General features: G+C 45.6%; 2 protein-coding genes across 2 annotated transcripts; both read left to right on the forward strand.

The window, feature by feature from the left end:
- The first annotated feature begins 40,896 nt into the window (after positions 1-40,896).
- On the forward strand, positions 40,897-46,068 carry LOC109750681 (uncharacterized). Its single transcript, XM_020309634.4, has 2 exons — positions 40,897-41,567; positions 45,438-46,068. The coding sequence occupies exons 1-2, from the start codon at positions 41,143-41,145 to the stop codon at positions 45,763-45,765; spliced, it is 753 nt and encodes a 250-aa protein (XP_020165223.1). The 5' UTR covers positions 40,897-41,142; the 3' UTR covers positions 45,766-46,068.
- A 957-nt stretch (positions 46,069-47,025) lies between these two features.
- LOC109750683 (heavy metal-associated isoprenylated plant protein 28) lies at positions 47,026-48,374 on the forward strand. The gene is made up of 3 exons (XM_020309637.4): positions 47,026-47,148; positions 47,636-47,708; positions 47,957-48,374. Exons 1-3 carry the CDS (start codon positions 47,143-47,145, stop codon positions 48,142-48,144), a joined length of 267 nt encoding a protein of 88 aa, XP_020165226.1. The 5' UTR covers positions 47,026-47,142; the 3' UTR covers positions 48,145-48,374.
- Positions 48,375-72,089: the final 23,715 nt, after the last annotated feature.

The raw sequence follows: 72,089 nt of genomic DNA on the forward strand, positions 1-72,089 counted from the left end.
GCGAAACACTGAAATACGCAAAAAACAGCAATTTGCACTAGGCCTTCGTTAATAGGTTAGTCCCAACAAATAATATAAAAGAGTATATTAAAGCCCATTAAACATCCAAAACAGATAATATAATAGCATGGAACAATCAAAAATTATAGATATGTTGGAGACGTATCAAGCATCCCCAAGCTTAATTCCTGCTCGTCCTCGAGTAGGTAAATGATAAAAACAGAATTTTTGATGTGGAATGGTACCTAACATAATTTTCAATGTAATTCTCTTTATTCTGGCATGAATGTTTAGATCCAAAAGATTCTAGACAAAGGTTTAATATTGACATAAAAATAGTAATACTTCAAGCATGCTAACCAAACAAGTATGTCTTATCAAAATAACATAGCCAAAGAAAGCTCATCCCTACAAAATCATATAGTTTGGCCATGCTTCATTTTCGTCACACAAAATGCTCCCATCATGCGCAACCCCGATGACAAGCCAAGCAATTGTTTCATACTTAGCCTTTTCAAACTCTTTCAACTTTTACGCAATATATGAGCGCGAGCCATGGACATAGCACTATGGGTGGAATAGCATATGATGATGGGGTTATGTGAGAAGATAAAAAAGGAGAAAGTCTCACATTGATGCGGCTAATCAACGGGCTATGGAGATGCCCATCAATTGATGTCAATGTGAGGAGTAGGGATTGCCATGCAACAGATGCACTAGAGCTATAAATATATGAAAGCTCAACAAAAGAAACTAAGTGGGTGTGCATCCAACTTGCTTGCTCATGAAGACCTAGGGCATTTTTAGGAAGCCCGTCATTGGAATATACAAGCCAAGTTCTATAATGAAAAATTCCCACTAGTATATGAAAGTGACAAAATAAGAGACTCTCTATCATGAAGATCATGGTGCTACTTTGAAGCACAAGTGTGGAAAAGGATAGTAACAATGCCCCTTCTCTCTTTTTCTCTCATTTTTTTCGTTTTTGTTTGGGCTTCTTTGGCCACTTTTTTTTGGCTTCTTTGGCCTCTTTTTTTATTTTATTTTTTGTCCGGAGTCTCATCCCGACTTGTGGGGGAATCATAGTCTCCATCATCCTTTCCTCACATGGGACAATGCTCTAATAATGAAAATCATCACACTTTTATTTACTTACAACTCAAGAATTACAACTCGATACTTAGAACAAAATATGACTATATGTGAATGCCTCCGGTGGTGTACCGGGATGTGCAATGAATCAAGAGTGACATGTATGAAAGAATTATGAAGGTGGCTTTGCCACAAATACGATGTCAACTACATGATCATGCAAAGCAATATGACAATGATGGAGCGTGTCATAATAAATCGAACGGTGGAAACTTGCATGGCAATATATCTCGGAATGGCTATGGAAATGCCATAATAGGTAGGTATGGTGACTGTTTTGAGGAAGATATAAGGAGGCTTATGTGTGATAGAGTGTATCATATCACTGGGTTTGGATGCACCGGTGAAGTTTGCACCAACTCTCAAGGTGAGAAAGGGCAATGCACGGTACCGAAGAGGCTAGCAATGATGGAAGGGTGAGAGTGCGTATAATCCATGGACTCAACATTAGTCATAAAGAACTCACATACTTATTGCAAAAATCTATAAGTCATCGAAACTAAGCACTACGCGCATGCTCCTAGAGGGATAGATTGGTAGGAAAAGACCATCGCTCGTCCCCAACCGCCACTCATAAGGAAAGCAATCAAAGAACACCCCATGCTTCAATTTTGTCACACAACGTTTACCATACGTGCATGCTACGGGACTTGCAATCTTCAACACAAGTATTTCTCAATTCCACAATTACCCAACTAGCATGACTCTAACATTACCACCTTTATATCTCAAAACAACTATCAAGTATCAAACTTCTCATAGTATTTAATGCACTCTATATGAAAGTTTTTATTATACCCATCTTGGATGCCTATCATATTAGGACTAATTTTACAGCCGAAGCAAATTACCATGCTGTTCTAAAAGACTCTCAAAATAATATAAGTGAATAATGAGAGATCAATAATTTCTATAAAATAAAACCACCACTGTGCTCTAAAAAGGTATAAGTGAAGCACTAGAGCAAAATTATCTAGCTCAAAAGATATAAGTGAAGCACATAGAGTATTCTAATAAATTCCAATTCATGTGTGTGTCTCCCATAAGGTGTGTACAGAAAGGATGATTTTGGTAAACTAAAAAGCAAAGACTCAAATCATACAAGATGCTCCAAGCAAAACACATATCATGTGGTGAATAAAAATATAGCCTCAAGTAAAGTTACCGATAGACGAAGACGAAGAGGGGATGCCTTCCAGGGCATCCCCAAGCTTAGGCTTTTGGTTGTCCTTGAATTTTACCTTGGGGTGCCTTGGGCATCCCCAAGCTTAGGATCTTGCCACTTCTTGTTCCAAAATCCATCAAATCTTACCAAAAAACTTGAAAACTTCACAACACAAAACTCAAACAGAAAATCTCATGAGCTTCGTTAGTATAAGAAAACAAATCACCACCTTAAGGTACTGTAATGAACTAATTCTTTATTTATATTGGTGTTAAACCTACTGTATTCCAACTTCTCTATGGTTCATACCCCCGATACTAGCCATAGATTCATCAAAATAAGCAAACAACACACGAAAAACAGAAGAGATTGGGCAATCAAATTAATGAAAAAAGCAATCAGAAACAAAAAAGAACAAAGCAATCATTCCTAAACAAAAAAAAGAAACATCGCTTGTTTCTGGGCCTCATTTATCCTTTGTGGGCCTATTGCAGCTTGATTCTCTTTGGGCCCGCGAACTCGGTTTTTTTTCTAGCAGAACTGACGAACTCGAGGACAAAAGTTTGGCAAGTGCGAGAGAGAAGAGATGAACTTGATGTATATCCCTTGTGCTGCTCAAGTACTGCTTACTGTCATCTGACGAGCTAGGGTATGATCCAACACTCGAGGTTATTAGTTAACAAAATAATCCTATCACTGAACTGGTAGTTGTCTTCTGCCGAAACTGAAAGTGTCAAAACTTAACAGTAAACTGCATACATTCAGAGATCGACAGTTGCACTAAACAGAGTTGCATTTGAGATAAATAGACTTGGATTGCTAAACAGTGGCAACAACAGTAGACAAACATCTCTAATGAGAGATGGCGATCAAGTAAAAAATTCCTAGAGTAAGTATTCGGAAAGCTATCAGATTGGATTGCTTCTTCAACTCAATCAGCTGCTTGAAGTTCTTGTTCATCTTCTTCAATTCCGTCTTCAGTTCGACATCTACCACCGTCGGGTATTCTGGACGCGCTGCTGCTGCCGGAGCGGCACTGACATGGGGCAGATTGAACTCGTGGATTGCATTCCCCCTCGAATCCAGCAAGCCCAACCCTTGAAGCCTTTGGATGCAATCATCCATCCACTCGAAATGGTGGCATTTCTTCACGATCTGAAAACGAAATCATGTAACCTAAATCCAAATCTGACAATTTTTTTGAGAAATTAGAGATAAAGGATGCGAGGAAAACTCAGATCTAACCTGCCCCTCCGGCTTGCTCTCGCATTTTACGAACTCGCGCCCAAAGTTCCCATTCTTCTCCTCCTTCGAAGTCAACCGCTTCAGTGGCGCAGTCCGTGGGCAGTCAGTGCATCGAGTCATCGGCACTGGACCATACACCAGCCACGTGGAACGGGGGGCTGACGAGGAGGTCGACATATCGCCCGAGAGGAAGAAATAGAGGAATTGCTCGAGAGGAAGAAGAACGAGAACATGGGGAAAGAAAAAGAGGAATTGCTCGAGAGGAAGAAGAACGAGAAGATGGGGAAAGAAACAGAGGAATTGCTCGATCTGCTCGATGCCTTTGTCTGTCAGATGGAGAAGAGGAGAAGGGGAAGCTACATTGACGATTTTCCACATTGTATTTTGCAGTTTGAATATTTGAACCAACTCTTAACACTGACATGTGGTGGTCATGTGCAAAAAATACAATTTCATAAGTAAAGTGGGGCAGATCGTAAAAACCCGAGAAGGACAGTGCAGTAGTCAATCAGGATGCATCACGCGGATCGCGCATGCCTGCCCCACATCTGACGGGTGGTGTTTGGCGCTTGGTAGGATCCGACGGCGGACGTTCGACGCTAGGGTTTGGAGCATTTCTGCGGGGTTATGAGCGAGTCAACGGGGTTATTAGGGTTTGACTAGATTTCAAATGGCCATAACTAAATTAGAAAAAATCGCAAAAATATAAAACAAACGTAGTTCGTCCGTTTATGAGACCTAGTTACCATAAAAAATATAAACTCGGTATAGGGGCGTTTTTTTTTTGAAAAAACATTTTTTGAAGTGATCTGTCGAAATCAAGTTCAAATGTTTTTAAAAAATTCAAAAAAAAATCAAAATGTTGTAATTCTTGCGCACATAGCCGTCATATGTGACAAGGTTATGAGAAAAAAAATATAAACTTGGTGTAGGTCATTTTCATGAAAAAAGGCTTCACACAAATGAGCTATCACCTATGAACATGTTCAGAGTTCATAGAATAGGGAGAGAGGGTTTAGGGTTTGAAAAAAATCAAAATAATTCAAAAAAACAGAAAAATCTCCATAGCTTCATTTTGGAGTGAATAAGAAGGATCTGAACTTACTTTTTCATTTTCATATCTAAAACGTGTTATTTAACGGTTTTGAATTAAAAGCATATTTTTTCAAAAAAATGTAGTAATATGAATATTAATCAATAAATAATGAGACTTCGTTTTTACCCTATATATATGGAACAAGTGTTAATAAAAATATATGTGCCTCATTTAGGCAAGGTAAAAAAAAACTTGATTTCAAATAGGGCTGTTTACCCTAGCTTTCGAGCTCGTTTCTAGCACATTTCTCATTCGGACTGTTCACCTACAAATATTGGACTTCAAATGCTCGATCAAATACACCGCACAGAGCAATGAACCTCCAATGTTCAACTTCAACTTTGGCTCGAATCCAAATTTAGCCCAAATTCAAATATTGATTTAAATTCAAATTTTGATGGAAATTTGAATTCTGGCTCAAATAAGAAACCAAAGTAGAAGCAACATTATTACAACTGATAAGTTTTCACAGTAGCTCAAATCTACCAAGTTCTAAGATGCCAACATCTTAATACAAATCTACCAAGTTTTAAGCGATCGACTCGCCCTCAAATTGACAACACAAACATTTCCCAACAACTTAATTCAAATTTTCGACTTGCTCCTTGTGTTTGCAGCTGCCTTCACCGTCTTGCTCCTGGTTTCCCTAGTTGAGATGCTCTTTTCTTTCAGACTTTTGCTCCTTTTGATCTTGGGCTTTACTTGGGGTTTTCCCCGTGGAGGTGCTGATGGAGTAGTTCCACTCGCCGAGCACTTGACGACCATTTGACGGTCATCTATGGGTTCAGTAATCTTTAAAGGCACAATTGGAAAAATTACCCCCTCCTCTTCCTCTCTTATAGCTTCAAAACCATCAAGGGCCATGGTTTCAAAATCTTCTGCTTCTTCATCTCTTGACCTTTTCTCCCTACAGCTGGTAAATAAAACTATAAGCCACTGGAAAAAAAGAGAACAAATGCAAACAAAAGGGTAGCTGCATTCTACAAAGGGTGCAAACACATACCAAGATGCTTCATTTGCTGCTGCATTCTCCACTGCTTCATTTGCTGCTGCATTCTCCACTGCATCTTCAGTCTCCATTGCTGCTGCATTCTCCTCAGCATTGGCTACTGTCCATCTTTCCTCCTCTCCGAATGATGCATCCACTGCATTGGTACAAAGCCTAGCAATATGCCCCAGAACTCCACATTTTTTGCAAGCACGCTTCTTTGGTAGACGACCCTCCTCACCTGCTCTAATCCTCTGGTTCCTTGGTCTTCCTGGTGGTCTAGTAATGACAGGAGCGTGGAGTTTGAACCATGGATCTACTATGTTCCATTGATCTTTCCCTAATAGGGCAGGCACATTGTCAGCATAAGCAGCCATAAATTTGGCAACAGAGAAATACTCAGAGCAATATTGATCAACTTCACCATCTGCACCCCCGATAACGGTCATCAGATGTAGGGCATGTATGCATGGCTTCCCACAGATCTGCCATTGCCTACAAGTACATTCTCTAGTACTTAGGTTCATAGGATACCTCCATACCCTATTTTTAGTGTCAGTATAGGTAACCTCTCCCTCATATGTACTAGATCGAATACATTTCATCTTCAGCCCTCTTGCCTTCAAGTGCAATGCCTTAATCAGTGATGGGAGCATTTGATGACCAACATATTGTGTTTCTGCGATTCTTTTGCGAAGAGCCATCTTTATCATGATCATTTGCCTCATCTTGTCAAATGCTTGCCACAACAAGAGCCCTTTCACTGACTTGAACTTTGAATTGAAGCATTCTGCAAGGTTACTGGTCACATAATCTACTTTGCAGATTTCGTTGAATTTGCTTCTTGACCACACCTTACCATGATGTGCATCCATGTACTCCTTCATAAGAGGATTTTGAGCATACAACACTCTCAAATGGTGTTCATGCTTCCTTTTGCTGCATGTGTATAATGCTGGCCATAAGTTCTCATCATAAACTTTACCTTTGAACTTCTTTTTGAAATTATGCGCTAGGTGTCGCATACATTCCCTATGCTACACTTCAGGGAATACAATTTCCACTGCACTCTCTAAACCCTTGCAAGCATCTGTGTGTATAGCTAAACCTGGGGGTGTGCCTATAATGTTGCGCAACTGCTGCAGAAACCAGACCCAACTTTCCTCAGACTCTGCCTCTACCACACCAAATGCAACTGGGAATAGCCAGTTGTGTCCATCAACTGCAGAAGCTGCTACTAGCTGTCCTCTCCATCTTCCAGTCAAATGTGTAGCATCTACAGCCAAATAGGGCCTGCAACCATCTAGAAACCCCTGCCAGCAAGCCTTGAAACAAACAGAAGCCCTTCTGAAGCACTCCTTCTGAAATGATTTCCCTTTTATTTTGAATGGAACTGTATGCTTGTCAATCTCTACAACACTCCCTGGACTTGTCGTCTCCACTTCAGCTTTGAAAGTGTAAAGCGGCTAAAAACTGTCATTCCATTGACCATTAATTCTGTCAAGAGCCTTTTCCCTAGCATTGAAAATTCTCATGTAAGGAATTTCTATCTTGTACTTCTCAAAAAGCTTCCCATGGAGTGTTGTTGGACCAAGTCCAGGTTCTTCTCTCAGCCAATCCAATATAGCATCTGCCACCCACCTAGTTTTTGCTAGCTTGGTTTTGGCCTTCCCCCCTCCCCCTCCAGGTGGACAGGTGTGCTTGTGTGGGTCTTTCTTTATCTGAAACAAAATAAAAGGGTAAAAACAGTTAAGAAACCTTAATCAACGATCTGAAACTAAATTACTAACTGAACTTGGATTACCTGAATATATTTGCTCTTTCTCATACGAGATGCATGCAACTTCCACCTACAACTAGGATATGGACAAAAAACTGTGAACCTTGCTGGCTCACTCCTTTTAATCTTATAGGTGTTTTCAGATATAATGCACCATGTTGTCACTGCATTCCGACAGTCCACCATTGATTGGAAAATGGTACCTACACTAAGCTCAGGTTTTTCCCTGTTCCACTCAATTGTTGGCATGTCATCACCATCGTATTCATCTTCGATTAAGCTGTCCATGTTCTCTACCTTCTCTTCATCGTCAGTGTCATCAAACCTAGCTTGGCTGATGGGCTCCTCCATATATTCGTCATCCACTACTTGCTAACTGGCTACATCGACCAGTTCAGGAAACATCATCTTGTCTTCATCATCATTTGTAGGCACTGCCTCGTCAGGTTCTGCATCTTCTTCTACACCAACTGCAGAAGGTACACGAGAAGCAGCAGCTGAATCGGAACCAGAATTGGCAGCATGCATGTTGTGGCTCCATGAACCACTTGCTTTACTTGGTGTCGACCTACAAGGAGTGCCGGGGTGCTGGCTATTAGCACAGACAGATGATGTCTGAACTCCCTTCCCCTTCGCCCATTCTGCGCGTGGCTGAAGCACATCGATTTGGAGTTTACCGAATCGGCAGCCAGCAATCCCAGCAAAAAGCAACGACATATGATCGTCGCAAGTTAGTGGGAGAAATCTTTGCTCGTCACTGCTGAAGTAATTCAGTTCAAAAACATCGGCATCGCTCCAGGGATAGATGTTTCCGAGCTCGGCTCGCAAATCTTTGAAAGATATGCTGGTTTCTACCACTTTGGGATAGAAAAATGATGAAATCAAATGCGGTTTAGTATCACGCAGCACACTAGTTTCCATTCTAATCGCCAGCCGGAAAGCCAGCGCGGGATCAATCCTATTTTGTTGAAGGAAACAAAGGCTTCAGTTAGCCGGGTAAAATCGAGCACAAATTCAAACGATTCAAGCAAACAGAAGTCAAATATGGCCTACAATACGACTTAGAACGTCAATTCGAGAGGAAACAATGCTTACCCAGGTTTAATCCATGAATTATCTGCCGCGGATTTGACCCAATCCTCTCCACGGTCGACTGCATTCCGGGCATCCTCACTCAACATCGCTATGTAATCCCAGATGTGGAGGTGGGCTATATCTGTCGGAGACGCGGCGTCGCCGACGAACAGAATAGGGGCATAGGGTGGAGGAAACAACTGCGGTGGACGCGGCACGACACCGGCGGAGGGGGCGGGGCGGGGCGGTGTAGTGCGGCCTATCTAGATCTGTTTCAGATTCAGACAAGCTGCCCAATACGTGTCTCCTTGCGGTCCCACCCGTCAGCAAGCAACAGTCAGACGAAGACTCGGCCCCACTCGTCAGCAATTAACGGTCAATGGACGGTCAAGACGGCAAATGCCCGCTATGAGCATTTGTGAGAGTTTCAGCTAAGGAAGAGGGGAAAAATGAGCAAACGTTGGAGCATGGGGAAAAGTGAGCACAACTAAGGAACCTGGGGCACTAATTTAAATATCCCAAAAAAATTTGGGGTGACAAAAATTTGTCAACAAAACTTTACAAGATTGATAGCAACTACTCATAGGGACACATAGAGGCCATAGCAAGCATTCAAACTACTTAGAACACTAAGAATTCAACATGCAAGCACATCTACAACAACACCAAAAGTAGCTAATTATTCAAAGTATAAACCACTAAAACAAAAACTAATTGGACAAATGGTGGAGTCACATACCAAGCAACAATCCTCTGAAACAGTTTTGGAAATGGAGCTTCGAGCAAAGAGATCGTAATCCGCGGGTTTGAGCTCAAGAACATAGGAGAGAGAGCAATGGGGATTCTTTTTCTGGAGGTGAGTGATGATGTGGGATAAAGAGATAAGTGAGGGGGCCCACATGGGGACCACAACCAACCAGGGCACGCCTGGGGGTCCTGGCGCGCCGAGGTGGGTTGTGCGCACCTGATGCACCTCCCTCTGGTATTATTTGCACCAAAAATTCTTAAATATTCATGAAAAAATCATATAAAATTTTCAGGGCATTCTGAGAACTTTTATTTTTCGGTCATTTTTTTATTGCACTGGAAATTCAGAAAACAGACAAAACATGGCATTTAATTTAATTTAACTAATAAAAACAAAAAACAAAAGGTAGGCACATAAGGTAGTGCTTACTAAATTCATCAACTTCATACCGTTCAAAAATGATCCATTAATAAGGTTGATCAGGTCTTATTAACAACCACTTTCGATTAGCATGAAACCAAAGAACTTTCATAAATCACTAAGTTACCTCAATGGGGATATGCATTTCCCCAACAATAAGTATTTCATATTTCTTTTTGACAGTAGGTAGAGGTATTTGAAAACTTTCAATAGTGATTGTCGGAGATTTTTCAATAACATTAATACCATTCACTTGGAATTGTTTTTCGCAAAATGCACCGTAGGCTCATTTCCATCAATATTAAAAGTGACCTTGCATTTATTGCAATCAATAATAGCCCCTGCAGTATTCAAGAAAGGTCTATCAATGATAATCGACATGTTGTCGTCCTCGGGCATCTCAAGTATAACAAAGTCAGTCAAGATAGTAACATTAGCAACAACAACGGGCACATCCTCACAGATACCGATAGGTATGGCAGTTAACTTGTCAGCCATTTGCAAAGATATTTTAGTAGGTGTTAGTTTATTCAAGTCAAGTCTTTTATATAAAGAGAAAGGCATAACACTAACACCAGCTCTTAAGTCGCACAAAGCAATTTTCACATAATTCTTTTTGATAGAGCAAGGTATAGTTGGTATTCCCGGATCTCCAAGTTTTTTAGGCACTCCATCTTTAAAAGTATAATTAGCAAGCATAGTGGATATTTCAGCTTCCAGTCTTTTTCTCTTATTTGTGATGATGTCTTTCATATACTTTGCATAAGGAGGAATTTTCAAGATATCAGTCAAGCGAGTACGCAAAAAGACTGGCCTCAGCATTTCAGCAAAGCGTTCAAATTCTTCATCACCTTTCTTTTTAGTTGACTTGGGTGGAAAAGGCATAGGTTTTTGAACCCACGGTTCTCTTCTTTACTGTGTTTTCTAGCAACAAAGTCTCTTTTCTCATATCTTTTATTCTTAGGTTGTGGGTTATCAAGATCAACAGGTGGTTCTATCTCAACATCATTATCTGGTTCTTTATCATTGGTTGGTTGAGAGTCTTCATGAACCTCATCATTATCTTTTCATTATCACTAGTTGAGTGTTCATTACCAGATTGAGTTTCAGCATCAGAGATAGAAGTTCTATTTTCATTATCAGGAGGTTTCTCTATTTCAGGTACACTAGAAGTATGCAAAGTCCTATCATTTTGTTCTTCTTTTTCTTTTTAGAAGGACTAGGTGCACTAGTGTTATTTCTTTGTGAATCTTTTTCAATTCTTTTTGGGTGTCCCTCAGGATAAAGTGGTTCCTGAGTCATTTTACCTCCTCTAGTTGCAACTCTAACAGCAAAGTCATGCATATTATGATTCATTTCATCAAGTAATTCTCTTTGTGATTTAGAAACTTGTTCCCATTGAGTTTGAACCATAGAAGCATGTTTTCCAACACCTCTAAATCATTTGATATTCTAAATAACAAGTCACTCAAGCGAGCAATCATATCGGAATTATATTTCAATTGTTTCATAACATTTGCATTGAAGTGATCTTGTTTTCTAATGTAGTTTTCAAACTCATAAAGGCATTGACTAGGATGCATATTGTGAGGATTATCAGTATCATTGAACTTCATAAGAGAATTTACCTCTACCAACTTAGGCAGTGGTGGTGTATTAAGCCCATGTATTTCTTCAATAGGAGGAAAAAATTTAACGTCTTCAGCTTTAATACCTTTTTCTTTCATAGATTTCTTAGCCTCTTGCATATGTTGAGGACTGAGATAGAATATACCCCTCTTCTTCGGAGTGGCTTTAGGTGGTGGTTCAGGAATAGTCCAATCATCATAGTTTTTCAATAAGTTATTCAATAATTCTTCAGCTTGTCCAACAGTTCGTTCCCTGAAAGCACAACCAGCACAACTATCTAGGAAGTCCCTAGAAGCATCAGTTAGTCCATTATAGAAGATATCAAGTATTTCATTTTTCTTAAGAGGATGATCAGGCAAAGCATTAAGTAACTGGCAAAGCCTCCCCCAAGCTTGTGTAAGACTCTCTTATTTAGTTTGAACAACGTTGAATGTCCTATAAGGCAGCTTGTTTCTTATGAGCAGGAAAATATTTTTTAGAGAAGTAATAAATCATATCCTCATGGACTACGCACACAACCAGGAGAAAGAGTATTGTACCAAGCTTTAGCATCACCCTTTAATCAGAAAGGAAATAATTTGAGAATAAAGTAGTACTGAGTTTTCTCATCATGAGTAAAAAGGGTGGCTATATCATTCAACTTAGTAAGATGTGCCACAACAGTTTCAGTGTCATAACCATGGAATGGATCAGATTCAACCAAAGTAGCCAACTCTGGGTCGACAGAGAATTCATAATCCTTTTCATCAATAAAGATGGGTGAAGTAGCAAACTTAGGATCACATTTCATTCTAGCATTTAGATATTTTTCTTTATACTTTTGTAGTAATTTCTCTAGATCATCTCTATCATTACAAGCAAGAATATCTCTAGTTGTTTCTTCACTCATAACATAACCTTCTGGTACCTTAGGCAATTCATATCTAGGAAGCATAGTTCTAGAAGGTGTTTCAAGAGATTCAGTTTCAAGCTCATCATCAGATTCAACAACATCATGTTGTATAACTCTAGCAATCTGTTCATCAAGAAATTCACCAAGCGGCACATCATCATTAGCAGGCAAGGTACTAGCATCATCATAAGCATCATTCATAGTAGAAGTAGCATCATCAATAACTTGCGACATATCAGAATTAACAGCATGTGGTGGTGTTGCAAGTTTACTCAAAATAGAAGGTGAATCTAAAGCAGAACTGGATGGCAGTTCCTTACCTCCCCTCGTCTTTGAGGGATAAATCTTAGTCTTTGGATCCTTCAGATTCTTCATAGTGATAATATGATAATAATCCCAAGTGACTCAACAAATAAAGCTATGCTCCCCGGTAACGGCGCCAGAAAAAGGTCTTGATAACCCACAAGTATAGGGGATCACAACAGTTTTCAAGGGTAGAGTATTCAACCCAAATTTATATATTCGACACAAGGGGAGCCAAAGAATATTTGAAGGTATTAGCAGATGAGTTGTCAATTCAACCACACCTGGAGATTAATTATCTGCAGCAAAGTGATTAGTAGCAAAGTAGTTTGATAGTTTTGATAGTAGTGATAGCAGCAATAGTAACAGTAACAATGATAGAAGTAATGCCATGAGTTATCAAGACCACGACAGAAGAGATAGAAAGGACGAAGGTCATCCCCTATGCTTTAGACGTAAGTTCTACAGTATGCTACGCTATGTACCGCACCTGAAGTGTGCCTTACCGTGAGTTAGTCAAGGGGTACAATAGTGATCCAGGAATGGATCACATGACAGCGGTCGAACTTATCCTTAGTATCTAGTGGACTAAGGAATTTTCTCGATTATGGAAGTGGAAAAGGAGTTCGTCGTAAAGGGTTACGTCAATGCAAACTTTGACACTAATCCGGATGACTCTGAGTAGTAAAATGGATTCGTATAGTAGAGCAGTTATTTGGGATAGCTCCATGTAGCACGTGGTAGCTACATCTACAAGATGACATAGAGATTTGTAAAGCACACACGGATCTGAAAGGTTCAGACCCGTTGACTAATAACCTCTCTCACAAGCGAGATATGAACAAACCCCATGGGTGTTGGATTCATTACAATCACATAGTGATGTGAACTAGATTATTGTCTCTAGTGCAAGTGGGAGACTGTTGGAAATATGCCCTAGAGGCAATAATAAAATGGTTATTATTGTATTTCCTTGTTCATGATAATTGTCTATTATTCATGCTATAATTGTATTAACTGGAAACCGTAATACATGTGTGAATACATACACCACAACATGTCCCTAGTAAGCCTCTAGTTGACTAGCTCGTTGATCAATAGATGGTTATGGTTTCCTGACCATGGACATTGGATGTCATTGATAACGGGATCACATCATTAGGGGAATGATCTGATGGACAAGACCCAATCCTAAGCATACCACAAGATCGTGTAGTTCGTTTGCTAAGAGCTTTTCTAATGTCAAGTATCATTTCCTTAGACCATGAGATTGTGCAACTCCCGGATACCGTAGGAATGCTTTGGGTGTACCAAACATCACAACGTAACTGGGTGGCTATAAAGGTGCATTACAGGTATCTCCGAAAGTGTCTGTTGGGTTGGCACGAATCGAGACTGGGATTTCTCACTCCGTATGACGGAGAGGTATCTCTGGACCCACTCGGTAATGCATCATCATAATGAGCTCAATGTGACTAAGGAGTTAGCCGCGGGATCATGTGTTACGGAACGAGTAAAGAGACTTGCCGGTAACGAGATTGAACGAGGTATTGGGATACCGACGATCGAATCTCAGGCAAGTAACATACCGATGGACAAAGGGAATTGTATACGTGATTGATTGAATCCCCGACATCGCGGTTCATCCGATGAGATCATCGTGGAACATGTGGGAGCCAATATGGGTATCCAGATCCCGCTATTGGTTATTGGCCGGAGAGGTGTGTTGGTCATGTCTGCATGGTTCCCGAACCCGTAGGGTCTACACACTTGAGGTTCGGTGACGCTAGAGTTGTTATGGGAAATAGTATGTGGTTACCGAAGGTTGTTCGGAGTCCCGGATGAGATCCCGGACATGACGAGGAGCTCCGAAACGGTCCGGAGGTGAAGATCGGTATATTGGACGAAGGGTATTGGAGTCCGGAATTGTTCCGGGGGTACCAGGCTATGGCCAGCATGTCCGAAAGGGGTTTCGGAGGCCCCGGCAAGCGTTGGGGCCAAGGGGAAGGGGCAAACCAGCCCACTAAGGGGCTGTGCGCCCCTCCCAACCCCTCTCACGTAACCAGGAGAGGTGGGGGCGCCACCCCTAGGGCAGCCGCCCCTCCCGGCTTGGGCGGCAAGTTTCCTAGGGGGTGGGGGCGCCCAAACCCATCTAGGGTTTCCCCTGGCCGCCGCCTCCTCCTCTAGATCCATCTAGAGGGGCCGGCCCCCTCTCCCCTTCCCCCTATATATAGTGAGGGGGTGGGAGGGCAGCCACACCCTTTGCCTGGCGCAGCCCTCTCCTCCTCCAACTCCTCCTCCTCCTCCGTAGTGCTTAGCGAAGCTCTGCCGGAGAACCACGAGCTCCATTGCCACCACGCCGTCGTGCTGCTGGAGTTCTCCCTCAACTTCTCCTCTCCCCTTGCTGGATCAAGAAGGAGGAGATGTCCCCGGGCTGTACGTGTGTTGAACGCGGAGGCGCCGTCCGTTCGGCGCTAGATCGGATCTTCCGCGATTTGAATCGCCGCGAGTATGACTCCATCAACCGTGTTCTTGTAACGCTTCCGCTTAGCGATCTTCAAGGGTATGAAGATGCACTCATCTCTCTCGTTGCTAGCATCTCCTAGATTAATCTTGGTGACACGTAGGAAAATTTTGAATTATTACTACGTTCCCCAACAGTGGCATCATGAGCTAGGTCTATGCGTAGATTCTATGCACGAGTAGAACACAAAGTAGTTGTGGGCGATGATTTGGTCAATTTGCTTGCCGTTACTAGTCTTATCTTGATTCGGCGGCATTGTGGGATGAAGCGGCCCGGACAGACCTTACACGTACTCTTACGTGAGACAGGTTCCACCGACTGACATGCACTTGATGCATAAGGTGGCTAGAGGGTGTCTGTCTCTCCCACTTTAGTCGGATCGGATTCGATGAAGAGGGTCCTTATGAAGGGTAAATAGCAATTGGCATATCACCGTTGTGGCTTTTGCGTAGGTAAGAAACGTTCTTGCTAGAAACCCATAGCAGGCACGTAAAACATGCAACAACAATTAGAGGACGTCTAACTTGTTTTTGCAAGGTATGCTATGTGATGTGATATGGCCAAAAGGATGTGATGAATGATATATGTGATGTATGAGATTGATCATGTTCTTGTAATAGGAATCACGACTTGTATGTTGATGAGTATGACAACCGGCAGGAGCCATAGGAGTTGTCTTAATTTATTGTATGACCTGCGTGTCAATGAAAAAACGCCATGTAATTACTTTACTTTATTGCTAACCGTTAGCCATAGTAGTAGAAGTAATAGTTGGCGAGATAACTTCATGAAGACACGATGATGGAGATCATGGTGTCATGCCGGTGACGAAGGTGATCATGCCGCGCCTCGAAGATGGAGATCAAAAGGCGCAAGATGATACTGGCCATATCATGTCACTTTATGATTTGCATGTGATGTTTGTCATGTTTACATCTTATTTGCTTAGAACGACGGTAGCATAAATAAGATGATCCCTCACTAAAATTTCAAGAGATGTGTTCCCCCTAACTGTGCAGCGTTGCGAAGGTTCGTTGTTTCGAAGCACCACGTGATGATCGGGTGTGATAGATTCTAACGTTCGCATACAACGGGTGTAAGCCAGATTTACACATGCGAAACACTTAGGTTGACTTGACGAGCCTAGCATGTACAGACATGGCCTCGGAACACAAGTGACCGAAAGGTCGAACATGAGTCGTATAGTAGATACGATCAACATGGAGATGTTCACCATTCATGACTAGTCCGTCTCACGTGATGATCGGACACGGTCTAGTCGATTCAGATCATGTATCACTTAGATGACTAGAGGGATGTCTATCTAAGTGGGAGTTCATTAAATAATCAGATGAACTTAATTATCATGAACATAGTCAAAAGGTCTTTGCAAATTATGTCATAGCTTACACTTTGGTTCTACTGTTTAAGATATGTTCCTAGAGAAAATTTAGTTGAAAGTTGATAGTAGAAATTATGCGGACGGGGTCCGTAAACTGAGGGTTATCCTCATTGCTGCGCAGAAGGCTTATGTCCTTAATGCACCACTCGGTGTGTGAACCTCGAGCATCGTCTGTGGATGTTGCGAACATCTGACATACACGTTTTGATGACTACGTGATAGTTCAGTGCGTAATGCTAACGGTTTAGAATTGAGGCGCCAAAGACGTTTTTGAAACGTCGCAGAACATATGAGATGTTCCAAAGACTGAAATTGGGATTTCAGACTAGTGCCCACGTCAAGAGGTATGAGACCTCTGACAAGTTTCTTAAGCCTGCAAACTAAGGGAGAAAAGATCAATCATTGAGCATGTGCTCAGATTGTCTGAGTACTACAATCGCTTGAATCGAGTGGGAGTTAATCTTCCAGATGAGATAGTGATGGTTCTCCATAGTCACTGTCACCAAGCTATTAGAGCTTCGTGATGAACTATAACATGTCAGGGATAGACATGATGATCCTTCAGCAATTCGCGACGTTTGACACCGCGAAAGTAGAAATCAAGTAGGAGCATCAATTGTTTATGGTTAGTAAAACCACTAGTTTTCAAGAAGGGCAAGGGAAAGAAGGGATACTTCATGAAACGCAAATCAGTTGCTGCTCTAGTGAAGAAACCCAAGGTTGAACCCAAACCCAAGACTAAGTGCTTCTGTAATGGGGGGAACGGTCACTGAAGCAGAACTACCCTAGATACTTGGTAGATGAGAAGGCTGGCAAGGTCGACAGAAGTATTTTGGATATACGTTATATTAATGTGTACTTTACTAGTACTCCTAGTAGCACCAGGGTAATAAATACCGGTTCGGTTGCTAAGTGTTAGTAACTCGAAATAAAAGGCTACGGAGACTAGCTAAAGGTGAGATGACGATATGTTGGAAGTGTTTCCAAGGTTGATGTGATCAAACATCGCACGCTCCCTCTACCATCGAGATTGGTGTTAAACCTAAATAATTGTTATTTGGTGTTTGCGTTGAGCATAGACATGATTGGATTATGTTTATCATAATACGGTAATTTATTTAAGGAGAATAATGGTTACTCTGTTTATTTGAATAATACCTTCAATGATCTTGCACCTAAAATGAATGGTTTATTGAATCTCGATTGTAGTGATACACATGTTCATGCCAAAAGATATAAGATAGTAATGATAGTACCACATACTTGTGGCACTGCCATTTGAGTCATATTGGTATAAAATGCATGAAGAAGCTCCATGTTGATGGATCCTTGGACTCACTCATTTTTGAAAAGATTGAGACATGCGAACCATGTCTATTGGTAGATATGCATGAAGAAACTCCATACAGATGGATCGTTTGGACTCGCTTGATTTTGAATCACTTGAGACATGCAAATCATACCACATGGGCAAGATGACTGAAAGGCCTCGTTTTCAGTAAGATGAAACAAGAGAGCAACTTGTTGGAAGTAATACATTTGATGTGTGCAGTCCAATGAGTGTTGAGGCATGCAGTGGATATCGTTATGTTCTTACTTCACAGATGATTTGAGTAGATGCTGAGAATATTTACTTGATGAAACACAAGTCTGAATTATTGAAAGGTTCAAGTAATTTCAGAGTGAAGTTGAAGATCGTCGTGACAAGAGGATAAAATGTCTATGATATGATCATAGAGATATCTGAGTTACGAGTTTGGCACACAATTAAGACATTGTGGAAATTGTTTCACAACTAATACCGCTTGGAACACCATAGTGTGATGGTGTGTCCGACCATCATAACTACACCTTATTGGATATGGTGCATACCATGATGTCTCTTATCGAATTACCACTATCGTTTATGGGTTAGGCATTAGAGACAACTGCATTCACTTTAAATTGGGCAACACGCAATTCCGTTGAGACAACACCGTATGAACTATGGTTTAGAGAAACCTAAGCTGTCGTTTCTTAAAAGTTTGGGGCTGTGACGCCTATGTGAAAAAGTCTTAGGCTGATAAGCTCGAACCCAAAGCGGATAAATGCATCTTCATAGAATACCCAAAACAGTTGGGTATACCTCCTATTTCAGATCTGGAAGCAAAAGTGATTATTTCTAGAAACGGGTCCTTTCTCGAGGAAAAGTTTCTCTCGAAAGAATTGAGTGGGAGGATGGTGGAGACTTGATGAGGTTATTGAACCGTCACTTCAACTAGTGTGTAGCAGGGCACAAGAAGTTGTTCCTGTGGCACCTACACCAATTGAAGTGGAAGCTTATGATAGTGATCATGAAACTTCGGATCAAGTCACTACCAAAACCTCGTAGGACGACAAGTATGCGTACTACTTCAGAGTGGTATGTAATCCTGTCTTGGAAGTCATGTTGCTAGACAACAATGAACCTACGAGCTATGGAGAAACGATGGTGGGCCCAGATTCCGACGAATGGCTCGAGTCCATAAAATCCGAGAGAGGATCCATGTATAAAAACAAAGTATAGACTTTGGAAGAACTATTGATGGACGTAAGGTTGTTGGGTGCAGATGGATTTTAAAAGGAAGACAGACAATGATGGTAAATGTCACCATTAAGAAAGCTCGACTTGTCGTTAAGATGTTTTCCGACAAGTTCAAGGAGTTGACTGCGATGAGACTTTCTCACTCGTAGCGATGCTAAGAGTCTGTTGGAATTATATTAGCAGTTACTGCATTATTTATGAAATCTTGCAGATAGGATGTCAAAACATTGTTTCCTCGACGATTTTCTTGAGGAAAGGTTGTATGTGACACAACCAGAAGGTTTTGTCAATCCTGAAAGATGCTAACAAGTATGCAAAGCTCCAGCAATCCTTCTAAGGACTGGAGTAAGCATCTCGGAGTTGGAATGTACACTTTGATGAGATGATCAAAGATTTTGGGTTTTTACAAAGTTTATGAGAAACTTGTATTTCCAAAGAAGTGAGTGGGAGCACTAAAGAATTTTTGATGAGTATATGTTGTTAACATATTGTTGATCAGAAATGATGTAGAATTTCTGGAAAGCATACAGGGTTATTTGAAAAGTGTTTTTCAATGGAAAACCTGGATTAAGCTACTTGAACATTGAGCATCAAGATCTATAAGGATAGATCAAAAACGCTTAATAGTACTTTCAAATGAATACATACCGTGACAAGATTTTGAAGGAGTTCAAAATAGATCAGCAAAGAAGGAGTTCTTGGCTGTGTTACAAGGTGTGAGTATTGAGTGAGACTCAAGACCTGACCACGGCAGAAGAGAGAGAAAGGACGAAGGTCGTCCCCTATGCTTTAGATGTAGGCTCTACAGTATGCTATGCTATGTACCGCACCTGAAGTGTGCCTTGCCATGAGTTAGTCAAGGGGTACAATAGTGATCCAGGAATGGATCACATGACAGCGGTCGAACTTATCCTTAGTATCTAGTGGACTAAGGAATTTTCTCGATTATGGAAGTGGAAAAGGAGTTCGTCATAAAGGGTTACGTTGATGCAAACTTTGACACTAATCCGGATGACTCTGAGTAGTAAACCGGATTCGTATAGTAGAGCAGTTATTTGGAATAGCTCCAAGTAGCGCGTGGTAGCTGCATCTACAAGATGACATAGAGATTTGTAAAGCACACACGGATCTGAAAGGTTCAGACCCGTTGACTAATAACCTCTCTCACAAGCGAGATATGAACAAACCCCATGGGTGTTGGATTCATTACAATCACATAGTGATGTGAACTAGATTATTGACTCTAGTGCAAGTGGGAGACTGTTGGAAATATGCCCTAGAGGCAATAATAAAATGGTTATTATTGTATTTCCTTGTTCATGATAATTGTCTATTGTTCAAGCTATAATTGTATTAACTGGAAACCGTAATACATGTGTGAATACATAGACCACAACATGTCCCTAGTAAGCCTCTAGTTGACTAGCTCGTTGATCAATAGATGGTTATGGTTTCCTGACCATGGACATTGGATGTCATTGATAACGGGATCACATCATTAGGAGAATGATGTGATGGACAAGACCCAATCCTAAGCATACCACAAGATCGTGTAGTTCGTTTGCTAAGAGCTTTTCTAATGTCAAGTATCATTTCCTTAGACCATGAGATTGTGCAACTCCCGGATACCGTAGGAATGCTTTGGGTGTACCAGACGTCACAACGTAACTGGGTGGCTATAAAGATGAATTACAGGTATCTCCGAAAGTGTCTGTTGGGTTGGCACGAATCGAGACTGTGATTTGTCACTCCGTATGACGGAGAGGTATCTCTGGGCCCTCTCGGCAATGCATCATCATAATGAGATCAATGTGACTAAGGAGTTAGCCACGGGATCATGCGTTACAGAACGAGTAAAGAGACTTGCCGGTAACGAGATTGAACAAGGTATTGGGATACCGACGATCGAATCTCGGGCAAGTAACATACCGATGGACAAAGGGAATTGTATACGTGATTGATTGAATCCCCGACATCGTGGTTCATCCGATGAGATCATCGTGGAACATGTGGGAGCCAATATGGGTATCCAGATCCCGCTATTGGTTATTGGCCGGAGAGGTGTCTCGGTCATGTCTGCATGGTTCCCGAACCCGTAGGGTCTACACACTTAAGGTTCGGTGACGCTAGAGTTGTTATGGGAAATAGTATGTGGTTACCGAAGGTTGTTCGGAGTCTCGGATGAGATCCGGAGATGACAAGGAGCTCTGGAATGGTCCAGAGGTGAAGATCGGTATATTGGACGAAGGGTATTGGAGTCCGGAATTGTTCCGGGGGTACCAGGCTATGGCCAGCATGTCCGAAAGGGGTTTCGGAGGCCCCGACAAGCGTTGGGGGGGGGGGCTTATGGGCCAAGGGGAAGGGGCAAACCAGCCCACTAAGGGGTTGTGCGCCCCTCCCAACCCCTCTCACGTAACCAGGAGAGGTGGGGGCGCCACCCCTAGGGCAGCCGCCCCTCCCGGCTTGGGCGGCAAGTTTCCTAGGGGGTGGGGGCGCCCAAACCCATCTAGGGTTTCCCCTGGCCGCCGCCTCCTCCTCTAGATCCATCTAGAGGGGCCGGCCCCCTCTCCCCTTCCCCCTATATATAGTGAGGGGGTGGGAGGGCAGCCACACCCTTTGCCTGGCGCAGCCCTCTCCTCCTCCAACTCATCCTCCTCCTCCGTAGTGCTTAGCGAAGCTCTGCCGGAGAACCACGAGCTCCATTGCCACCACGCCGTCTTGCTGCTGGAGTTCTCCCTCAACTTCTCCTCTCCCCTTGCTGGATCAAGAAGGAGGAGACGTCCCCAGGCTGTACGTGTGTTGAACGCGGAGGTGCCGTCCGTTCGGCGCTAGATCGGATCTTCCGCAATTTGAATCGCCGCGAGTACGACTCCATCAACCGCGTTCTTGTAACGCTTCCGCTTAGTGATCTTCAAGGTTATGAAGATGCACTCATCTCTCTCGTTGCTAGCATCTTCTAGATTGATCTTGGTGACACGTAGGAAAATTTTGAATTATTACTACGTTCCCCAACAATTAAGGCCTCCTTTTAATAGAGAACCGGAACAAAGCACTAGCATATAGTGAATACATGAACTCCTCAAACTACGGTCATCACCGAGAGTGGGCCCGGTTGTTGTCACTCCGGGTTGTCGGATCATAACCGTAGTAGGTGACTATAACTTGCAGGATCGGATCTAAAACATGGATATAATGATGAAATCATAAACGGTTCGGATCTGAGTTCATGGCACCCAAGCCCAAAGTGACAAGCATTAAGCATAGCAAAGTCATAGCAACATCAATGTAAGAACATAGTGGATACTAGGGACCAGGCCCTAACAAAACTAACTCGATTACATGATGAATCTCATCCAACTCCTCACCGACCAGCGAGCCTACGAAGGAATTACTCCCTCCCGGTGGGGAGCATCATGGAATTGGCGATGGACATGGGTTGGTGATGACGAAGAACGAAGATCACCCTCTCCGGAGCCCCAAATGGACTCCAGATCTGCCCTCCCGAGGAAGAACAGGGCTTGCCGGCGGCTCCGTCTCATGGATCGCGATAATTCTTTCTCCCTGATTTTTTTCTGGAAATATGTGATTTTATAGTATCAGGGGGGTCATCTGCAGGGCCACCTGGGCGCGCCAGGAGAGGGGGGTGCGCCCTGGTGGGTTGTGCCCACCCAGGGGCCCCTCTCCGGTGGATCTTGGCTCCAGAAATTCTCTTTTATTATATAAAAAATCCTTGCAAAGTTTCGTTCCATTCCGAGAACTTTTATTTCTGCACAAAAACAACACCATGGTAGTTCTGCTGAAAACAGCATCAGTCCGGGGTTAGTTTCATTCAAATCATGCAAACTAGAGTCCAAAACCAGAGGAAAAGCATGAGAAAAAGTAGATACGTTGGAGATGTATCACTTCTTTGAAGAAAAATAGCAAACGGTGAGTAAACAAATTATTGTTGGGCAATTGATAGAACTTCAAATAATCATGACGATATCCAGGCAGTGATCATTATATAGGCATCACGTCCAAGATTAGTAGACCGACTCCTGCCTGCAACTACTACTATTACTCCACACATCGACCGCTATCCGGCATGCATCTAGTATATTAAGTTCATGGAGAAATGGAGTAATGCAATAAGAACAATGACATGATGTAGACAAGATCTATCTATGTAGAGATAGACCGCATCGTTTTATCCTTAGTAGCAACGATACATACGTGTTGGTTCCCTTTCTGTCACTGGGATCAAGCACCATAATATCGAACCCACTACAAAGCACCTCTTCCCATTGCAAGATAAATAGATCAAGTTGGCCAAACAAAACCCAAACATCGGAGAAGAAATACGAGGCTATAAGCAATCATGCATATAAGAGACCAAAGAAACTCAAATAACTTTCATGGATATAAAAAGATAGACCTGATCATAAACTCAAAGTTCATCGATCCCAACAAACACACTGCAAAAGAGTTACATCATATGGCTCCAAGAGACCATTGTATTGAGAATCCAGCAAGAGAGAGAATGCCATCTAGCTACTAACTACGGACCCGAAGGTCTACAAAGAACTACTCACGCATCATCGGAGAGGCACCAATGGAGGTGGTGAACCCCATCCGAGATGGTCTCTAGATTGGATATGATGGTTCTGGACTCTGCTGCGGCTGGATGAATATTTCGTCGACATTCTTAGGGTTTCTGGAATATTTGGGTATTTATAGAGCAAAGAGGCGGTCCGAGGGGCACCCGAGGTGGGCACACCCCACCAGGGTGCGCCTGGGCCTCCTGGCGCGCCCTGGTGGGTTGTGCCCCCCTTGGGGCACCCCCAGGTGCAGCCAGGGCCCGTTGTGTTCCTTCTGGCCCATAAAAATTCTTCGTAAAGTTCCGGGGCATTTGGACTCCGTCTGATATTGATTTTCTGCGATGTAAAAAACTCGGAAAAAAAGCAACTGGCACTTGGCACTATGTCAATAGGTTAGTACCAAACAATGATATAAAATGACTATAAATGATTGTAAAACATCCAAGATTGATAATATAACAGCATGGAACAATTAAAAATTATAGATACGTTGGAGACGTATCATTAAGCATGCTTGGTTTGGTTAACTGTCTGATCTTCTATTAGGAGTATATTATATTGTGCAATGTGGTGCTCAGTTAATGTTTGGTTCATTTGTTGTGGTGTTTAGTCAACTGCTTGGTTCAATTCTGTAATGCGATGTCCAATTGTCGTGGCTAGAATTTTGTATTGTTGTGCATGTGAGGAATAAATCAAATTTGGCTGCACTTAATACATGAGAAACATATACAAGTGCTATATTTCCTAGTTCTTAATCATGCTTGTCTTGGATAAATGGGTTTTCCATGTGGCTTGAATTAATCTGATGAATCTGCAATGTGCTTATTTTTCATCAACGTATTTTACTGATAGCATGCGAACCCTCACTTAACCTGATGACTAACTACCTTATATGTGTTGCAGGGAAACAATGGGAAGCACTGAGGTTTACAATCGAGGTTAGCACATGCATGATCCATTGTCTAATAGCACAATATTGTGCAATTGCAGGAACCATTCTAATATTTAGGTTTTTAACAATTTGGTCTTGCACATGTAGGTCCTGCTGTCAGAGGTTTTGACCCACTATTCGACCCTTTTTGCATATGGGGAAATTAGTTGTCCATGAATATCAATCAAGTCAAGAAACTCAGAAAGATTGTAAGGATAAAGAAATTAGTGACAAAAAACAACAAGATCTTTGTCTGCACATTGAAGAAGACATCAGTTCACTACAAGATGATACTAACTATTATCCCTTGCCTTTTTTTATTCATTAGCCCCATTTCCAATATAAAGAAGATATTTATGCACATCCTTGTTTTCATGCCTTTCCAAAGCAGTTCACTGATGATTACCTCTCAAACCTCCTCTATGGTCAAGAGGCAAGGAAGGTTTTCATACAACACTCACGGTTTAATATTGAAGTGTTCCTGAAGAGGATGAAGGATGGACGGTCAATCATCCACACACACTGGCCTAAAGTTGCAAAGACCTTCAACATCAATGAAGGCTCAATATTCGCCTTCCGCTTCAGCAGTTTTACACATGAGATGCATCTGCCTATGTACCGTCTATGATGCTAATTTTGAAAGGTTCTAGATGCTGCATGTGGAACTTGGTGCTGGTGCAGTTGTGTAATGGGGTAGCTGAGTGCTGAAGCTATATGATGTTGTACTCTGATGTATTTCAATTATGAAATCATGCTTCCTTAATATGGAAATGAAATATATTGTGTGCTTAATATTAAATGTCAATTAGATTAATAAATGGATTATTAATAATAGAGCAATTAGCCTGCTAATTGGGTTTTTCTATTGCAAACGGTTATTGAGAAAACACTGTTGGCGATGACCTCAGGCAACGCACATAGTTTCTAGGAATAAACCGTGTTGGATCAATGAACAATCACACACAACATCCTCTTGAAAACTGTTTGCGTTAGGCCACCTTGCGCAAACGTTTACCACATAAAAACTGTGTGTGATGGACAGCCTTTGCCACACAGTTTCTTCTATGCATCGTGTGTGATGCATTCAATAATGCAAACGATAAAATTGTTAATATCGTGTGCAATGGAAACGCTATCACAAACGATTTATCGGGGAAAATTGTCTGTGATGTACCTGCGAATGCAAACATTTTCCTTGGAGCGACTGTGTGGGATGTATATGCGAATGGAAACGTTTAGCAGGGACTGACTGGGTGGGATGTACTTACGACCGGAAACGATTTCGCATGTATAATTGTATTTTTTGAGCACTACTATACGTATAATCGTAATTGATCGCTCGCCGCTTGCACACGACCTCATTTTGCCGAGCGTGTGTGCCAGGAGGGCATATCCCCGACGGTTTCTGGGTCGTGTGGGAAGGACCCCCCTATCGCAGTCACTCACTAGGCGACAGTTTAGCACGCCATCGCGGAAAGGGGTTAAAACCGTTTGTATAGCACCTCGTTGTACCAGTGTATTAGAGTATATTTCATCAAAATTAAAGCACCACCTTGCTCAAAAAGATATAAGTGAAGCACTAGAGCAATTCCATAGCTTAAAAATTGAAGTGAAACACACAGAGCAATTCTAACAAATCATAGCATCATTATGGCTCTCTCAAATAGGTGTGTCCAGCAAGGATGATTGTGACACACTAAAAAGCAAAACAAGCGAAGACTCATATAATACAAGATGCTCCAAGCAAAACTCATGATATGCGACGAATAAAAATATAGCTCCAAGTAAAATTACCGATGGTCATTAGAAGAAAGAGGGGATGCCTTTTGGGGCATCCCCAAGCTTAGTTGCTTGGTTCTCCTTGAATATTACCTTGGGGTGCCATGGGCATCCCCAAGATTAGGCTCTTTTCACTCCTTATTCCTTCATCCATCATGATCTCACTCAAAACATGAAAACTTCAATCACACAAAACTTAACAAAAACCTTCGTGAGACTCGTTAGTATAATAAAGCAAATCATCACTTTAAGTACTGTTGCAAACCCATTCATATTTTATTATTGCATTATACCTATTGTATTCTAACTTTAACAATGTCTTATACCTCCCGATACAATCCATAGATTCATTAAAATAAGCACACAATGCAACGAAAACAGAATCTGTCAAAAATAGAACAGTCTGTACTAATTTGGACTTTGACCATACTTCTGTAACTCCAAAAATTCTGAAACATTAGGACGACGTAGGCAATTTGTATATCAATCATGTGTAAAAAATCAGAATTTTATCACACTCCAATGAATTTTAACAATTCTGCTACTCGACGCAAAAGTTTCTGTTTTCCAACAGGATCAAATCAACTATCACTCAAACCATCCTAAAGGCTTTATTTGGCACAAACACTAATTAAAACATGAAAAACACAATCATTACAGAAGTATAATTGTGTATTTATTGAAGTACAGAAAGAAAATCAAATTTATTAGGTTGTCTCGCAACAAGCTCTTTCTTTGTAGCCATTAAGACAGGCTTAAGGTTTCAACGATGCTCACACGAAAGATAATAATTGAAACACAAAGAGAGCATCATGAAACATGTGACAAACACATTTAAGTATAACTCTATTCCTATGCATAGGCATTTTATAAGCAAACAAATTATCAAGACACGAAATATTTAGCATATGCAAGCAAGAAGGAAGAAACAATGACAATTTAATCATGAAGAGAGGTAATTTAGTAACATGAAGATTTCTACAACCATATTTTCCTCTCTCATACTAATTACTTGTAGGATAATAATCAAATTCAACAATATAGCTATCATATAAAATTTTCTCTTCATGATCTACATGCATAAAAGTCATATAGTCTTCCAAAAAAGTGGGATTAACATCAACTAAAGTCGTGACCTCTCCAAACCCACTTTTATCAAAAAAAATCATAAGATTGAACACTCTCCAAATATGTGGGATTATTTTTAGCTAAAGTTGACATTCTTCCAAACCCACTTTTAATATTATCGCAAGCATATTCATCATGAGGTTTAAATAAATTTTCAAGATCATAAGAATCATTATCACCCCAACATCATGATCATTGCAATAAGTAGTGGACATAGCAATATTAGCATCCCCAAGCTTGGGTTTTTGCGTATTATTAGCACAATTGACATTAATAGAATTTATAATAACATCATTGCAATCATGCTTTTCATCCAAGGAGCTATCATGAATCACTTTATAAATTTCTTCCTTTAACACTTCATCACAATTTTCAGATTCATGAATCTCAAGCAAAACTTCATAAAGATAATCTAGTGAACTCAATTCACTAGCAATTGGTTCATCATAATTGCATCTTTTGAAAATATTAGCAAGTGGATGAGGATCCACATCAATAGATTTTTAGCAAGCGAAGATGCAAGCAAATAGAAGACACGTGGCAACACAAGCAAACAAGCAAAAAAGCTCCGTAAAAACTTTTTTGAAGTGGGGGAGATGAAAACAAGAGGAAAATGGCAAATAAAGTAATTGCAAGGAGATGAGAGCTTATGTGTAGGTACTTGATAGATGTTGATGATGTCTACCCGGCAACGGCGCCAGAAATTCTTGTTGATTGCTTGTATCTGCGTTGGTTTTTCCCCGAAGAGGAGAGGATGATGCAACACAATAACGATAAGTATTTCCCTCAGTTATGAAACCAAGGTTATCAATCCAGTAGGCGAACCAAGCAACACTATGTAAACAGCACCTGCACACAACAACAAAAACTCGCAACCCAACGTGTAAGAGGGGTTGTCAATCCCTCCTTGGTATTGAGATAGATTAAATTGTATGAGATTTCATAAATAGATCTAGCAAGAACACAAAATAAAATAAATAAATAAAAAGTGCAGCAAGGTATTTTTGGTTTTAATATGATAGGAAATAGACCCGGGGGCCGCAGATTTCACTAGAGGCTTCTCTCGAGAAAATGGCATACGGTGGGTTAACAAATTACTATTGGGCAATTGACATAAGAGCAAATAATTATGACGATATCCAAGGCAATGATCAAGTATATAGGCATCACGTCCAAGATTAGTAGACCGTCTCCTGCCTGCATCTACTACTATTACTCCACACATCGATCGCTACCCAGTATGCATCTAGTGTATTAAGTTCATGGAAAAACGGAGTAATGCAATATGAACGATGACATGATGTAGACAAGATCAATTCATGTAGGAATAGACCCCATCTTTTTATCCTTAATGGCAATGATACATGCGTGTCATGTCTCCTTCTGTCGCTGAGATTGAGCACCGCAAGATCGGACCGATAACAAAGCACCTCTTCCCATGGCAAGAAAAATCAATCTAGTTGGCAAAACCAAACCAAAGTTTTGGAGAACAAATACGAGGCTATAACAATCATGCATAAAAGAGTTCAACAAAGACTCAAATAATATTCATGGATAGATCTGATCATAAACTCATAATTCATTGGATCCCAACAAACACACCGCAAAAGGTCATTACATCAAATAGATATCCATGAATATCGAGGAGAACATTGTATTGAAGATCAAAAAGAGAGAAGAAGCCATCTAGCTACTGCCTACGGACCCGTAGGTCTGTGGTAAAATACTCACGCATCATCAGAGGGGCAAGGGTGATGATGAAGAACCCCTCCGGCAGAGTGCCGGAGAAGGCCTCTAGATTGGATCTCGTGGTTCTAGAACTTGCGGCGGCTGGAATTGTGTTTCATCGACTCCCCTATGGTTTTTGGGATTTTAGAGTATTTATAGAGGAAGAGGTCAGTGGAGGGGGTGCTTGTGGGCCGCACTACCCTCCAGGGTGCGCCTGGGGCCTATCTATTTACTTTTATGTTGAGTCATCACCTTCTCAAATAAGCACCAGTCCTGAGAGCACTATTGTCATTCTCATGCACTGTGTATAGTTAATGTTGTGTGCATCATGACTGGATCTCTTCTACCATGAATTACAATGTTTAGTCTCTCCTTGAACTTTGGAGGTGCTCTGCATTTATATTTTGTGGTCTCAGAAAGGGCAAGCGAGATACCATTATTGTTATATTATATCATGATTGTTTTGACAAAGTGTTGGCATATGAAATATTTCATTATTGCTCGTTAGTTGATTATGCCATTGATATGAGTGAATATAGTTTCTAAATGTCATTGTTTGCATGGTAGTCATGATCTTTGCTGAAAACCTAGGTATTATTTAAGCATATATATGGACACAAGAACAAAAGAGTTCGTAAAAGTTTTTCTTTATCACTTTCAGTTTGTCAACTGAATTGCTTGAGGGCAAGCAATGAGTTAAGCCTGGGGGGGTTGATACGTCTCCGTCGTATCTACTTTTCCAAACACTTTCGCTCTTGCTTTGGACTCCAGTTTGCACGATTTGAATGAAACTAACTCAGACTGACATTATTTTCAGCAGAACTACCATGGTGTTGTTTTTGTGCAGCAATAAAAGTTCTCGGAATTGGACGATTTTTTTTCGGGAATTATTTTGGAATAAAAGAAAAATACTAGAACCAAGACCCACTGGAGGGGGACCCCAGCTGCCCACTAGGCACCAGGGGACGCCACCCCCCTCTAGTGCGCCTTGGTGGGTAGTGGGGCTCATGAGGCTCCGCTGACCCTAATTCCAACTCTATAAATTCCTATTTTTGGAGAAAAATCAGAGAGGAAGTTTCATCGCGTTTTACAATACGGAGCCGCCGCCGCCTCATATTCTTCATCGGGGGCCTGATCTGGAGTCCGTTCGGGGCTCCGGGAAGGGGGATCTTCCGTCTTCGTCATCATCAACCATCCTCCATCACTAATTTCATGATGCTCACCGCCGAGAGTGAGTAATCTCTTCGTAGGCTTGCTGGACAGTGATGGGTTGGATGAGATTCATCATGTAATCAAGTTAGTTATGTTACGGCTTGATCCCTAGTATCAGCTATGTTCTGAGATTGATGTTGCTATGAATTTGCTATGCTTAATGCTTGTCACTAGGGCCCGAGTGCCATGATTTCAGATCTGAACCATTTATGTTTTCACCAATATATTTGTGTTCTTCTTGATCCTACCATGCAATTTATATGCACCTATTACGTATTATGACCCGCATACCCCGAGGTGACAACAATTGGGATTCTTTCCGGTGATGACTGTAGTTTGAGGAGTTAATGTATTCACTATGTGTTAATGCTTTGTTCTGATTCTCTATTAAAAGGAGGCCTTAATATCCCTTAGTTTCCATATGGACCTCACTGCCACAGGAGGGTAGGACAAAAGATGTCATGCAAGTTCTTTTCTGTAAGCACATATTACTATTTACAGAATACATGCCTACATTACATTGATGAACTGGAGCTAGTTCTGTGTCGCCCTAGGTTATGACTGTTATATGATGAATATTATCCAGCGTTATCACCGATCCAATGCCTACGAGCTTTTCACATATTGATCTTTACTAAGTTACTACTATTGCTGCTACTGTTACAACTGCTACAAAACAATTACTACTGCTGTTACTATTACTATTGTTGTTACTATCACTGCTATCACTATCAAATTACCATACTATGTGCTACTGATCACTTTGCTGCAGACATTTAGTCTCCAGGTGTGGTTGAATTGACAACTCAACTGCTAATACTTGCAGTTTCTCTCCCCTCCCTCCTTCTCTTCTTCCTCCTTCATTCTTCTCCCCGACACCGGAGTTGGGTTCCATTGCTCTAGTGGCCGGCGACACTCCGGTGGTCTTCTTGGGCGGGCGTACCCATGTATGGGGTCGTCGGCGACTGGCTCACCTGTTGGTGGGTGGTAGGAGCCGCGGGGTGGCTACTGGTGCCGCTGCCGCGGCAGCCGAGGACGGTAGCTCCGACACAGGGTGGGGCTCTGGTTGGGTATTTGGTCGGGCGAGGGGGCTGGCGTGCTCTATGGTGTGTGGTGCATCTCGTGGATGGGTCCACATGTGCCGGGGTTGGGCGGGGGAGTGGATTGGGGCGGAGGTTGTGGGCGAGAGCAAGATATTCTCTGCAAGTGCTTTTAAGTAGTGATAACAGATAGTTTTGTAGCAACGTAATTCATGACAAGTAACTAGTAACAATAGTAACAAGAGTGCAGCAAGGTGGTCCAATCCTTTTTTTAGCAAAGGTCAAGCTGAAAGTACTTCTTATAGTGAGTAAAGCGTTCTCGAGGACACATGGGAATTCTTGTCTAGTCATGTTCATTATGTTTAGTTGATTCACATTCACTACTTTGATAATTTGATATGTGGGTGAACCAATGCTAGGGTGTTGTTCTTACTTGAACAAACAACCCACTTATGATTACCCCCTCTTGCAAGCATCCGCAACTACGAAAGAAGAATTAAGATAAATCTAACCATAGCATGAAACATATGGATCCAAATCATCCCCTCACGGAATAACTTACAAACTAGGGTTTAAGCTTCTGTCACTCTCGCAACCCATCATCTACTTACTGTAGCCCAATACCTTCTCCTTGGCCCAAACATGGTGAAGTGTCATGTAGTCGACGTCCAGACAACGCCACTAGAGGAAGAACAACATTGCATCATCAAAATATTGAACGAATACCAACTTCACATAATTACTTGTAACAAGACTTCTCCCATGTCCTCAAGAACAAACAGAACTAATCACAAATAATATACATATTCAAGATCAGAGGGGTGTTGTATATGATTAAGGATCACTAGCGTCAACTACAAGATGTAATCAACACTACTATTAACCCACATGTACCAATCTGAGGTTTTGAGACAAACATTGAATAGACGAGACAAATATTAATGAAGATTGGTCCTCCCATGATGAGAGGATCGTTGGTGATGTTGATAGCTTTGATTTCCCCCTCCCGGAGGCAAGTATGCTTGGCGGAATCGCTCCGCTGGAGAGCAGAAGTGCTCCTGCCCAGGTTCCAGCTCGAGGCGGCGACGCTTCATCCCGAAAGTCTTCTCTCGATCTTTTTCTAGGGAAAATGGCATCATATAAGAGTAGGAGGGCCATAGAGGCGTGCTGGTGGGCCCACAAGATCACATGGCGTGCCCAGGGGGAGGGGCGCGCCACCTGAGCTTGTGGCTCTCATTGGTGGGGTCCCTCCTGGTGATTCTTCTTCAAGTGTTTTTTGTTAATTCCAAAATAAATCTCCGTAATTTTTTAGGTCATTTGGAGCTCTAGAAAATATCTATCTTTGCTATAGCTCTTTTCAAGTCCAGAATTCCAGCTACAGGTGATGTCTACTATGCAACTTTATTCTTATAGACTCGTGTTGGACCTCCAAGCGCAGAGTTTTGTAGGATATTAGCAATTTTCCCTCAAGTGGATGACCTAAGGTTTATCAATCTGTGGGAGATGTAGGATGAAGATGGCCTCTCTCAAAAAACCCTGCAGTCAAATACAAGAAATCTCTTGTGTCCCCAACACACCAAATACAATGTTAAATTGTATAGGTGCACTAGTTCGGCGAAGAGATGGTGATACAAGTGTAGTATGGATAGTAGATATAGGTTTTTGTAATCTGAAAATATAAAAACAGCAAGGTAGCAAGTGATAAAAAGGATCACAAACAGTATTGCAATGCTTGAAAACAAGGCCTAGGGTTCATACTTTCTTTAGTGCAATCTCTCAATAGTGCTAACATAATTGAATCATATAACAATCCCTCAACGTGTGGTAAAGAATCACTCCAAAGTTCTTATCTAGCGGAGAACATAAGACGAAATTGTTTGTAGGGTACGAAACCACCTCAAAGTTATCCTTTCCGATCAATCTATTGAGCTATTCCTATAAGTGTCAAGAACTGCCCTAGAGTTCGTACTAAAATAACACCATATGATACGCATCAACCAACTCTAATATCACCTAGATACTCCAATGTCACCACAAATATCCGTGAGTTAATTATACGATACGCATCAAACAACTTTGGATTCATAATATTCAATCCAACACAAAGAATTTCAAAGACTGCCCCAAGATTTCTACCGGAGAAAGTAGGACGAAAACGTGCATCAACCCCTATGCATAGATTACCCCAATGTCACCTCGGGAATCCGTGAGTTGAGTGCCAAAACATACATCGAGTGAATCAATATAATACCCCATTGTCACCACGGGTATTCATATGCAAGAGATACATCAAGTGTTCTCAAATCCAACAAGTATTCGATCCGATAATAGTGAAACCTCAAAGGTAAAAATTCAATTCATCACAATAAGATAGAGAGGGAGAAACACCATATGATCCAACTATATTAACAAAGCTCGTGGTACATCAAGATAATGCCAAATCAAGAACACGAGAGAGAGAGAGAGATCAAACACATAGCTACTAGTACAAACCCTTAGCCCCGAGGGTGGGCTACTCCCTCATCATCATGGTGGCCGTCGCGATGATGAAGATGGCCTCCGATGATGATTTCCTCCTTCGACAGGGTGCCAGAATGGGCTCCTGATTGAGTTTTCATGGATACAGAGGCTTTCGGTGGCGTAACTTCTCATCTATGGTTATTTCTGGGGGTTTATGTATTTATAGGATTTTTTTGGTGTCGGCCTCACGTCAAGATGGGCTTCGAGGGGCCCACTACCCACCAGGGCGCGCCGGAGGGGGTGGCGCGCCCTGGTGCCTAGTGGCCAACTCCTTCACCTCTTGGTCCTCCCACGAAGCTTCTAGTGCCTCTTTTGTTCCAGAAAAAATCATCAAAAAGTTTCGCTACATTTGGACAACATTTATTTCTGCACAATAAACAACACCACGGTAATTCTGCTGAAAACAACATCAGTCTGGGTTAGTTCCGTTCAAATCATACCAAAACCACATAGAATTGTTGTAAACATGGTATGAATACTTCATAAATTATAGATACGTTGGAGATGTATCAGCCGACAATCTCCCTCTTCATATAAATATTTCATAAATAGATAGAAAACTCATTAGAATTGCCTCATGAAGTGAAATATTGACCCACAACATTATAAATAACAGTAGGAAAATATGATGCAAAATGGATGTATCAGCAGGCGCCGGCTAAAGTCGGGCGTGGGAGGGGTGGCTGCTCGGGCTAGGGCTTGGGCAAATGCCACGAGGAGAGAGTGAGTGAGGTGCGAGTGTCGAAGTGGTCGAGAGGGGTCATGGCCACCGTGACGGTCAAACCGCGTCGGCGCCGTGGCGGGGGTTGCGATGCTCACTCCGCTTCAATGGGCGGTGGCTGGTGGCAGAGGACCAGGACTAGGTCGTAGCTGCCAGCTCGAGGAGGGGCTGGAATCGAGCTGGCCAGTGCAAACGTCCTACAGAGGGGTCATGGTGGCGGCTGGGGCTCGGGTGGCAGCTCTGCTGGTGCCGGCTAGCGATGATGGGCACGTGCTGGCCTTCTAGAAGGTCATGGGGCCTAGGCTACATGGGTGACACCTCAGACGCATCCAGGGTGGAGGAATAACGAGGGAAGTCACAACCGCGCAGTAGAGTGCGCGCTTTGGCATGATGTGGACGTGGTCACCACTGGCATTACCATTTCTAGCAGCCTCCAGGCTGCCAATTCATGTCTAGGGTGTGTATTGAAGGTCAGATAGTGTGTGTATGTGTGTGCATCTAACCCAGGATGAAGTAGTGGTGTGATTCATCCATTTTTTCCATCCTGGCAGTAATCTTGTGGGCTCGATGCAGTGCAATGTATTGTGATTCAAGTTGTGTATCCATGTCTAACATTCTTCACTTACTAGGATGCATCTCTACACCAAATTTCAGCCCCAACAGATTCTTCAAGCGTGCACTTCCTTCATAGCTTGAAAATTTGGGCAGAAACTTAGATTTGGGCTGTGATTTTGTGTGGCTTTGAATGACAAAATTTGTGATGTATTTTGGTCATGTGTGACTACTAGGTACTGCTCAAATTATTTGACAATTTTTGAACCTACCGAAATGGTAGTTCCTTCATAAGAGTGACCTAGGTCATATTGACTTCAACAATTAAAACAAGAACTTGCCTTGCCCTAGTTGATCCAATATTTTTACCAGAGCTTACAATAGGCCTATTGATGATCCCCAATTAATTCCATCAATTGTTGATGTGCCTAAGTATTATTTGGATTTATTTCTCCAATCTGTCCGAAATTGAATTTGTTTATGGAAGAGAAATATTGCATTGGACTTTGCAATATTGTGTCACTCCTTTGATACAGATGGAGCGGAGGGTCTCTTGAACTATTGGGGTGATATAGCTCAACAAAGAAAGTAGGGTTCCTTTGTGGTAGTCAGAGCTAGGATTTCAAATTCCAGCTACCTAGGGTTTTAGTTGTTTTGGTCTTGGCTATGATGTGATCCAGGCGTAACTAGGAGGTGAACCCTTGTTCCAACAGTTTAAAAGAAATTTTTAGGAAGAGAGTCCAAAGTCAGTAACAACACAAAAATAAAAAAGGTCTGATTTTTGGGGTGTTACAGTGCTCTTACATGTGAGGTCCGCTCCCTCTCTCTCCCCCTCCTCTCTCTCTCGGTGTATTTTGATATATATGTGACGTACTAATCCAACATATGCACCAAACTTTGACTATAGTTTAGTCTAATAAACTATAATTTGAATATTAAAAACATTTTTTAATATGAATCTAATACTCTCTCTGATCCGAATTAATTGGCATAGTCTTTCAACAATATAAGGATGGCTTACAAATCCGGATGAAGGCAATAGAATATGGATACTCAAATCTTCCCCTCGAGCAATGGAGAGATACACTCTGGGCCCACTCAGTATTAAAGTGTCCAACATGGCATGCCAAGGTATTGTGACTAAAGAGTGAGTCAACGGGAAAATAGTACATGTAAGATCCTGGCATAATAGGAATAATAGACTACTCATATCAACAACTAATTCTTTTTTTCAGGATCACATTCGGGAAGAACTCGAAAGTTAAGTGTGCTTGTCTTGGAGCGATTGTGGCTTGGAGAGATTTGAGGATGAGTGACAGACTAAGAAGTTTGTCCTGGGTGCACACAAGTGAGGCCAAAGTGTGCAGGAAAGACTAGTGTTGGTTTGTGGGTGTAGCGACCCGACCTCAGACGGTCAAGTCTCTGTGCTTCAGTGTCATCCCTAGATCGGTAATGCTGGCACACACAATACTCGAATGGATTTATAACAGAGTAGCAATCACACACTTATTACATCGAAAGTCTCAAAAGAGAACTTGTTACAATAAATATGGCTTAAGGCCATCTAAATAAGATAACAGCGGAAGGCTTGGAAGATAAAGTGAGTCCATCAACTCCAACGGCATAGCTGAGTGCATGACAACGGCCTAGCGAACCTTACTCCTCGTCTGAAAAGTCTACAACATGATACGTTGCAGCCCGAAAACGGGTCAGCACATGGAAATATGCTGGCAATATAACACAGTAGAGCAATGAACAGATAAATGCTATCACTACATGCATATATGGCTGGTGGAGGCTCTAAGGTTATATTGTTTTGCGAAAAGCCAATTTTTCCCTACAACAAAGGAATAGATTTTATTTTAACTATCATGGTGGTTGAAACATCATTGAGAAGGTTCCTCCAACTCAATCCTAATTAAAGTAATCATTAACAGCCCAACAAAAATTATTTAGAGTGATGAGATCAAATCAATAATTCAAGTACCAGATACTCAAGATGTCCATAACCGGGGACACGGCTAACCATGATTAGTTTATACACTCTGCAGAGGTTTGCGCACTTTTCCCCACAAGACTCGATCTCCTCTGTTGGATTTCTCGCACTACATGGTGTTTGAGAAACGGATGACCGAGACACAATCTTTCAGAAGCATTAACTCTTTACTCTGGGTGGACAGTTACACCTACTTCCCCTCTACATCTGCTAGCCCACCACTGAAAGAGGTCACACAACATACTCAACTATGCCAGAGCCCATAATGGCTTGTGGCTGCACACGGAAGTTTCTAGCATCTTATGATCCCTTTGAGCCTGGGTGGCGGACCGTAGGATGATCACACGGGTACTCCGGGATATCCTAGGACAACACTGGATTCTCCAGGTGCCCACAAGCAATCCACCCAGATGTGTATTATAGTTGCCACCTTAAGTTGAACCATTAATTAACAATCTCACATCTGTCATGGATACACTCAAACCCAATCCACGTCTACGAGCATAGCATAGCAATATAAGCATAACGTAGAAGTAACTCCCAAGGGTTTGATAATAAAACAGATAATAGGTTCTACCTCATCAACTACTTCCCAAACCCACATGTTAAGAGATCCTACTCATGCAATGTGTGAGGGTTGTAACTAATGCATAAAAACTGGGTAATAAAGGGGTATGATCAATGTGTTACTTGCCTTGCTGACGATCTGCAAATCCTAGAGACTCGTAGTAGCACGCTTCGCACTCCGGGAATTCTATCGCAAACAAACAATAGCACACATAGCAATCAAGAAAAGATGCACGGGTATCTCAAATAAGAATATCTAACCAGAAAGTTCAACTGAAGAACTCCGGTTTGCAAAAAGAATCAAATCAAACAGAGCAACGAAACTCAAACTGCGAACGAAATAAGATCCGGTTACTAATCTGGGCTAAAGTCAAATTTTACAGTACCAAAATCTTGTTCAAGTTGGTTAAACAGAAAGAGGGCTTCGAGACGAAGATCTAGGTGCTTGTTTCACCTGATTTGGATGAACGAGCGAGAAGTTATACTAGATCGAAGATTAGGGCAGAAATCGCGATCGAAAATAATCGTGGAAAACCCTGGAAAAAGAAAAACTAACGAACAGGCTAACGAACGAACGTTCGCTGTCTGCGGCTAACGGGTGAACGACGTTCGTTAAAACGAACGTACGGACGAACGTCCGCTATTTAACCGAACCGAAAAAAATAACGAAACAAAACCGATCTAAAACAAAAAAAGAGATCTAGGGTTTCGAAGAAAAAAACCGGCGGCGGCGGGCGGCTACCTCGGCGGGGTCCGGCGGGGTCGGCGGCAGCTCCGGCGGGGTTGGCCGCGGCGGCGGCGAGCGGATCCGGTGGCGGGGCGGCGAAACGGGGCGGCGGCGAGGCGGCGCGGCGACGAGGCGTGGCGCGGCGGTTGGCTAGGGTTTGGGCGGGGCTGGCGGGTCGGGTGGGCTGGCGGGGCGGCTTATAAGGGCCGGCCGGGTCGGAGTCCAGGTCGGACACGGCCCGGTTAGGTCAATAACTTTTTTTTAAAACCTGACGCGGAAAAACGAGTAAAAGAAATACTAAACGGACTCCAAAAATCCTAAAATAAATTTTCACGGTTCTCTAATAATATCCCGGACAAAGTGAACATTTATTTGGACCTCTAATGCAATTTTGGAAAACGCATAATTTTTCCTAATTCAAATAAAATTGCGATAAAATCCAAATAAAATTTATTTATTGATTTTAATATCTTTCCTCCAATATTTCCTTATTTTTGGAGAAGTCATATTATCTCCTCTCATATATTTTAATACGAAATATTTTCGGAGGGAAAAATTAATAAAACCAAAATGATCCTTGTTCAATATTTGATAAACTTCAAATATGAAGAACGTGAAATCCCCAACTCTCTCCGTGGGTCCTTGAGTTGCTTAGAATTTCGAGGATCGCAAAACGAAAATGCAATAAAATATGATATGCATGAATGTATAACATTCCAAATTAAAAATTTTGGATGTTACAGTGGGGCTAGTATAGATCCCGTCAAGCGTAACGGCCACGAACTGGTGGCTATGGCTGGGGCGTTACAATTGGTAGAAGAGCTGACCCTTGCGGTTACATGATAGCCTGGAAGCCAAACAAAGTGGTGTAGCACTTACGTGTAAGCATCTCAAATAGTAGTCATCCCAACGAAGAGCGAAGGAGAGTATTTATAAGTAACATTTCTGTCACACATAAATTGTCACATTTCTTATGTGATGTAACTACTGTGATTCTGCACATGCTGTTAGCGTCCCAAGAAACGAACGAACCAGAATGATAAATGTGATAGGTTTGTGATAATGAGAAGAATAGTAACTTGAAAGTAAAGAACATAAATAAAAATGAAAGTAGAAGTGTTTTCCTGCAATGGAGAGATTAGGCGCAGAGAGAATTTGGATCATGGTAGACATCAAGTGTGACAGTGTGACAGTAATATCAGTTGTTGGTGTCCTAAATTAGGGGATACTTGCCACGTCGGCCAGTTGGTATTGGTTCGGGCCGACGACCCACTGAAGATTGATGACATGGCCATATTAACCCTGGCCCTCGGCGGAATCAAGATGAAGATCTCCTTACACTTCAAGCGTTTTTTAACCGGCATGCTTATCTCTAAGATCACAACCAACCATTTGTAAACCCTAGATACCCCTGATGTCTAATAAAAATTCTTTCTGGTACAACATATGGCAACTATTTATTTTTAGCATGACAAATCTCTCTGTTATATGTTATAGCACGACAAATCAATTTGTCATAACATGACAATTCCTGAAACATTCTTTGGGAGTGACGTTGACATAGTTTATTGACTTTCTCACCGACACTTGAATGAGCCCTTCAAAACACACGAGTTCATTTTTGAAGGAACACTCTGTGGTGACGCCGTTGGCTTGAATGAGCGCTACAACACTTGTCATTTTGAGTGCAAGACGTTGACATAGTTTATTGACTTTCTTTTCTATAAGCACTAACACACTCGTGTGTCCCAAAACATGCATTTCCTGCTTTATATACAAAGTCCAAACGGCCGAACCGATATAAAGCTGTGAAAAAACTTCACATACAAGCAAGCCAAAAGATAAAAACGACAACCGAGCTGTCGGTGAGAACGTCACCGACCTGAACCGAGCATGAAAACAATAAATGCCACACCTAATACATCCAGGTGTAAAACATATCTATTTATGCGTGTTGCTAGCTCCAGATAATCACACAGGGTGTATGACGTCCCGTATAGGCAAGCACTTATGAAGACAGTGCATCCTTACTGGACATCCGTTTCTACCCAGCCGAAAATCTTGCCATTTCTCTTCTACTCCCTGGCAGCAGTAGTATCTAAAAAGAACAAAAAAACACAGATACATGACAGGCAGCAGACGGACGACCATGTGGAGCACCGTCCACTGGACTCGGGCTGTACTTCTATTTCTGGGCAGCATTAACATTTTTCCGTTTCCATTTTGACTACACCACATTCTCTTCTACCGAAGAGGAAACAGTTCACGAGCCTTCACAAAACACGCGCGGATTTGGCCCCGGCACGCAAGCAAAAGCCCTCGCGGGGCCCACGCGTCATCGCCAGGGGTTTCGAAACCGCCCGCATCGCACCGAACGAGCGCAGGTGCGTGGAGCGTTTATCACGGCCCGAGAAATATATTGCGACGCCGAGCGGGCGAGAGAGAATCCCAACGCGGGTGGCCTCAGACCCCTCTCGTCTCGTCCACCTCCTCCTGCTCCCTCCCTCCTTCCTTCCCTTTATTTTCTTTCTTTCTTTCCTCTCCGGAAATCTCCCCGTCTTTTGATTCAAACAACGCACCAACAATCTCTCTCTGTCTGTCTCTCCCGCATAAACAACGCCAAGAGCCGTCCCCGCCTCTCCCCCCTTGTCCCCTCGATAAACCCCTCCTCCTCCGTCGGTCCATGGCGTCGTCGGCGGTTGCTCCAGGCGCGGGGGCCGGCGGGGCCGGCAGGAGCAGGGACATAAGGCTGACGGTGCAGGAGGCGGCCAAGAAGCTGTCCCTGTGGCACACGGCCACGTTCCGCCCCATAACGACCCACGACGACCTGGAGCCCATCCTCGCCGCGGCCGGCTTCGTCGCGCTGCCGCTGCCGCCGCCGCCGGAGCCGCCCCAGGATCAGCAGCAGGTGCGCTGGCGGGAGTACGCCTTCCTCGGCTGCGGCGGCGGCGGCGGCGGCGGTAATGCGGTGGTGGGGTGGCTGGGCCCGCGGCCGCGGCTGCCGTACCCGCGCGTGGACGCGCTGCACATCCGCACGTACCAGGCCTTCCTCGGGGCCGTCGAGGTCTACCTCGGCGCCGCCCGTGTGCCCAACCTCTTCCACGTCAGGTTCGTGAGTATCCCTTGCCCCCTTTTTCTTTTCCGCTTATAATATTCGCACCAGAATAGGAAACCCGAGCAGGGAGGGCTTGCAAAATATGTACGGGCAGTACGCGAGGGCGAGGCCAAAAACCCATGAAAATTTGTCAGCGGCGTGCCCAGCTACGAGCTCAGTCCTCTGCCCCTGCTCCTGCGCCGCCCTACCCCAGTGTTTGTTCGGTTCCATTGACCCACACCCACACCCACTGCCTGGCCATCCTTGCTCTCTCAAGCCTGAAATGATTACAGACACCGTCGTCCCGTCTCGGCCTGAAAAACTTCAAAAAGCGCACGCCGCGCAGGGCCGGCCTCATCTTGCTGAAACGCACACCCTTGTTCCGGGGGAGTTACCGGTGAGGCTAAGCTTACTCCGTAAGCAAAGGATGCAGAGTAACTGTCTTGCACGGTCAAACACCACCGTATACGTCGGCTGTATTTATTTACAAGGTTCCAGATTAATCGCCTGGGCTTTCATCTAGAGGTTGACAAATCCCTTACGTGATCTTCCGGTTGCAAACAGAGTAGGGTCTTAGAGCCCTGCCAAACTGCTTGGCATCACTAATGCCACAGCGTTCCGTGGATTGCAGTGCTCTGACCTACTCATCCATTAGTGACCTATATGCTTGAGTTCCCAAGACCGTGCCAAAGCTATATAGCCCCTGCAAAGTCTACCCTTCCCTTTGTCGGTCGCCGATAGGGGGTTCCTAGAAGAGTCCCTATATGAAGGTAGGCGAAGACGGCGGCTGTGTTTTTACAAGCTCGGCACGACGTAGTTACTGTTGATCCAGTTCGAGCCGCCGAAGATGACGTCGAGGGTTGCCACATTGGCTCACGTTGTGGCCAACTGCGTGATAGCAATACCATGTCTTAGCTTGGACATGACACTTAACTATATCACATTCTTAATGCCATCTGATTGCCCTTGCTCCAAATAAAGAGTATACTATATGATCCAACAACTAAATTGGTAGGCCAACTTTGATATCTCAACAGATAAAGTATCAAAGAGACAAAAATTGTGGGAACTAAGGGGCTGTTTGGATGGTAGTTCTGATTTGTGGGAACTAAGGAGCAGTTCTCTTCTGATTTCACGCCCGCTGATTAGCGAAACGGAAGCCTCTGATTCCCTTGCCAAAATATTAGCGCGCCCCATTTTGGTACAGCGGACGCGGGTAGAATCCAAAAAGGCTCTAAAACAAGAAGAAATAATTCTATATATTAAAAAAAAACTAGCTCCTAAGTGGCACCATCATATTTCATTATTTTGAATATCATTGTACTTTTTTTTGGAAATGTCATGTATTAAACTAACACACATGCTCTTCAGATTTATGGAAACTAATCATAAAAAAAGGGACCAACAGGGACTAGCCCCTACAACAATTTATTAAGAAGAAACAACCAGACACACACCCTGCGGAGCACAAGACTCAAATGTGGATGGTGGCTGGGCGCGCAGCGGGCCGCACACCACTAGCCAACTGGTCGACACCCAGTTTTATGGAAACTCGTCATGGCTTATTGAACAAATCACAATTCAAACCTTTGTCGGAGATAATTTTGCGAATAGCAGAAGATTTATGGGTCAAATGGGTAGTATTCAGTAGTGCAATATGCGGGGAAATGATCAATGAAATGTCGACAAAGGAAACAATTACATATATAATACAAATTAAGTAAGTTGGTTGTATTAACATATTTGATATAATGTCAGTAAGTTGATTATATTTGAATAAATAGATAAATTTAATAAAAAAATGGGAATAAATATCGTACCAATTTGATCAATGTATCAAAGCCGGATGATCGATTACTGCTCCAACAATCACGTCACTGAATTTATTTCAGTATTGAGTCCATATGGCCCTGGTCTTTGTCCGTGCACATGAGTTAATTGAGTTTTCATTAAGATTTTAACCCTATAATGCTCAACTCAAGGGATGCACGTCTTGTTAAATAATTCTGCTGATTGAAGACACTAGTAGCAAAAAGGAAACTACTCAAGTATTTCAAGACAATGGGCAAATATTTAGACATGATATTTATTTGCACAATGACTGATGATTAGACAAGACAATATGAGTAAATTTCTTTGAAGTTTCTTGCTTTTATGCTTTGTACGTTACTTCGGGTCGTATTTGATCATTCCAGGTTATGAGACTTATTGTCGACCATGTTGGTGCCTACTATGGTGCAAATTAGAAGATTCTTAGGAATATGAAATTAATATACTAGGTATCATTTTGTTTTCAAACTGATAAGGACTCTGTTATTAGATACTGGAAACGAAATTATCCCATACCAACTAAATATAAGACCTACGGAGCGCCATTGTTTTTTAGTTATGTTGGGTACCTTTTTAATTCTACCCATATCTGAACATATATGATATTCAGCTTTTGTCGAAATCGAGACATACTCCATTTGAAATAGAATATAAATCCAAAGTACTCCTAGATCAACAGTTGCCCATTTTTGTCTCTTACCCAGTGTTTTTATTCCATTCTGCAAAAACGAAAACTGGCTGGAAACCAGAAACTTACGTGACCTCCGAAAAAAATCGATACCGTCCAAAAAGTTTTATTTTTTTAATTTAAAAGACTAAGTAATCTCAAATGGCTTCGTATACCAAGATAGTCATAACCAAAGCACTTGTCCAAGTGGTAGGAAGCGCTACCTATCATTTTTACGTGTCAGGTTCGATTACCCTTGTTTGCAATTTGAATTTTTTTTGGCCTTATTCAAGCTTCCTAAAAAAATCGGTCGCGGTGCGTTAGGAAGTGATCGAACGCACGACCTTCGATAGGTAAGTAAGCGAGCTGACCAATTCACCAGAAAGTACTTCACGTTCTCAATTGGTTAAAAATTATATATTTTGACGTCAAATGTTTTTGAATTGAAAATTTCGGATTGAAAAAATCCAAAATTTCCGAAAAATTTCGAAAACCGGATTTTCCGGGCCCTCCCGAAAAAAAATCGGAATAAAAAAAACCTTGCTCGTACCTCCTTTCTTATTATCCTTTTACGTATGATCTTCTAACTTTTCATGTCGAGAAAGCCATCTCATTCCACAGCCACCTATAAAGGTTGGATGATTGATGGTGTCACTTATACATGTATACATTCTGTGCACCCAAACTCCCCCCCCCCCCCCCCTCCCCTCTCAAACAAAAAAGCAAATTGATTGTTTGCAAATGGCAAATGGTTCGGTTGGTTGCTTTGTATACAAAGCGGGGAGAAACCCTTTTTCGGTAAAATGATGAAGATATTGAAAAGCTTTCAAGTTTTTTTTGCAAATTTTAGAAGATATGTATATGTGATTTATATATGCACAAAAACACAAGGAATACAGAGCTAATATACCAACTCTATATTTAAGTACATAACGCCGATGAACATTTTTTTGCTATAATAAATGTTTTTGTGCACTTCGTATTCCTGCATGTGCACTTGTATTGTTATTTTGTTTTGCTTAAGTTCACAAAAATATTATTTCGAGGCAGAAGCAGGTGAGCTCGAGTGCAACTCATAGCTACCACCAGCCCGCCATGTCATAGTGGTACATCCAGGCCTGGGTACATCCCAGTTGTAAATTATCACCTTCCTGTAAAGAAGACTATACATATCTAGATCAACATGATTTTGAATTAGCATGACACACGTTCCTGTTATTTTCCTTTCAAATCTGATGACATGGCACAAACGTTGCATATATGTGATGAATCACCTGAGTTGATCTATGGTGATCAGTGTTTCCTTTTCCCCATGTGTTCCTTTCATGGAAGCTAACCTGAATAGAAGAATAACTAAGTCTGATTATTTCATTTATCGTCCCCTCAGATGCATGCCGGTGACGACGAAGCAGGACAGGGTGTTCGACAAGGTCTTTCGGGCTATGAGGAGCGACCAGGATGGTATCATCGTCTACCGGGACGGCACCCTTGACGAAGCCACCTTCGCCGCTGTCTGTAGTGAGCACACCCCCATCGAGGATGTCGGGTACCACGTCATCCCTGGCAGTGTTTGCAGCGAGTTCGGCTACCTTCGGCACAGCAAGATCCATGGTGGCAACTTCGACGAGGAGACCTGCAAGGGCTACCCAGGCCACAAGGATGTCGTGCGGCTCAAGGACCTCTCACCCAGATCCTGCAGAAACATGTGGGTCTAGGCGAGATTGGTCTCGAGGATTTCTGTTATGATCGATGGAGATGAAGAAATCCGTTCTGAAAAGTAGATGAGGAGAGGTAGCCAGCTAGTGGCTTGTTAGCGAGGCTTGAGACCGGCGGATGATATATGGTGGTGGCTGTTGTGTTGTGCCTATTGATTCGTTTTTTTCATGTTTTGTGTGGTCTGCTGTATGCCTGCATCATAAGGCAATAAGTTTTTTCAGCACAATAAGGTTTATAGAAATGTCTGTAGCTGGATTTGTGATCAGGAAGAAAATAAGAAAAAACCTAGTGGTTACCATTTAGACATTTACAGTTATATGCTATCTATCTAATTCTTCTGTGTTTATCTCTGATCATTTAGACATTTACAGTTATAGCATCGGTTCAATAGTTCAACAGTTTGTTAACAGGTATAATTACTCTGTTGATGGGGCAGCTTTTTGCTGGATTGCATCATTAGCCTTTTCTCTGAAGTGGCTTTGCATTGTTAGATTGGAATCAATTGAAAGCAAACAATTGACTACCGTTCAACATGTAGAACAAAATGAAGATGATGTGATGATTTCAGAGCCCATGATCTCTGCTAGCTTATCATGCCGGCGAAGCCAAGGCAAGAAATACCAAACTTGCACCGTGGTCCATTTGCTGTCGATCTCACACGGCTCCTCTTTAATTTTCCATCCCATGGCTTCTTTTACCTTTTGCGCTTTTGCTCTTTTTGTAACCATTAGGTCCGTCCTGCAGATCTCCAGACATTCCAAACTGTATTCCAGGTCCAGCTAGCCAGGGGACACCTCAAAAGCAAGCTTAGTAGATTGGACTCGTCAATGGCGTCCATGTCATCACCAGGCCAAGATCCTCTACGACCAATAGCTCTTTCTTGAACCAGAACCAGATCGATCTGTGTATGTGACTGTAGCTAGCACATGGTGATATGAAACGCCGAAAGTGACATGCACATATTTTTGCACCTCCTAGATGCAACTGATCAAGGCTGAAATCAACATTGAGAGTTGAGCTCGGAGATTACTAAACTGTCTAGCAGCAGTTAGTGAGACGCCTAGCTAGGCCTCGATCGGTACGATCGACCACCGGTCGCGCTCTTCTCCATGTAGACCTAAGCCCCCTTTAGTAAAGCAGCTTAGCTAGGTCTTGTAGCTAATAGCTTCAAAACACCAGGGAATCTCTTGGGCACCCCTCTTTAACCTTTTCCCTTCATCACATCCTGCCGGTGGCTCTTTTTGCTTTTGCCAAACTTGTTCACCTGCTGCTTCTGCTATAAGAGCCCTGCACCGTCGGCCTCATCTTGGTCCCTTCTTCCTCTTCTTCCCATCGTCTCGAAAGTAGTGTACGCAAGATCGATCGTCGGTTCATCCATGGAGGTATGGCTTGTTACTTAATTAATCACACTCTGATCGCAATCTAAATGTGCCTCTTTTGGTTGTTGTTCATTTAGAGGTTGTAATTCAGGGAGATTCCATTAGTTTCTACTTTCTCTCTATGAAATGATACCGTGATGATGAACATGCGTTTTTCAAGATGAATGTGCTATATGTACCCTTTTAAACATTGCATTTGGGCATTTGGCAACAATATATCTATAGCAATAATGCATGTTGATTGCAAGTTTAATATGGCTCATATCACCCTACACTGCCCTGAAAAACATCATAGACATAGGTGGGCAGGTTAATTACTACTTCTACCTGTCTTAGAACATATTCATGTAAAAAGAAACTAAGAGAGCGATTAGTGAAAAAACAAACATTGCCCACTGTATATTTTTCATGTACTTTTCTCATGATGATCGAGTGCATGTGCATGCATGCGTAACCTGCGCTCATTCCCTGATTTCCCCCATGCACGCAGAGCACCGAGCTGAAAGTGGAGATGGTGGCGCTGCATGAGAAGAGGGTACGGAAATGCCTGTCCAAAGTGAAAGGTAAAAACCAAAACTAAAGTCATTTCATTGCACCCATCATCCATCCATGGAGAGATCTGAACAACCTGATGATGCGTCGATCCTTTCTCCTTTTAACAAAGCTAGCCATGGATGGATGCCTTTCTCACTGTAGCTAGCTATGGTTGAATGATCGGCATGGTTGTGTGTGCAACTGTGCAATGACCAGAGAAGCAATACGACTCTTCCTCTATCTCACAAATTGTTGATGGATTGGTGTATGTGTGCAGGGGTGGAGAGGGTGGAGGTGGAGGGGAGCATCCAGAAGGTGGTGGTGACCGGGTATGCGAACCGGAACAAGATCCTCAAGGCGCTCAGGAGGGTGGGGCTCAGGGTGGAGCTCTGGTCGCCGCGGAACGAGCTGCTCAGCGCCTACGCCGCCGGGAGCTTCGCCTTCAACAACTACGGCTTCTTCTGATCTCATCCGATGAGATGCATGCTAGTTGCATGATGATGTCGGCGACGTTGAACGACCATGTATAAACTGGATCGAATCTGGGAGCTTGCTTGGTGTTTCTTCTTTCTGTTTTTGCTTTATTATATGCTTCGGATGGTTTCTTCTTCCTCTCACGTGTATATATATGTCACATTTTTTCTTCTACTTTGAGGGTGGTCAACCAGGCATATGTGTAAGATGTCCTAGAAAAAGATGTCCTCAAGGCACGGGATTAAGTATGGTGGCAAAGATGCATGATGCAAGATTTCAGTGTTACCATGTTGAGAGATCGGTGTGGTTACTTGATCCAAACAAACCAATCACAGGAAAGAAAAGTAGAAAAGAGATTATCCAAATTCGTTACTCAAATGTATTCTTTTTGTGGGGTTACCTATTTTTTTATTATGAAATCACTAAAAACCTGACGTCGGACTTTTAGTGATTGGGTTCAAATGTACCCTGGACCATTGGATCCAAACACGAATCTTAGAGCAGGTGAGACTAGCCATGTCATCGATTTCTTTCGTTTGGAAAAGCAAGGGCCGATCACGAACACTTCCATCTCGTTTATCCATTTCTCTCCTCACACCCAGTGCCCACCCCCATGCAAAACGCCACTGCGACAAGGCTGCCATGTGCCATGCGCCGGCGGCTGCGTCGTTCCTATGGCGGGTGGGCAGCGGAGAGGAGCGCCACCGGACCCAATACCGGGGTGTCGTGCGGTGAAGGTGAGGCGGGCTGCGATGTCCTCGCTGGCGTCGCGGATTGAGGCATGGGCGAGGAAGAAGGGAGATTTTTTCTAAATGGTACTTTGGAATGCCGAAGTTTGAATTATGTACAACGATAAGCTTATTTTGAAATGTTTGGCTTTATCGTCTGTTTTGTTTATTTTGACTCCCATGCGACCGTTTAAATACTGAAAGTGGTCAGTCGTAGCCTTCCTTCCCATTGTATATAATACAAGGGGTGTTTCTACAACATTTGAACTTTTAGCCGACGTCTCGGTGCCCAGAGGCGGTATATGTTAGTAGAAACCAGACAATCGGACTATTTTGGCTTTACAACTTTCACTTAGTTATAGGAGCTTGACTGTGGGGGCGAGTAACTAGCCCCGGATGTTGAAGTGGTTGGCCGTACCGAGGTTAAACCATTAATCACTTCGGCTCATTTGACAAGAGCCCATCGTTTGACACCGATAACTTCTATCAATTTGTAGTTTGACACACTCATCGGATCGCTGACCAGTTTGCGCCTATCATGACCATCAGTTTTTGGTTTTCTCCACTGAGGCACTTTGACCATTTGAACTGGAAGCACAATCGCAATGGTTCTCCCTTTACACCCTTAGCCGAACAATGCGGAAACGTAAGGGGTAAGCATAGGAGCCGGGCAACCCAACTATTGACCAAAGACATGATTCATAACTGATGCATATAATGCAATATCCGAGATGTCGAATACTTTTACATGAGTATTAGAATGAGTATTTGGGCAGGTTTGTAAATACGAGCCCCCCGTCAAAAACCAATGAGTTTTGAAAAAATATTGTCCTTGGCTAAGAGGCATAATGAAAGAAAAATTCATAACAAAAATAGATGCGCGACGACCGCGAAAGGTCTATTTTCTCTTTGATTTATAAGGTCAAGCCATACATGCCGACCTCATCAAAGAAACTTTGAAAGATACATAAAGATATATATAAGAGGGAGGGTTTATACAGGGCATCTGAAGTTGGGTTTATCGTCCTTGCTTTGCCCTGTCACATGTCTGCGCTTCCGTGCTGTTTACCGGCTCTTCCTTGTCTATCGTAAGGTTCATCAGTACTGCATGCTACATCACTGATGATGTGCCTGACGCATTCGAATGGCAGATCCTTTGAAGAGGTTGTAGCAAGTAGCCATGGTCGAACAACTTGATGCTTTTGTTGAAGCCATTCCTGATGGGCCTATGACAGTGCCTTGAGAATAACCAGGATGTAGTTGGGCCACCGTTCGGTTGAGCCGAGCGATGTGCCCTCTGATTGTGCTCCACCACACCCCCCTCCCCATGGAATTTTAAGTGCAAAGTTGTGAACCCGAGGTACATAGTCCTCGGTCCGCGAGGGAGAGCCGTGGAGTGCTTACCCCTATTTGGGGGTACGACCTGACTGTCGGGAGGGTAAAGAAACACCTCTGATACGCTTTGAAGAGCCCAGTTCGTTTACAATGGCGAGGGTCTTTGACAGAGCGATTTCCCATCAGATCCCTCGGTAGGGTTCATGACGAGACTGGAAGTACCGGAACGGAGTCTGCACATATGGTTTACCCAGGTTCGGGCCTCCGAAGAGTAATACCCTATGTCCTGCTTTGTTTTGGTATTCATTGTGAGGGGATACCTCATGCATAGGATTACAATGGTGTATGATATGTCTACCAAGAGTTTTTTCTAGATTGGGTCCCTAATGAGGGACTTAGACCTCCCTTTATATAGACAGGAGAGGTCTAGGGTTTACATGGAGATGTACCAGATCGATCTAGCCATCGCCGCTTGTCTTGGGGCATACCTTCGCCCGCCCTCCCCTTCTTAGGGTTCCTTGATGCTCTCTGGGCCTGGTGGGCCCTAGTTGAAGTCGAGGCCGGGCTCCTTTATGTTAGGCACCCTGGGTCTAGGACCCTGTTAGTAGCCCCCGAGCATGGTGGAGGTTGCGAGCATCTAGGCTCAGAGATCTCCGCCGAGCTCTTCTTCTCGTGCCTCCGGCCTCCTGAACTGCCCGCTAGGAAGTCCTCTCCTTACTTGCGTTGGTGATGCCGCTGTGTCAGTTTTGGATGATTGGGCCGAACATAGCCTACCGGGTCGGCCCACTGATCATGTGGTTATCGTCTCAGGCACGGTTCGTGTTCCAGCCTCCTTAAATACAACGGTCACGCAGCCATATTGGGGTTCGCCTATGTTGGTAACGTTGCATGGAAAACAAAAAAATTCTATGCACACGCAAGATCTATCCATGGAGATGCATAGCTACAAGAGGGGAGAGTGTGTCTACGTACCCTCGTACACCATTAAGCGGAAGCGTTTATCAATGCGGTTGATGTAGTCAAACACCTTCACGATTGAACCGAACAAGTACCGAACGTACGGCACCTCTGTGTTCAACACACATTCAGCTCAATGACATCCTCGCCTTCTTGATCCAGCAAGATGGGAGAAGTAGTTCCCGCAGGGCTTCGCCGAGCACTGCAGAAAACTGGACGGAGGATGAAACTGCGGAGAGGGGCACCGCACACGGATAAGAGATTGGTGTGGGTTGTGTGGCTCCCCTCCCTAATATATATATAGGTGGGGGAGCGGATGCAGCCAGGAGGCGTCCCAAGGGTGGCCGCCGGCCTCCTTGGGCTCCTGCCCACTGGCGCCCCCTTTCCTTGTTTGCACAAGGGGGGAGGAAAGGGGAGGATAGGAAGGCAGGGGGAGGCTGACTCCCCCCACCCCTTCCTTTTCTCCCCCAATGCCTGCGGCCTGAGGACGGGCGCCAGCCCCTTGTGGGCTGGTGTGCTCACCTCTTTTGGCCCATATGGCCCATTAACCTCCCGGGGCTTCCCGAAACCCCTTTCGGTGATCCGATGACTACCCGGTACACTCTGAAACCTTTCTGGTGACCAAATAATATCGTCCTATATATTAATCTTTACCTACGGACCATTCTGGAGCTCCTCATCATGTCTGTGATCTCATCCGGGACTCCGAACAACATTCGGTCACCAATTCACATAACACATAATATATTATATCGTCAACGAACGTTAAGCGTGCGGACCCTACGGGTTCGATAATGATGTAGACATGACCGAGACACCTCTCCGATCAACAACCAATAGCGGTACCTGGATGCCCATATTGGTTCCTACATATTCTACAAAGATCTCTATCGGTCGAACGTTTACGACAACATACGTAATTCCCTTTGTCTATCGGTATGTTACTTGCCCGAGATTCGATCGTCGGTATCTCCATACCTAGTTCAATCTCGCTACTGGCAAGTCTCTTTACTCGTTCCATAATACATCATCTCGTAACCAACTCCTTAGTCATTTTGCTTGCAAGCTTCTTATGATGTGTATTACCGAGAGGGCCCAGAGATACCTCTCCGAAACTCGGAGTGACAAATCCCAATCTCAATCCATGCCAACTCAACAGATACCTGTAGAGCATCTTTATGATCACCCAGTTATGTTGTGATGTTTGATAGCACACAAGGCATTCCTCCGATATCCGGGAGTTGCATGATCTCATGGTCGAAGGAACATGTATTTGACATTCAAGAAAGCAGTAGCAATAAACTGGACGATCATATGCTAAGCTAACGGATGGGTCTTGTCTATCACATCATTATCCTAATGATGTGATCCCGTTATCAAATGAAAACTCATGTCCATGGTTAGGAAACCTTAACCATCCTTTGATCAACGAGCTAGTCTAGTAGAGGCTCACTAGGGACACGGTATTTCTTTATGTATCCACACATGTATTTTAGTTTCCGGTCAATACAATTCTAGCATGAATAATAAACCTTTATCATGAATAAGGAAATATAATAATAACAACTTTATTATTGCCTCTTAGGGCATATTTCCATCAGCCTCACCCTTCTTTTCCACCGCAGCGTGTCTCCGCTAACCCTTTTGGTTCGCCGGTGTTATCGCTTTTGTGGGAGAGCTATGGCCTCCGTCCCTTCCTCTTCCGGGAAAGGCGATCCGCCTAAGGCCATGCTACCGTGTGTGCCCCATCCATCCGAGTGGGCCAGCGACTGGGAGCACTCCTCTGTCTCACGATCCCAATTGGAGCAGTTGGTGATGAAGGGGCTTCTCCGGGAATTTACCGAGATAGGGTGGATGGCGCCTAGAGTGAGGAACAAAGTTCCGCAGCTGCTGCGCTAGAACCAGTTGGTGCACGTGGCATTCATCCACTATGGGTTGCGGCTCCCACTTAGCTCATTTACCAGGGACGTATCAGCCTTCTACGGTCTACAGCTGCATCACCTGACTCCGAACAGTGTGCTGCACCTCGCCAAGTTTTTGACCCTTTGTGAGTGCTTTCTGGGCGTCCGACTCCACTTCGGCCTTCTCCGGTAGTTCTTCGAAGTGGTGCCCTTCCGTAAGGACGGAAAAATACCCTCCTGCGGTGCGGCCATCATGCGACCCCATGTGGGCCCTGGTTATTTTGATTTGGCTCTAGCTCCAGAGGTGGAATCGTGGAAAAATGGGTGGTTCTATGCCCCAGATAACTCCCATGATCCTAACAACCTGGGGCTGCTAGAATTCCTTGACGCGCCATGTTGGCAAAAACCCGAGTGGCGGTCAAAAGTCGATTTTGACCCAGGAACCGACTACCTTATAGATGAAGTTGTTCGTCTCCAAGGTCACGGCCTCACCAGATTGCAGATTTTGAGGACCTGGGTGCAAAGGAACGTCAGCCCTTGGGCCAGATTGATCCTCCCATGTATGAATATCATGGGAGTTGTGGCCCCAATCGGCTGCTTCAACAAGATCTTTTGGAATTTGAGATCGAAGACCGCCTGCATTTTCTCACCGGCCTTCCCTTAGAGGAACTTCGTCCCAAGGTTGCCGTTGAGCCCTACAGCATGGATAACCCTTGGCCTGCGATGAGTTACCTAACGCCTTCGCCGTCCTTGATGTTGTGGGACGTGTTTATTTGATGTCCTTCTGACCTTCTGTTACTTTCCTTACCAGTCCTTCCGGCATCTGACGAGTTGGCGTTGCCCCCAATGTCTTCGCATTGGTGTCGTGGCCTCCCTCTGCCGCAGCCTCCCGCATGTCGAGAGCGACTATAATAACTCCGCGGTTCGGTCTGCGATCTCCCGAGACAGTGCATCAAAGAGGCCTGAACCCGCACTGGAAGGCTTGCCCTCTCCAAAAAGTGCTCGGTCTTGTGCGGGATCATCGTCCCTCTATCGTCAAGAGAGGGGCGTCCTTGAAGGAAATATGCCCTAGAGGCAATAATAAAGTTGTTATTTTATATTTCCTTATTCATGATAAAGGTTTATTATTCATGCTAGAATTATATTGATCGGAAACCTAAATACATATGTGAATACATAGAAAAACACTGTGTCCCTAGTGAGCCTCTACTTGACTAGCTCGTTGATCAAAGATGGTTAAGGTTTCCTAACCATGGACATGAGTTGTCATTTGATAATGGGATCACATCATTAGGAGAATGATGTGATGGACAAGACCCATCCGTTAGCTTAGCATATTGATCGTTCAGTTTTATTGCTAGTGCTTTCTTCATGTCAAATACATATTCCTTCGACTATGAGATTATGCAACTCCCGGATACCGGAGGAATGCCTAGTGTGCTATCAAACGTCACAACGTAACTGGGTGATTATAAAGATGCTATACAGGTATCTCTGAAGGTGTTTGTTGAGTTGGCATAGATCGATATTAGAATTTGTCACTCCGAGTATCGGAGAGGTATCTCTGGGCCCTCTCGGTAATAGACATCATAAGCTTGCAAGAAAATGACAAAGGAGTTCAGTCACGAGGTGATGTATTACAGAATGAGTAAAGAGACTTGCCGGTAACGAGATTGAACTAGGTATGAAGATACCGATGATTGAATCTCAGGAAAGTAACATACCGATAGACAAAGGGAATAACGTATGTTGTCATAACGATTCGACCAATAAAGATCTTTGTAGAATATGTAGGAACCAATATGAGCATACAGGTTCCGCTATTGGTTATTGACCGGAGAGGTGTCTCGGTCATGTCTACATAGTTCTCGAACCCGTAGGGTCCGAACGATTAACGTTTGATGACGATATTGTATTATATGAGTTATGTGATTTGGTGACCGAATGTTGTTCGGAGTCCCGGATGAGATCACGGACATGACGAGGAGTCTCGAAATGGTCGAGAAGTAAAGATTGATATATAGGACGATAGTATTCGGACACCGGAAGTGTTCCGGAGGGTACTGGGTACATATCGGGTCACCAGAAGAGGTACCGGGCACCCTCGGCAAAAGATATGGGCCTTATGGGCCAAGAGGGGAAACGCACCAGCCACAAGGAGCTGGTGCACCCCCATATGGGCCGAACCAGAGGAGAAGGAAAGAGGGGAAGGGAGAAGGAAATGGGGGATTCGGCCTCCCCCTTCCTTCCCTCCTCCCTACTCTTTCCATCCTCCTCCCGTAAATAAGGAAGGGGGGCGCCGGCCTAGGAGGAACCCAAGTAGGATTCCGTCCTACTTGGGGCTCCTCCTGGCCTCTCCCCTCTTTCTCCCACCTATATATATGTGGGGGCGCCACCTAGCACACCCCAGACAATTGTTAGCCGTGTTTGGCGCCCCCCTCCACCGTTTACTCCCACGGTCATATCTGCGTAGTGCTTAGGTGAAGCCCTGTGAGGATCATTTCACCATCACCATCACCACGCCACCATGCTGATGGAACTCATCTACTACCTCGACAACTTGCTGGATCAAGAAGGCGACGGACATCACCGAGCTGAATGTGTGCAGAACGCGGAGGTGTCGTGCGTTCGGTACTTGATCAGTTGAAGCACGAAGAAGTTCGACTACATCAACCGCGTTGAGAAACGCTTCCCCTTACGGTCTATGAGGGTACATAGACACACTCTCCCCCTCGTTGCTATGCATCTCCTATATAGATCTTGCGTGTGCGTAGAAATGTTTTTTCTTTTCCATGCAACGTTTCCCAATAGTGGCATCTTGAGCCAGGTCTATGCGTAGATGATATGCACGAGTAGAACACAAAGAGTTGTGGGCAGTGATAGTCATACTGCTCACCACCAACGTCTTATTTTGATTTGGAGGTATTGTAATATGAAGCGTCCCGGACCAACCTTACATGTCCACGTACATGAGACCGGTTCCACCGACAGACATGCAACTTGTTTTGCATAAAGGTGGCTGGCGGGTGTCTCTTTCTTCTACTTTAGTTGAATCAAATTTGACTATGGCCGGTCCTTGGAGAAGGTTAAAACAGCAAACTTGACGAATCACCGTTGTGGTTTTTGCCGTAGGTAAGTACGGTTCTTGCTAGAAACCCGTAGCAGCCACGTAAAACTTGCAACAACAAAGTAGAGGACGTCTAACTTGTTTTTGTAGGGTATATTGTGATGTGATATGGTCAAGACATGATGTGATATACGTTATTGTATGAGATGATCATGTTTTTTAAGTTATCGGCAAGAGCCTTATGATTGTCTCTTTATTGTATGAAATGCAAGCGCCATGTAATTGCTTTACTTTATCGCTATGCGTTAGCGATAGTTGTAGAAGCAATAGTTGGCGAGACGACCACGACGCAATGATGGAGATCAAGGTGTCGAGCCGACGACAATGGAGATCATGACAATGCTTTGGAGATGGAGATCAAAAGCACTAGATGATGATGGCCATATCATGTCACATATTTTGATTGCATGTGGTGTTTATCTTTTATGCATCTTATTTTGCTTAGTACGTCGGTAGCATTATAAGATGATCCCTTAAATAAGTTTCAAGATAAAAGTGTTCTCCCTGAGTATGCACTATTGCTACAGTTTGTCGTGATGAGACACCACGTGATGATCGGGTGTGATAGACTCTACGTTCACATACAACGGGTGCAAGACAGTTTTGCACATGCGGAATACTTGGGTTAAACTTGACAAGCCTAGCATGTACAGACATGGCCTCGGAACATTGGAGACCGAAAGGTCGAACGTGAATCATATAGTAGATATGATCAACATAGACATGTTCACCATTGATGACTACTCCATCTCACGTGATGATCGGACATGGATTAGTTGATATGGATCACGTATCATTTAGATGACTTGAGGGATGTCTATCTAAGTGGGAGTTCTTAAGTAATTTGATTAATTCAACTTAATTTATCATGAACTTAGTCCTGGTAGTATTTGCGAATTATGTTGTAGACCAATAGCTAGCGATGTAGCTCCCCGTATATTTTTGATATGTTCCTAGAGAAAACTAAGTTGATAGATGATGGTAGCAACTACATGGACTGGGTCCGTAATCTGAGGATTATCCTCATTGGTACATAGAAGAATTATGTCCTTGATGCACCGCTAGGTCACAGACCTATTGCAGGAGCTGATGCAGACGGTATGAACGTTTGACAAGCTCAATATGATGACTACTTGATAGTTTAGTGTGCCATGCTTTACGTCTTAGAATCGGGGCTTCAAAGACATTTTGAACGCCATGGAACATATGAGATGTTCCAAGAGATGAAATTGGTATTTCATACTCATGCCCGTGTCGAGAGGTATGAGACCTCTGACAAGTACTTTGCCTACAAGATGGAGGAGAATAGCTCAGCCATTGAGCATATGCTCAGAATGTCTGGGTAGTACAGTCGGTTGAATCAACTGGGAGTTAATCTTCCAGATAAGATAGTGATTGACAGAGTTCTCTAGTCACTATCACCAAGCTACTAGAACTTCGTGATGAACTATAATATGCGAGGGGTGACGAAAACGATTCCCGAGCTCGTCGCGATGCTGAAATCAGCGAAGGTAGAAATCAAGAAAGAGCATCAAATGTTGATGGTTAACAAGACCACTAGTTTCAAGAAAAAGGGCAAAAGGGAAAGAAAGGGAACTTCAAGAAGAATGACAAACAAGTTGCCGCTCCCATGAAGAAACCCAAAGCTAGACCCAAGCCTGAAACTGAGTGCTTCTACTGCAAAGGAAATGGTCACTAGAAGCGGAACTGCCCCAAATACTTGGTGGATAAGAAGGATGGCAAAGTGAACAAAGGTATATTTGATATACATGTTATTGTTGTGTACTTTACTAGTGTTCATAGTAGCCCCTGGGTATTTGACATCGGTTTAGTTGCTAAGATTAGTAACTCGAAACAGGAGTTGCAAAATGAACAGAGACTAGTTAAGGGCGAGGTGACGATGTGTATTGGAAGTGATTCCAAGGTTGATAAGATCACCATCGCACACTTCCTCTACCTTCGGGATTAGTGTTGAACCTAAATAAATGTTATTTGGTGTTTGGGTTGAGCATGAATATGATTGGATCATGTTTATTGCGATACGGTTATTCATTTAAGTCAGAGAATAATTGTTGTTCTATTTACATGAATAAAACCTTCTATGGTCATACACCCAATGTAAATGGTTTATTGAATCTCGATCGTAGAGATACACATATTCATAATATTGATGCCAAAAGATGCAAAGTTGATAATGATAGTGCAACATATTTGTGGCACTGCCATTTAGGTCATATTGGTGTAAAGCGCATGAAGAAACTCCATGCAGATGGGCTTTTGGAATCACTTGATTATGAATCATTTGATACTTGCGAACCATGCCTCGTGGGCAAGATGACTAAAACTCCGTTCTCTGGAACAATGGAGTGAGCCAATGACTTATTGGAAATAATACATACCAATGTATGCGGTCCAATGAGTGTTGAGGCACGCGGCGAGTATCGTTATTTTCTGACCTTCACAGATGATTTGAGCAGATATGGGTATATCTACTTAATGAAACACAAGTCTGAAATATTTGAAATTCGAAGAATTTCAGAGTGAAGTGAAGAATCATCGAAATAAGAAAATAAAGTTTCTATGATCATGGAGGCGAATTTTTGAGTTATGAGTTTGGCCTTCATTTAAAACAATGTGGAATAGTTTCACAACTCACGCCACCTGGAACACCACAGCGTAATGGTGTATCCAAACGTCGTAACCGTACTTTATTAGATATGGTGCGAACTATGATGTCTCTTACCGATTTACCACTATCGTTTTGGGGTTATGCATTAGAGACAACTCACATTAAATAGGGCACCATCTAAATCCGTTGAGACGACACCGCATGAACTATGGTTTGGCAAGAAACCTAATCTATCATTTCTTAAAGTTTGGGGTTGCGACACTTATGTCAAAAGGCTTCAGCCTGATAAGCTCGAACACAAATCAGAGAAGTGTGTCTTCATAGTATACCCTAAGGAAACAATTGGGTACACCTTCTACCACAGATCCGAAGGCAAGATCTTTGTTGCCAAGAATGGAACTGTCGGATGTGGGGTTCCGGCAAACCCTTAAGGTTCGAACTCTGGGGTGCGCGCGAAGTCTTTCCCTCCTACCGATCCACGCCCTAGCTCGCTAAGATCTCGCGGACAAACTCGCAACACAGAAAGACACGAAATTTATACTGGTTCGAGCCACCGTTGTGGTGTAATACCCTACTCCAGTGTGGTACTGGTGGATTGCCTCTTGGGCTGATGATGAACAGTACAAGGGGAAGAACAGCCTCCTGAGGTTGAGGTGTTCTTGTGCTCGGTGAACTGGTGGATGGGAACTCTCCGGATCAGAACTCTCCTCCTCTACTGTGGTGGCTAGCTCTACTTATATAGACCCTGGTCCTCTCCCCAAATATTGAGCGGGAAGGGAGCCAACAACGGCGGGCGAATTTGAAAGGGGAAAGCTAGTACAAGCTATCCTGACAAAAGTGGTCTTCGCCTGCGAAAGGCTCTGGTGGTGACGCCGTCTTGGGCTCCACGATGACCTCTGTCCTGCCGTCCTTCTGGTCTTGGTCTTGTTGCACCGATATGGCAACCTTTGCCTGATGCCTCGGTACTCCTCGCCCGTGCTCGCTTCCTTAGCACCAAAGAGGAAACAAGGACGCTGCATGCGCTGGCGCCCGCCTGGTGCCGATCATCATGGCTCACGTCATGAGAGCCTCGTGAGGTTTGCCCCGCCTTGATATCTCCGCTCCTCTTGAGCCTGCCTGGCTAGGCCACTCCTGAGGAGGTCTTGCATCGTCCGCCTCGCGAGGCTTGGCCACTCGCGAGGGTCTTGGATGCCTTGTTGATGAAGATGGGCCGTACAGCCCACTGACTTAGCCACGCCGTGGGCCGCAGGCAGGCAAGTCTGGGGACCCCCATTCCCAGAACGCCGATAGTAGCCCCCGGGCCCAAGGCGCGCTCGGGCTTGGCTTCGAGGCGAAGCCAAGGGTCAAGTACGGAGCGCCGCGGGCCCCCAAAGCCTGCGGCCTCGGTTGACGCGTGGTGGTTCATTGGACATGGGCGTCTCCGCTTCCCCATGCTGCCTCGGCAACTGCACGACTTGACAAAAGGCTGGCGCGGACAGCGCTTGCCTTCACTGTTTCTTCCTTGCCTTGCTCCAGATCCCTTTTCTCGCTCCTCGCCACCGCTACCTCCAGATCTGCTCCAATCCGGCTCCGCATCTGCGACCCATGGCACCGCGCAAGGTCAGGACTTCCTCAGCGCCGGCTTGGTATGAGCCGGCCCTTGAAGCGCCCACCGTCACAGAGAAGAGCCTCGCCTGCGTGCGCCTGCTGACGGCGGGGGAGAGCAACGAGTGGGGGAAGACGGAGCTCCGGCTCGCCTCCGATGTGCCGGAGCCTGAGGGAAGCACCTTCTTCCCCTTCTTCTCAAGCAACATCGCCGTCGGGTTGGTCCCTCTTTTCTCTGACTTATTTTATGAGGTTCTCGACCATTACAGGCTGCTGGCGCTGCACCTCCATCCCAACTCTGTCCTCCTCTTGTCCATCTTCGCCTACTACTGCAAGGCGTACCTGGGCGTGCTGCCATCCGTGGCGCTTCTGCGCCACTTCTTCTTCCTTCGCGTCATCGATGGGCCACTCTTCGGATGCCCCAACTTCGTCGCGTCTGGCAAGGCCAACTCGATCTCGAGCACCGGGAAGAGGGCCGACAATATCCGATCCAAATGGGTCATGATGGACGCCAAGCGCGCCCATCCGCGCCTGGTGTTACCGACGCAGGCGCCCTAGCTCAACAAGGGGTGGCCCAAGGCGGAGCTTGCTGATGAGCGGGCGTTGTCTGTGTTGGGGCAGATGACGACTGACTTGAAGCCGGGCAACGCGAAGGCAGCCAAGGTGACGGGGGAAATGCTCCCGAGGGAGTTCTTGATGCTGCGAGTTGCCCCTCTCCAGGCGCGCTCGCGCCCCTTGTGGGAGCTTGAAAAAGAGGGGAACAAGACCCGTTTGAGGCCTGGGCCCTTCCTGGTGACGAATTGGATGTTGTCCTGCGCCTCATAGTTGGGGACAACCAGGAGTACCCGCCTGGTGCCTTCGTTCCTTTGTTCCTCCGCAAGGACTGGGAGGAACTTGTCGCCTCTAGGCCGACCTTTGACGCGCGTGGCCTGGTGCCGCCGGCACTCGCAGGAGCTCCTGCAGCACCGAAGCCGGTGGAGGTGTCCTCTGACGAGTCCCGTGGAGGGGAGGAGGAGGTGGTGGACTCGGAGAAGACTCTTGTAGAGGTGGGGGAGACTTCTCCTCTGAGCAAGGCCGAGATCCTCCGTGCCCTGCCCGACGATGCCGAGGCCGACGCCCACCAGGAGGAAAGGGAGCAGCCCCTCATCTCGACAAGGGGCAGGTCATCGTTGGTTCCTCGAGATGCCACCCCTATCTCGACGCCTCCTGAGGCCGGCTCCGGCCCTCCTGCCGCCGGGGCCCGCGTGCCCACTCCTCAGGTCCCGACGTTGTTAGGCTTCAAGCTCCCCAAGCGGAAATATGTTGCAGTGGATCGGTAAGTGCCTTTAAGCTTCGCCTTGTCCCTGCTTGTACTTGTTATTTCCTGACGTTCGCCCTTGGTCGATCAGGCCGACGCCTTCAGCGAAGAAGAGGAAGGAGGATACGGCGGTCGTGCCTTCCTCCGCAGAGAAAGGAGGCATCAGCGCCCGCACCTCCCCAACCCGGTCGTCCTCGTGAGGCCAAGAGGAACATCGCCGTGTGGAATCAGCCCCCATGGCCCCGCTGGCTCCGGAAGTGCCGGCGTCTGGCGCGGTTGATGAGGTCCCAGCTGCTCCGGAACCCGCAATCTCCTAGGCCCTGGCGCCAACGTCACCTCCTCCTACTGCTGCACCTTCAGTCCCTGGTTCTTCTACCTCTGTTGCTGTCCTGGAGCGTGCTCTTTTGGAGATGACCCAGTTGCAGGCAGATCTCTTGAGCGCGGACCCGCGCCTGGTGGCCGGGCGCCTGGAGCTGGCCTCTGGCTGGCTTCACTCCGACTTGGCGGTTCGCGCGACGCTGAGTTAGGCCGCGTCGTCCACCGAAAAGGAGAAGCAGAGCGCTGCCACTGCTGCAGCCGATCGTGAGGCGGCACTAAAGGACGCCAAGGCCGCCCGCGACCGCTGCTGAGAGCTGGAGGACGAGCTGAAGAGCCTGTGTGACAAGCACGCCAAGGAAGCACACTGCCGCCAAGCGAAGGAGGAGGAGATGAAGGCCCGGGAGGACGCTGTCAAGAACCATGATGCTGAGCTGGCGGAGTTGGGAAAGACGCAGGCCACCGAGTGCAACCGGTTGGAAGAGCTAGAGCGGAAGGTGAAGGCGAGGGAGGCCGATCTTGACGCCAAGGCGCGAGTCCTGGCCGAGGACCGCGTGGCTTTTGCCGACCTCGAGGAGAGATCTCGCAAGGCACTGAAGACACTCTACGAGCATGGCCTGGAGAAGTCGCTGGCCACCGATGAGGACGGCCCCGCCCGACTGCTTCCCCTCTTGGTGAAGGCGCTCGAGGAAGTGGTTGATGGTGTCGGTCCCATGGCGGAGGCAGAAGCTCGCGTCTTGTCTTCAGCTGCATTGACCCACGTCTTCAGCCACCTGCACCTTCGCGACCCCAACGCTTGTCTTGACGAGCTGCTGGAGCCTGTGGCTGAAGGTCAATGCGAGATCACCTTGCTGAAGAAGTTCCACGGCTTTGTCTCCGCTCCTTTGTCCGCCGATCCTGCAGCTGGTGATGAAGACAACGTCACCCACGGAGGAGCACCTTCTGCAGGCGATGGCGGTGTCTAGGGGTGACCTGCGGCTATTCTCCTATTTCGTCCCTGCAACATGCATCAGGCCTTGTGGAGGCGTTTAGAATTTTCATTTGGCATTGTGAGGACATCATGTTTGTAATATTTGCTCCGAGATTTTGTGCTTCCCTTCCTATTTGCTTTGTATCCTGCGTCGGCAGAGCCCGGCCCCGCGCATACCTCAACCGCCATTGGGCCGACCGGAGACCAGGACGGACCAAGGAGTGAGGGGCTACGTGACCAGTTAGGCTCCTGAGTCGCGATGCTCAGGAGTCCCCCTTGACGCGCAAACAGCTTATAGGGAGAGTATGCGAGGATAGACTAATGTTCTACGTCGGCAGAGCCCGGCCCCGCGCATACCTCAACCGCCATTGGGTCGACCGGAGACCAGGACGGACCAAGGAGTAAGGGGCTACGTTACTAGTTAGGCTCCTGAGTCGCGAGGCTCAGGAGTTCCCCTTGACGTGCAAACAATCTCCATACCTTCCCTCACCGAGGCCTCGGGAGGGGCGTGCGACGACCGGGTCCGGGAGACCCGTTGGGGCGGCGTGCACTTGGGCATGACCCGAGAGCAGCCCCCAGGCCCGGGAGGCCTGGTTGGGTGGCGTACGCTTGGGCGTGACCCGAGCGCAGCCCCCGTGTCCTGCCCCCTCGTGCGGCTCTCCCGAGGGGAGGCGTTGCGGTGAGGCCGGACGGTGAGCTCTGGGCTCCCTGAGGTTGGTACGAACATGGAGCCGCCCTCAGTTGTTTATCACCAGCGCGGAGCATAGTGCTTCCGCTTGTGCACGGGCATAGCCGCTCCTCGGCAGTGTCGACGGCGAGCGCGGAGCATGGTGCTTCCACTTGTGCACGGGCATAGCCGCTCCTCGGCAGTGTCGACGGCGAGCGCGGAGCATGGTGCTTCCACTTGTGCGTGGGAGGGGGGCCCCTCCGGGAGGAGCCACCGGGGCGTGTACAGCCCCGCCCTGACATGTGGCTTGCACGGCAGGGCTGCGAGGTGTATCTGGGCACTCGTGAGCCAGCGCGGGACTCACGGGGCCCTACCTCAAGGCGGGTTGCGCCTGGTCTTGAGTCTTGGTCGCTGTGTGTTCCTGCAACGTGATTAGGTGCAAGCACTCTGCGTCCTCAGGTCCCGGCCCTCGAGCGAGCTCAGCCGCCGCTAGTATGCCAGGTCGTGATGTCGTGGTCAGGTTCAGGGGGTGAGGGCTGGAGAGCCAGTAAGAGCTCCTAAGTCGCGATGCTCAGGAGCCCCCCTTTTAACGCGCAAGCGAATTGCACGGGATGAATGGACCCATGGCGGGTGGCGATCGAGTAGGTGATAACCGTAGGCAGGTTAAGCATGGAAGGCAAATCAGCTTGGGTAAATGATGGAAGATACATGCCACTGGGTCCGGCCCGAGCGGCTTGGGGATGATGCAGCCCGAGGGGCGCCCCCAGCAAGGTAAGCTAAAGACATATGCAAAAGGGATACATGCCACAGGGACGGACCCATGCGTCCTGGGAATAATGCAGCCCGAGGGGCGCTCCCAGCTAAACGAGCTTGGAAAATGTCACCTGGTTCTGTAGACGAAGTAGAGTTAGTGCACCTGAAGGCGCGCGTTGAAGGAATGACTCCTCATGAGCCACCGGGGCCCAGAGCCTCGGGAGGCTCTGGGGCTCGGGAGGTTCCTTGAAGACCGTCTCCATTTCTTATAGGACGGCGTGGTACCTGGCCTCCTGAGCCGCCAGGACGCGCCGCATGTTGCACTGATAGGCTGACGCCACGCTCGGCAAGCCGAAGGGCATGCGAACGTAGCTGTGTGGCGGGCCCTCGCAACAGCCCACACGCGAAGGCCAAAAACGCTCCTGAGATGCGGCCCTATTGAGCCCTGGGACGTCGATGCAGACACGCAGCCCAACATCCTCGCCTGGATGGGGAGCTGCGCCTCATGAGCGGCTGTCGCCGCGCATGGCTCTTGCGTCTTGCAGTTCCTGAGTGGTCTTGGTGATAAACTCCTGAGCGGTGGGCACTCCTTGCCCTATGTTCTCCTGAGGGAAATGTGCCGCGAAGCATGCCTCCAAGTGGTGTCCAAGCGCCTCCCTCGTGAGGTTGGCAAGGTCTGAGGCCCTCTAGAAGAGAGCCCCTGAGCCCTGCCCGAGGAGGGCGCCGGGTGCGCCTTCCTATGCAATGGAGAGAGGTGCGCCTGAAGCGGGCGCTGATCCTGATGAGGCTCCAGCCGCGTCGCCGCCCTCCTGAGATCCTGCTCGGCGCAACTGCTTCTTCTTCTTGGGGAGGGCCTCAGGAGGGCCCTCGCTTTTGCGGTCGGGGTCGTTGATTGCTGCAGCTTGGAAGGCTCGCTCGAGGGAGCACACCGCATCTCTCTCTTCACATGGGACCATGATGATTCGACCGCTTCCCGGCATCTTGAGGACGTTGTAGCCATGATGGGTGACTGCCATGAACTTGGCCAGGGCCGGATACCCGAGGATGGCATTGTACGGCAGGCGGATGTGCACGACGTCGAAGTCGATGAGCTCGGTGCGGTAGTTCTTGCGCTCTTCGAAGGTGACAGGCAGGCGGACCTGCCCTATCGGTGTGGTGGAACCGTCGGTCACTCCTGAGAAAGGCTTGGTAGGCTGAAGCTGCTCATATGGCACTTGGAGGTTGTCGAACGTGTCGACGGACAAGACATTGAGCCCTGCGCCGCCGTCGATGAGGGTCTTGGTAACTTGCACATTGCCGATGACTGGTGAACAAAGCATCGGGAGAGCGCCAGTGGTGGCCGCGCACTTGAGCTGATCTGCCAAGTTGAAAGTGATGGTGCATTCGGACCACCTGAGCGGGCGCGTGGCCTCGAGCTTGGGGAGCACCGCGTTCACTTCACAAGCGAACTGTTTGAAGATGCGTTGATAGGCTGGCGCCTGCGCGCCGCCCAAGATGCAGGCGATCGCACGCGGCTCCTGGAAGCCCCCAGCCCCCTCATCCTGATGGTGATCGTCGTTCCTTCTTGGTGGCGACAGCAGGGGAAGACCGGCGTTGCCCTGGGGGCGATCCTCACGAGGCTGGTCCCTCCAGACGCCCCCGCGAGGATGGTCCTGCCAGCGGTCCTCACGAGGCATGTCGCGCCACTCCTGGCGCGGGCCACGGTCGTCCCAGCGTCCGCCTCCACGTCCCCCTCCACGGCCGTGCTCCGGTCGCTACGCTCGGGGCGTCGACCGAAGCGTCCTTCGCGGATGGCTCTGAGCTCTTGACAGTCACTGGTTGTTGTGGGTGTTCAGGTTGTGGAAGGCGCAGAACGGTCGGCTGCCCTTGGACGATTCGGGCTGATCCCTGCCCCGCTTGGTGTCCGGCTCCGCTGCGAGCACAACTGCCTCCTTGCGCTTCACGTCCTTGGCCTTGGCCTTCTTCTCCTCCGCAACTGCAGCTGGCAGCTCGAGGAGGGAAAGGTGCCCCTCCTCGGCTCCTGAGATGTGCACAGCTCCTCGTGGATAGCGAGCTCTTCCTTCATCTTGACGTCATGGACGCCGTCTGAGAACGTGGAGATGATGGCCTCGTCCGTGACCTTGGGGATCTTGAGGCGAGTGTTGTTGAAGCGCTGGATGTACTTCTGGATGGTCTCTCCTGGTTGTTGCTTGATGCGGCGCAGGTCACCCGCGGCCGGCGGGCGGTCGCGGGTGCCCTGGAAGTTGGCGACGAAGCGGTCGCGCATCTCATCCCAGGAGGAGATCGAGCCATGCTGCAGGTTTAGGAGCCAGGAGCGGGCACCATCCTTGAGAGCCATAGGGAACCAGTTCGCCATGACTTTCTCGTCGCCGTTGGCCGCTTCGATGCTCAGCTCGTAGAGCTGCAGGAATTCCGCGGGATCGAAGGTGCTGTCGTAGCGGGGAGGCAGATCCAGCTTGAACTTGCCTGGCCACGCGACGCTACGCAGCTCGGGGGTGAAGGCGCGGCAGCCGGCCGTGGTTGCCGGGGCCCGCCTCGAAGGTGGAGCTTGGTCTTGATGAGGTCCACGCGGCGCCACCGCAGACGGCGTGCGGTCTTGGCGAGGTGGCGCAGGGAGCGCAGGTGCAGCTTCTCGCGGCCGAGGGATTTCTTGGCAGCTTCTCTCTTCGCGCGCGGGCACCAGACGTGGAGGATCACACCGTGGGGCCGCGCGCCTTGGCGCCAAGGCGCAGTCTTGGGGCAAAGGTGGTGGGGGCGCGCCACGAGCCACGTCGCCTGTGGCTGGCGGAGGGTGGGGCAGAGAGAGGGACGGCGCCGGGGAGCCCCCTGCGACGCGGACGAGCTCGGTGACGCGGTCGAGCCACTCCTCGTAGAGGTCGTCGACTGGGCGGTAGCGCAGGAGCTCGTTCGCCGCGAGGAGCGCGGCCCGTGCCTCCATGGGGGCGCGGCGTGCGTGGGACGAGGAACCGGCCGGGGTCAGCGACGGAGTGGCGGTGCGGCCGTCCTGCCGCACCGACGGATGCAGCGAGGACGCTTGCTGCTCGTTCCCCGCCGGGTCGGTGGCTGAGTTGGCGGCGGGGGACGGAGAACGACGAGGTGGCCCGCCGACGGGAGCCGTCTGAGCAACACGGGCGGTGAGGGCAGCCCGGCGCTCAGCTCGAGCGCGGCGAGCGTTCGCCATGGAGACAACGGAGCGACGAGGCGACGAATCGACAGAAGGGAAGCTATGGCGCACCCCTACCTGGCGCGCCAAATGTCGGATGTGGGGTTCCGGCAAACCCTTAAGGTTCAAACTCTGGGGTGCGCGCGAAGTCTTCCCCTCCTACAGATCCACGCCCTAGCTCGCTAAGATCTCGCGGACGAACTCGCAACACAAAAAGACACGAGATTTATACTGGTTCGGGCCACCGTTGTGGTGTAATACCCTACTCCAGTGTGGTGGTGGTGGATTGCCTCTTGGGCTGATGATGAACAGTACAAGGGGAAGAACAGCCTCCTGAGGTTGAGGTGTTCTTGTGCTCGGTGAACCGGTGGATGAGAACTCTCCGGATCAGAACTCTCCTCCTCTACTGTGGTGGCTAGCTCTACTTATATAGACCCTGGTCCTCTCCCAAATATTGAGCGGGAAGGGAGCCAACAACGGCGGGTGAATTTGAAAGGGGATAGCTAGTACAAGCTATCCTGACAAAAGTGGTCTTCGCTTGCGAAAGGCTTTCGTGGTGACGCTGTCTTGGGCTCCACGATGACCTCCGTCCTGCCGGACTTCTGGTCTTGGTCTTGTTGCACCGATATGGCAACCTTTGCCTGATGCCTCAGTACTCCTCGCCTGCGCTCGCTTCCTTAGCACCAAACAGGAAACAAGGACGCTGCGCGCGCTGGCGCCCGCCTGGTGCCGATCGTCATGGCTCACGTCACGAGAGCCTCGTGAGGTTTGCCCCGCCTTGATATCTCTGCTCCTCGTGAGCCTGCCTGGCTAGGCCACTCCTGAGGAGGTCTTGCGTCGTCCGCCTCGCGAGGCTTGGCCACTCGCAAGGGTCTTGGATGCCTTGTGGATGAAGATGGGCCGTACGGCCCGCTGACTTAGCCACGCCGTGGGCCGCAGGCAGGCAAGTCTGGGGACCCCCGTTCCCAGAACGCCGACAGGAACATTTCTAGAAAAGGAGTTTCTCTCAAAAGAAGTGAGTGGGAGGAAAGTAGAACTTGATGAGGTAATTGTACCTTCTCTCAATTTGGAAAGTAGCTCATCAGAGATATCCGTTCCCGTGATGCCTACACCAACTAGAGAGGAAGGTAATGATGATGATCATGAAACTTAGGATCAAGTTACTACTAGACCTCGTAGGTCGAACAGAGCATGTTCTGCACGAGAGTAGTGCGGTAATCCTGATCTGGAAGTCATGTTACTAGACCATGACGAACCTACGAACTATGAAGAAGCTATGATGAGCCTAGATTCCGATAAATGGCTTGAGGCCATGAAATCTGTGATAGGATCCATGTATGAGAACAAAGTGTGGACTTTGGTGGACTTGCCCGATGATCAGCGAGCCATAGAGAATAAATGGATCTTCAAGAAGAAGACTGACGCTGATGGTAATGTTACTGTCTACAAAGCTTGACTTGTCGCTAAAGGTTTTTGACAAGTTCAAGGAGTTGACTACGATGAGACTTTCTCACCCGTAGCGATGCTTAAGTCTGTCCGAATCATGTTCGCAATTGCCGCATTTTATGATTATGAAATTTGGCAAATGGATGGCAAAATTGCATTCCTTAATGGATTTCTTAAAGAAGAGTTGTATATGATGCAACCAGAAGGTTTTGTCGATCCTAAAGGTGCTAACAAAGTGTAAAAGCTCCAGCAATCTATGGACTGGTGCAAGCATCTCGGAGTAGGAATATACGCTTTGATGAGGTGATCAAAGCATATGGTTTTATACAGACTTTCGGCGAAGCCTGTATTTACAAGAAAGTGAGTGGGAGCTCTGTAGCATTTCTAATATTATATGTGGATGACATATTGTTGATTGGAAATGATGTACAATTTCTGGATAGCATAAAAGGATACTTGAATAAGAGTTTTTCTGTAAGACCTCGGTGAAGCTGCTTATATATTGGGCATCACGATCTATAGAGATAGATCAAGACGCTTAGTAGGACTTTCACAAAGCACATACCTTGACAAAGTTTTGAAGAAGTTTAAAATGGATCAGTCAAAGAAAGGGTTCTTGCTTGTGTTACAAGGTGTGAAGTTGAGTCAGACTCAAAGCCCGACCAATGTAGAAGATAGAGAGAAAATGAAAGTCATTCCCTATGCCTCAGTCATATGTTCTATCATGTATGTTATGTTGTGTACCAGACCTGATGTGTGCCTTGCCATAAGTCTGACAAGGGGGTACAATAGTGATCCAGGAGTAGATCCCTAGACAACGGTCAAAATTATCCTTAGAGGACTAAGGAAATATTTCTCGGTTATGGAGGTGATAAAGAGTTCGTTGTAAAGAGTAATGTCGATGCAAGCTTTTACACCGATCCAGATGACTCTGAGTCTCAAACTGGATACGTATTAAAAGTGGGAGCAATTAGCTAGAGTAGCTCCATGCAGAGCATTGTAGAGATAGAAATTTGTGAAATACATACGGATCTGAATGTGGCAGACCCGTTGACTAAACCTCTCTCACAAGCAAAACATGATCACACCTTACTACACTTTGGGTGTTAATCACATAGCGATGTGAACTAGATTATTGACTCTAGTAAACTCTTTGGGTATTGCTCACATGGCGATGTGGACTAGATTATTGACTCTAGTGCAAGTGGGAGACTGAAGGAAATATGCGCTAGAGGCAATAATAAAGTTGTTATTTTATATTTCCTTATTCATTATAAAGGTTTATTATTCATGCTAGAATTGTATTGATGAAACCTAAATACATGTGTGAATACATAGACAAACACTGTGTCCCTAGTAAGCCTGTACTTGACTAGCTCGTTGATCAAAGATGGTTAAGGTTTCCTAACCATGGACATGAGTTGTCATTTTATAACGGGGTCACATCATTAGGAGAATGATGTGATGGACAAGACCCATCCGGTAGCTTAGCATATTGATCGTTCAGTTTTATTGCTATTGCTTTCTTCATGTCAAATACATATTCCTTCGACTATGAGATTATGCAACTCCCAGATACCAGAAGAATGCCTTGTGTGCTATCAAACGTCACAACGTAACTGGGTGATTACAAAGATGCTCTACAGGTATCTCCGAAGGTGTTTGTTGAGTTGGCATAGATCGAGATTAGGATTTGTCATTCCGAGTATCGGAGAGGTATCTGTGGGCCCTCTCGGTAATACACATCATAAGCTTGCAAGCAAATGATTAAGGAGTTTAGTCATGAGGTGATTTATTACGAAACAAGTAAAGAGACTTGCCGGTAACGAGATTGAACTAGGTATGAAGATACCGATGATCGAATCTCGGGAAAGTAACATACCGATAGATAAAGGGAATAACGTATGTTATCATAACGGTTCGACCGATAAAGATCTTCATAGAATATGTAGGAACCAATATGAGCATCCAGGTTCCGCTATTGGTTATTGACCGGAGAGGTGTCTCGGTCATGTCTACATAGTTCTCGAACCCGTAGGGTCTGCACGCTTAACGTTGGATGACGATATTGTATTTTATGAGTTATGTGATTTGGTGACCAAATGTTGTTCGGAGTGCCGGATGAGATCACAGACATGACGAGGAGTCCCAAAATGGTCGAGAAGTAAAGATTGATATATAGGACGATTGTATTCGTAGACCGGAAGTGTTCCGGAGGGTACCGGGTACATATCATGTCACCGGAAGGGGTTCTAGGCACCCCCGGCAAAATATATGGGCGTTATGGGCCAAGAGGGGAAACACACCATCCACCAGGGGCTGGTGCGCCCCCCATATGGGCCGAACCAGAGGAGAAGAAAAGAGGGGAAGGGAGAAGGAAAGGGGGGATTCAGCCTCCCCCTTCCTTCCCTCCTCCCTCCTCTTTCCTTCCCCCTCTCGTAAATAAGGAAGGGGGCGTCGGCCTAGGAGGAACCCAAGTAGGATTCGGTCCTACTTGGGGCGCCTCCTTTCCTCTGCCCTCTCCCTCCCACCTATATATATATATATATATATATATATATATATATATATATATATATATGTGTGGGGGGGGGGCGCCCCCTAGCACATCCCAGACAATTGTTAGCCGTGTGCGGCGCCCCCTCCACCATATACTCCCACGGTCATATCTTCGTAGTGGTTAGGCGATGCCGCGCGAGGATCACTTCACCATCACCGTCACCATGCCGTCGTGCTGACGGAACTCATCTACTACCTCGACAACTTGCTGGATCAAGAAGGTGAGGTACGTCAAGGAGCTGAACGTGTGCAGAACGCAGAGGTGTCGTGCGTTCGGCACTTGATCAGTTGAAGCATGAAGAAGTTCGACTACATCAACCGCATTGAGAAACGCTTCCGCTTACGGTCTACGAGGGTACGTAGACACACTCTCCCCCTCATTACTATGCATCTGCTAGATAGATCTTGCGTGTGCGTAGATTTTTTTCGTTTTCCATGCAACGTTTCCCAACAGTCCTCCTCCTGTGCATGCCAGGGATGTCAGTGTGGCTCCTGGGACCTCTAG

The sequence above is a fragment of the Aegilops tauschii genome, chromosome 7 (genome assembly GCF_002575655.3).
Source record: "Aegilops tauschii subsp. strangulata cultivar AL8/78 chromosome 7, Aet v6.0, whole genome shotgun sequence".
NCBI lineage: Eukaryota > Viridiplantae > Streptophyta > Magnoliopsida > Poales > Poaceae > Aegilops > Aegilops tauschii.

Excerpts from the sequence above, each read along its gene's own strand:
- LOC109750683 (XM_020309637.4), top strand. Across the intron at positions 47,709-47,956 it reads ATGCCTGTCCAAAGTGAAAG|GGGTGGAGAGGGTGGAGGTG; the intron begins GTAAAAACCAAA and ends GTATGTGTGCAG.
- LOC109750681 (XM_020309634.4), top strand. The coding sequence starts at position 41,143 with ATGGCGTCGTCGGCGGTTGCTCCAGGCGCGGGGGCCGGCGGGGCCGGC. Across the intron at positions 41,568-45,437 it reads CCCAACCTCTTCCACGTCAG|ATGCATGCCGGTGACGACGA; the intron begins GTTCGTGAGTAT and ends TCGTCCCCTCAG.